Source organism: Agelaius phoeniceus, chromosome 2 (assembly GCF_051311805.1).
Source record: "Agelaius phoeniceus isolate bAgePho1 chromosome 2, bAgePho1.hap1, whole genome shotgun sequence".
NCBI lineage: Eukaryota > Metazoa > Chordata > Aves > Passeriformes > Icteridae > Agelaius > Agelaius phoeniceus.
Window position 1 is genome coordinate 66,623,480 of NC_135266.1, and position 72,089 is coordinate 66,695,568.

Consider the following 72,089-nt stretch of genomic DNA (forward strand, 5'->3'; position numbering starts at 1 on the left):
TCGTATGGGAACAGACATCTTCCTCTGGGTTTGAATAAAACCACACGCAGTGATCATGACCTCTGGATGCCTCAGTGCTATAAATACTAAACCATAAGTCAAAGTCTAAACTTCTCAAACTCTCTCTGTTGTTGTGTCAGCAGAATAAAATGCTAAGCCTTCTGTAATAAGGAAGAAATTAATCAATTGGGGATTAAAAGCAATTATTTATATGGTTAATTGAGATACTGATTTAGGTTACTGAAGCTGGCAGCAGGATCTGTTTGCTGTTCTAAGGGGGGTGGTACAAAGTTTCAGGTTGATCCTCTGGTTCCCTCCCACCACCTTCTAGCATGTATATAAATTGTCAGCTCTCCAGACCCTTTGCCAGTTCTCTCTTCTAGACTTGCCAGAAGCAACAAAGGACTAAAGATGAAGATCTTTTTCTTATTCACCTTTTTGCCTTTTTTGTTGTCTGCTTTTGAACAAGCAGCTGCTTCTGCTCACTATGACAAGATTTTAACTCACAGTCGAATAAGGGCACGCGACCAGGGGTAAGTAACTGGCTTTTATTTCTAATTTAAAAAGAAGCTTGTTAATCTTTATTCTCCCCTTTCTTTTAGCATTATATTACATGCAATTTTTCACTATGAATTTTTGCTGTCCTTCAAGTAGAATTTTCTTTTAAAATTCATTTTACAATAATTGTTCCTGAATAAAAAGCTTTACACAGAGTTTTGAAAAGAGACAGAATACTGTTAAACTTCATAAAATGGAAAGAAATCTAAAATCACCACTTCATAATGAATAAAATGTGATTCAGAATCACCAAAATTAATTTCAGTTTGTAAGTATTGTAATGGGAGATCAGAAATTTTTATGTGTTTTCAGTCTTTTGCAGAGTTGATAGCTACCCACAGTATTTGCTCTCTTTATTCCATCCTGATGAAAACCGTTAACTCTATTTAAATGTTTTCTAATGTGGGAATATATACTGGGAATCCTTTGTGAAACTTCTGTTCCCACTAGAGCAATGCAGCAAGCTGCTCAGCAGGGCTTTCAAAAGGCAACGCTTACAAGCCAGGCTGCTTGGAGACATGGAAATAATTTGAACAGCTGGTGTCAGGAAAACACATGTGCCTAAAGATATTTTCCTCTAGTCTTCTTAAGCAAAAAACATTCTGTGAATAAGAATTGTTTACCATCCTATCTTCCCACTGCCTGCTACACACATGTGCTTTTCCAATTTTTTTTAGCTTTTTAAATAAAGAAGCTCACTAGCTTCCCACTGATGTAAAGTATATATTCTAACTTCTGAGCTGATGAATTTTTTTAATTGCAGAAGTATAAAAATAAGGGATGAAATGCCCTTGCTCCATGGAATTTGACCATAAGAAATTCATCTTTGTACACCACCATGCTAAGGAACACATATTCCTCCTCTGAAGCCTGTGACTCCTTTTATTTACATGCCAATTTACCCTTTGGTCCCCAGTAATTCCCAGAATGTTTATTTAGGTGCCTGCGGTACTCAAAATGGTTGGTAATCAGAATAGGTGATTGATTTACAGAAGACAGAGCTTCCTTCTACATAAAGAACAAGGCACTTTTTCTTCCCCATCTCCCCACGACCTTCAGCTGCACAGATGTGTAAAAGACAAAAACTTTAATGAACAGAGCCTCATGGTGTTCACTGGTCCCCGGTGTCTGGTAATTCACTTCACAGGGGGAAGGGAGAAATGGATATCAAGACTTGCCTGGGCACAGCTGGTGATCACTGCCCATCAGACACACAGGGTCAAACCAGAATGAAGGGGAAGCTTCTGTCGCTGCAGGGAGGGTGGACTAGCCAAGTAATCCAGCTGGGCAGCCCCAAGAACTTGCACTGTGGCTACTTCAAAACACACCTGTCCTGGGAAATGAAGCCAGGTGTTAATTTGTTACTCGACAGGAAAAGTATTTGCTACTATTTCATGTAAAATTTTTTCATGTATGAAAACTTCTTTTTACAATGTTTCTCACTGCACCCATAGCCCAAATGTCTGTGCTCTTCAGCAAGTTATGGGAACAAAAAAGAAATACTTCAGCACTTGCAGAAACTGGTACCAGCAATCCATCTGTGGAAAGAAAGCGTAAGTATGCTCTGCTTCCAAACTGTTCTCTATTGACTGCGATAATAAAATGTACGATTAGAAAACTCCTTTTCTCACAGACAAACTGTTTATAGTTTATGTCAGAATCTTTACTTCTCCTCCAGGTGGCATTGCAATACTGACTTCCCCTTTCCTTTTCTGGGCACACTGCAAGTCATCCAAAATACTTCACCTTTTCAGTAAAGTCTGCCATACTACTGACAACTTTGGCACTAAATTTTATTCTAACCGCAGACACATTGGGAAGAAAGGTATTTCCTGAAAATGGTTACAGTGGAACTTGAATATTCTCACAGGCAGTTTTGGAAAGCAACCTACTTCTGTGGTTTTATTCCTAGATAGATGTCACGTCTTCCCATGAAAGAGTCTGCTCTCAGAATGAATCTCAGGGAGTTCATTACTTTTCAAAGCTCCAGAATCACTGAAGGATAACTTCATGTGTTAGGAAAAGTAGTTTGAAGCAATAGGCAGTTTAGACTCATCGAACTGAAGTCACGTGGAGACTTTGTTCTCCTCCTGACCAGAATTTGGAGGAATGTTAGCTGTAAAATATTACAGAAATCCTGTGCAAGGCCTCAAGAAGTCTAATACAGCCAACCAGAGAAAGACATTGAGTGGTGGATCTGGGTGGGTTTGGTCATGACAGTGTACACAAAATTATCACCTGCTCTTCCCCTTCCATTTTAACGCCCCTACCATTGTACAAGCACTCACAGATCAGGGCTAGATGAGAAAAAGAATCTGTGTGAGAATAAGTTGAGTCATAGAACTCCTGAGGGTTGTTTAAGGGGTTTTTGTGGTTATAATAAAGCATCTGTTGTAACTTAGCCTTAGCCATTAATGAGTTTTATACTCTGCATACTAAACCCAGAAACACAGACAAAACTAAGAGACTTCTCCAATAAGAATGCTAATCCAAAGGACAACAGCTCATCTCATGTCAATATCTCCACGTTAAAAAGTCCTCTCTAACTTATGTCTATAAAATGTTGAAAGTTTTTTTTATGTGCAATTCCCATTTACAATGGAAGTGTAACATACAAATTTCCTAAATCAGCATTTGTTGGAACAAAAGTCTTTCCACTGTTTCTCAGCAGTATTTTATCTCCATGCCAGCAAGAAGTAGAAATAGATGAGTCACAGAGCTGATTTAAATAAACTGAAAACTGGCTCTATTAGCCAAGAATAACAAGGATTAAGGTAGTGCTGTTCTGTCTTTTTCCTTTGGAATATACTCCTTTGGATGAGGTCAGGACAATGTTGTACTTAAAAAAAACACCAAAAAATCAACAAACAAACCAAAACAAAACAACAACAACAACAACAAAATAAACCCAACAAAGACAAAGAAACTAACCCAACCAAAACCTCAAGAATGCATCATTGGTTTCTCAGCTGAATAATTGATTTCTTTCTGCTTTTGGCCACAGGCTTCTTTTGAACCAGTAGGGATGCATATGAGGATAATTTCTGGTCTGGTCTGAGGTGGCATTTCCCCTGTGTGCTCTGCCTACACACAGGTGGTACTGAGGAACTGCACCTTGCACCAAATTTTATCTGGTTCTGACTTTATTGTGGGATGATTCTCCATATAAGCCTCTTTTCTCCCATCCCATCTTTCTTACATTCTGGGCACAGCTAAAGGACTTTCTAACTGCAGAAAACTGTAAGGGAATATGAATAATGTAAGTAGGAACTTGCTAACTGAAAAGAAGCCTGGGCTGTGCATAACAAGATACGTGGTAAAAAAGTCACTGATCTTGTAATGCTTGGCTAAAGAAGCATTTTCTTCTTACCTTTGTTCTTCAGCCAATTTTCTGTCTTTCATTAATTGTATCATTGTTGGATGTGGTATGAGAATTATCTTGCCATGTCTTAATCTATGCTTATAACTCAGCTGCCTCTTTCCTTTTTCCAAAAGCTAATTAAACTGCAATCTTTCATAGCTTCCCATGGGATGAGGGGGAAATATTTGCTATTCCAAGGGAGGAAAAAATATTTTCTCATGACAAAGCAGTTCACACAGTTAGGAGAACATTTTCATTCCTATTTTGCTACATTTTTTTTTAGCAGATAATCAGATTATTATGTTTTTATTATTAGCTTCTGGCAAGGATGCAAGAAGGACTAAGAGTAAAAGGTTTATCATTAGATTAAAAATCTGTAGCACATGCATTCCCAAGACACAGCCTTTAATGAATTGCTTTAAAGGAAGAGATGTACTAAAAGAACTACACAAATACTTTCAATATATAGTTTCTCAGTTGAAAAATATGCACATGGTGAATATATCATGTATGTATATGCCTGTGAAGGAATAGATAATAAATATTTTCATAGCACAGAGAAATAAAAGACTGTGTTTAATAAAGAAATAATTTTCACCACCTCTATCAGATTGCTCTCTTTTATGGAATGATAAACCTCGCTATTCTAATCATGCTGTTTATTATTATTTTTCTTCCAGTCTACTTTATTTTAAAATCTCTTAAGTAGTTTAGATGTTGAAGATATTAAGTCCAAATTTTCATTTGAATAAGTTGTTCATTTTAATGTGGTTGTGATTAACTTTTTGTCAGCTTTAAATTATGAAACATGAGAAAAATGTACTCAGCTGCCACCAAAGATTCTGCTAATTAAAAATGAACTGTAGTGGTTAAAGGCCCAGTAAAAAGCTTCAAGGAATGAGTGTTCAGAACTTTTGAATTACCAACATCAGCCACACCTATAAAAATAAATATATTGTGTAAAACAGTAATGTCATTATGGTGTACCATATACTGTACAGTGTAAGATAATTTGAAAAATAATATCTGAAGTGTAATGAATTAAATTTCTTCCAAGGATCCAAAATTACTTCAGTGATAACTTTAGTGAATTTGCATTTTCCTGTAAAAGAGCAGGATTTTTCAAACAGGTCAATGGTAGAACTCTTATTTCTGTTTAAAATTAAGAAGAAATTATATCTCATAAGAAACACAATGTTAAAATGAACATTACATTATAGAATCATCATTCAGCCCTGTTTTGCTGTTATGTGTAGCTTATGTGTATTTGAGAATTAGAGTATTTTTATATAACATTTCCTGGCCCCTGGCAATGCTAAGGTCTCTGTGTGCTGTGATGACAAACTTTTTAAACCCTGGCTTTGGTTTCTTGTATTCTGGTTTTCATCCTTACTACATTTACCTGTGAACTTTCCCTTGAGTCCATCCATCCAGTTTTTAGTGACTTCCTTCTCTGGAACCAGTTTTATGTCTGTTCTTAATTAGTTCTCTTCCTCATTCCTGACCTTCTTCAAATTCTTCCTTGGAGAACAGAGGCTCTCTTATCCCACTTTTTATCTCCATACAATGCACAGGACCTTCTCTGAAATACTTGTCAATTCCTATAACCAGTATGTAGGTGACCTCATGTAGTTCTCTCACTTTAATTTCTATTCTGTTCATTTAAATTTGTCTTTTTCCTTCACAACCCTTTGACCAGGATTTTATTTTAATGATGTCAGTCTTTCTTTAAATTCAAAAACTTTACATTCAGTAAAATATGACCAATTTGTAATCAATACAAAAAGGGCTGAATGACAAAAAAAGGCTGAAATGCTGGAGAACATGTGCTAGCAATGAAAAATTGATAATAGAAATAAAATTAGACTTAGCTAAAATTAGTTTATTTCTCTTACATATTATTTAATGGTGCTTTTGTCTGAATCCACAGAACTGTCTTATATGAGTGCTGTCCTGGCTATATGAAGATGGATGGTACAAGGGGATGTCCTGCAGGTATAAGCTTATTTTCTTTTAGATAAGTTGCATATGGAAAAAATTAAAATTACAGCAGAGTTTCAAAGGTGATCAGCATGAGAAATGATTGCCTCTTTTTAAGAAGTACTGCCTAAGAATGCACAGCTTCATTTGCATGCAGCAAGCACAATTAAAAATTAGCTAGCATTGAATTTGATCATAAAGTTTAGGTTGAATTTCCCAGCTCCTTCCAGATTCTGGATTGGTGAGAAATGATGGAATAGATAGTGGAAAAGATAGTGTCTTCAGTTCCCAAAGCTGCCAAAGAAGAGCTTTGATTCCTATTCCCATCAAATCTGAGACTAGTCTGAAGCATATCAGTGTGGTCAGAAAGCCAGGACTCAGGGTGGAGCATATCTAAATTTGTATTTTCTTTTTTCTGAAAAATTTGAATCTAATTTACTTAAAGAGTCTTATAGCCTTTATCAAAGAAAGAGTGAAGATGAAGACAGAAATTCTGCATCTGTCCTATTTATGCTATTCTTCTTTGTAAAAATAAAACTAATTGCAGCAGACAAGAGTAGTATGAGAAGGAATACGTTTCATAGTTTTTGATCCCTGTAACTGAGATGATCCTGTTATGTTCAATAATGCAGAGTTCAGTTTGTTCAGATAAATTAATCTCCCTTCAGATGCTGACATTAGGATGAAATCAGTCACACACTAGAATCACCTGTTCTTCACAATAACCATAAAAAGAACCAAGAACCAGTAGGTTGCATGCAAATGTCTCACTTCTAGATGCCTAAAATTAGGAGAGATGAATGCTGTTCTCATGTAGCCATGTTTTAACTGTGAGACTATGGCCATTACTCTCTGGATAAATCAGGATATGCATAAACCAGACATTGGAAGAAGAGTAAGAGGCCTCACGAAAAGAATTCTGGTCCATTGTGACTTAATGAGACCCACTCCACTGAAATTTTTGTGATTGTAAATGGATAGCCTCTCTCCTTCATGTTGGGTTGATACAAAATACAACAGATCTTCTAAAGGAAACTTTACAATATTCAGTATTGTTTGACCTAATTTTTCATTAAGAAAATCACAAAAAGGAACAGCAAGCAGATGTGCTTATGTGATTTTTGAGCATGCTGACAATGAAATTTTTAACCTAAACATATTGTTTAATTCTGACTTAAACAGTGTCAGAGCTATTACGCATCCAAAAGACAGAAAGAAAATTTGATTGTGATAAACTGAAGAGTTTACAGCATTCTTTCCTCATGTTTATTTTAGTTGCTCCAATTGATCATGTGTATGGTACGCTTGGTATTGTGGGAGCTACCACCACACAGCGCTACTCTGACATGTCAAAGCTGAGAGAAGAGATTGAGGGACGAGGATCATTCACTTTCTTTGCACCAAGCAATGAAGCCTGGGACCAGTTAGATTCAGTAAGTGTGTGTGTGTGCTGTGTGCATGTGCATGAGTTAAACATTCTAGCTGAAGCAGCTAGTGTGGGATAAATTAGATTGGAAACAATGTCAAGTTTTAGACATAGAAGGACATAATACAGGTAATAATGAAATAATCTACATCTTTAATGTACATTTCTGAAACTAGAGAAGCTGGGTTTACTTTTAGGAGTACTAAGCAACTGTAATTGCTTCTTACTTAAGCACTTGCATGACACATATTAGTATTGTTAATTTATTTAACATAGTTTCAGGGAAACTCCTAGGAATTCCAGCAGCTGCATGATGTATGGCTGTACACTGTCAGAAATTCAGGTGTCCTTCTTTTAGTAATGATTTCAGTTAAAAAAACATTGAATTAAAGATCCTCTAATGATTTGACTGCGATGAAGACTCATCTTCCATTTGTGAGCAAATCAGACTTAAAGATCATTTAAGTAGAGCCAGATTTATAGGCATCAAAGTCGTCTTCCCTAACAGATGCTGAGTATATGTTGAAAACATATACTAAGGTAAAACAATACATACATCTTTCTGAGTGGCAGGAGGTTTTGAAGCTTGTAATTGATTAAATTCCTTTTCTTCTTCAGGAAACCCACAGGAATTTGGTTGACAATGTAAATATTGAACTGTATAATTCTCTCCACCACCACATGTTAAACAAGCGCATGTTGACAAAAGATCTTAAGAATGGCATGACCCTGGTGTCTATGTATAATGGCCAGAAATTGTTTATTAACCATTATCCCAATGGGGTAAGTCCATTCTCTTTTTTCCCCCTAATACATTTATTTATTTGATGCCTTTACTTCCTTATATAACTAAGAAAATATATTATCAAAAGTTTACCATACAACAAGTCACTTGCCACTGGGAAAAATAAATATTCTCTTCAAGAATTTTTGTCTGCTCTGTAGACTAATCACTAAGAAAGGATGAGTAAAGACTGTGATGTTTCAAAATCAAAGTGCAAATGAAAATGAACTTTCTTCATAAAAGACAAAGCCTTTTGTGGTCAAAATACATGGTCATAAATTTGACAGCAAAATCTACTATTAATTTTTAGTTTTGCTAAATAATATTACACAGATCTTTTATTTGAATTTGAGTCCATGGTAGGAGCATTGAAAGTTGTAGGAAACACACATCCATTATTTGCCTAGGCAAAAAAAAAAAAATTATAAATGCAAGAAACCTCCCAGTTAAGTCACTCATCTTTGTTGTCTTAAATCTGTCAAAATGTTTGTTTGTCTACAGGTGTTATTGCTAAAAAGAACCAGTATAACCAACATATTAGCCAGATAAGAAATCAGAATAATTGCAGTAAGAAAGTAAACATGAATATGAAATCAGTGTAACCTGAATAAATCTTCTGCTATCTTTCCAGAAGCTTAGTCAAACTTTCAAATCTTAAAAGGCTTTACTTCAAATTTTGAAAAAAAAAATTGGAATTACAGAAGTGAATACACAATTTACCTACACTGCCAGTCTGTGAGAGTCAGGTTCCAAGACTGTGATCAAATTACTGTTTAATCTTCCACTATTTGATTCTTCAAATATAGGTTGTCACTGTTAACTGTGCCAGGATCATCCATGGCAACCAAATTGCTACCAATGGTGTTGTCCATGTCGTTGATCGTGTCCTGACTTCTGTTGCAAATACCATTCAAGATTTCATTGAATTTGAGGATGAGCTTTCATCATTTAGAGTAAGTGGACAAAAATAAAAACTCTTCTCTGTTTATTTAAGGAGTGTTTTTTTAATTCCTTTTTTATTTGTTTATGATACCTGGAAGTAAGAGGTGTTAGCTCAGTAAGAGAGAAAAAATAAATTAAATTGAGAGCTTCAGGTAATATTGCAAACCTAGCTATTTAAAAAGGCAACATCAATAGGACGGAATGTGTCCTTGTACCTAAAAAGTGTCTTCTCTTCAAGCACTGAGAAAATGAAATGTGAGCATGAAGTTACAGATTCTGGTGCTAGATAAATAAGAACAATTTCAAAATGGATAATAAAAAATGGTAAAGACACCAAATAAATTTCAGAACCCAACTCATAGAGTCAGTAGATGCACATAAGAAGGATTTTTCTTGCATAGAGGAAGCATGGTTAAAAATTGTCCAAGTTTCTAATTTTTCCATCTTCTAAAAAATGTGTCTCCACAGTGTAATGGGATTTCATGCTGCTTATTTTAAAAAATATGCCATTGCTTTGCAGATAACTGTTGTCCTTTTCTATCTTCCATCTCCTTAAAAAATATGATACAAAAAGGTATTTTAAATGGAGAGGCATAAAGGTGGAGAAGATCCTCTGAATCCCTCAAATCGAGTTCATGACAGTTATAGGCAACCACAATATTTAATATCTTTGAAAAAACTTAATATAAAAACCAATACTTTCTGGTTTTCAGTTTAAAAACATTCCTCTGTCAGTTATTTTTTTCATCTTTCTGTAACATTCATTATCTATCTTTTTAAAACACTGATCTCAGTCTAGCATCCAAGTATCTGTAGGCATGAGGTAAAATTAGACAGATAATGCATTTTGGTAATATTTCAAATAATCAGCATTTAAATAAAAAAATTATATTTTAGGCTCCTGCCATTACATCAGGTGTCATGGATATTCTTGGAAGACCCGGTCATTACACAATCTTTGCTCCTACTAATGAAGCTTTTGAGAAACTTCCAAGGGGAGTTTTAGAAAGAATCATGGGTGACAAGGTGGCCTCTGAAGGTATTTAAACTTTTTTGCAAACAAGAAATATGTTTGAGTTGATCAGGAGGCAGAAAATGCATTATCCTTATAGCTCTGGAATGAAGCACCTCTACTTTCATGTGTGTAGGAGGAGTTATTTCTTCTGTCTCTCATTTTTCCACTTGCCTAAGGATAGAAAGTCATTGAAAACTTAATCTCCAATACAGTTTAAAGGGAACTGTGAAAATATAGGCACATTGACTTTCTAATAGTTCAGCTGCATAGGTCTGATAGACATTCCTGTCCCTAGAAATCCAGGGCTATCTGAATATTAAATTCTCTCATACCTTTGCATAGCCTATGGAGTTTTGTACTCATAGGTCCTCTTGGAGCATATCATATGCAGTGACCAGCAGATTGTAGCATAACCAATATATTTTTAATAATATAAGGGATGCCAAATAGTTTTGATCAAAAATGTGATTTAGAGGCCTACAGTATCATTAAATTTAAATAAAGTATCTGTGAGTGAAATTAATTAAAAATAGTGTATGTAAATTATACATATATGTGTCCAAACACCTACATCTATTAAATTCCTGCTCTTTTCTCTGCAGCTCTTGTGAAGTTCCATATATTAAATACTCTCCAGTGCTCTGAAGCCATCACAGGCGGAGCTGTCTATGAAACCTTGGAAGGAAACACTGTTGAAGTTGGTTGTGATGGTGAAAGTCTGACTGTGAATGGAGTGAAAATGGTGAAACGCAAAGATATTGTGAGAAGCAATGGCGTTATCCACCTCATTGATCAAGTGCTAATTCCTGATTCTGGTCAGTGATGTGACTGATGGAAAACTTGTTGCACTGAAGATATTTTCAATAACCTTATCCAGATTCCCTCAGATATGTAGTTCTGGATAAGCATGGAGAATCCAAATCAGAAATAGGAAGATATTGTGTGTTAAAATACCTTTTCTTAATTCTTTATTTGCAGCCAAACAAGTCATTGAGCTTGGGGGTGCTCAGCAGACTACATTTACGGACCTGGTGGCACAGCTAGGGTTGGCATCTTCTCTGAGGCCAGAAGGCCAATACACTCTCCTGGCACCTCTGAATGGTGCTTTCTCAGGTTAGTAGCCCTAAAAGATTGTCAAAATAAACCAGTATATATGCTACCCTGACAGTTTTCCAAATAACCCCCAGTACTTGTTCTAAGTACTGGGGCATCATAGATAAATAGAATGACTGCATCCTTTCAAATTACATACCTTGTAGAAATACAAAACAAGCCTAACCACCAGGCTGCAGAGTTTGCTTTCACCCATATCATTTACTAATGGAAATAGTAGCACTATAATAAGATACAAAATATACACAGAAAGACTTTAGGAATGGAAAGGTATCAATAAACTGCCAGTTTCCTTAGTCTTACATTACTTCCATTAGATTCAAAACTTATTTATTCTCAGAAAATGTATGCAGTAGTTTCATTCCAGCCAACAGCTAAGTACCACACATCCACTTGATCACTCCCCTCTTTCCCCCACTCAGGGATGGGGAGGAGAATCAGGGGGAAAAAATGTAATAAAACTTCATAGGCTTAGATAAGAGCTATTTGATAACTTTAACAAAGTAAAATAATAATATTAATAATACTAATATAATAATACTAATATAATACTAATATAATACTAATACTAATACTAATACTAATACTAATAATAATAATACTTTTTAAAAGTATTATTAAAGCCTAAGAGAAACAGGTGATGCATGATACAATTACCCTGACCTATGCCCAGCCATTGACTGACACCTCCCAGCCAGGTTCCCCCAGTTTATATACTGAGCACAACATTCTATGGTATGGAATATCCCTCTGTCAAGTTTGGGTCACCTGTCCTGGACTTGATGCTTCCAGCCTCTCATGCACTGGCCACTCACAGACCATGGGACACTGAGATGTCCTTGGCTTAAGGTGAGCACTGCTCAGAAACAACAAAAATATCAGTGTGTTATAAACATTATACTCATACTAAACCCAAAAGACAGCACTGTGGGACCTGCTGGAAGGAAGTTTTACTCTATCCAAGTTAAACTCAGGAAAGACAAGAAAGTTTTTTTTTCTCAGTACATCAAAGCAGAGGGAAACTGATATAAATATACCGTAAAACAGGTGTTTGTATATTTGTGGAGGTGGCAGCATGGATCTCTTCCCTTTTCTCAAAGAATTAGAGTGTAGTCTTACTACTAAGGAAGCAAATTTGGATAGATTTTAGGTGCACATGTGGAAAGGAGTGGTTCTAATACAAAATATATCAGTAATTCAGAAGATGGAGCAGACCCACTTATAAATCATCAGACATATTAGGTATTGTAATTAATCATGGCTGTGTCAAAAGTTCTTGACTGAACTTGAAGAATGGTCAAAACAATTTTTCTTCTGTATACACAGACCTGTCCATGCTTTAATTCAAGCATTTCAAAGAAAGATTCAGTATTTCCAGATTCTTTTAACTATATTTGAATAAAAATTCACTATATAAATTACTATACATTAATATCTAATTTGCTTTGTAGATGACACCTTAAGGCTGGATCAACGTCTTCTTAAAAGAATCCTGCAGAATCACATTATAAAAGTGAAAGTTGGGCTCAATGAACTGTACAATGGACAAGAGCTGGAAACAATTGGAGGAAAACTACTTAGAGTCTTCGTGTATCGCACAGTAAGTGAATGAGTCTTTCTAAAAATATGCATCCAGCTATGAAAATGGAAGTTAATAAAAGGCAAAGCTGAATGAAACCCCAACATTTACCATTATGACTATCTAGCAAAAAATCCTTCAACTTTTAAGATAGCAAAAAATGAAAATCTGATCTTAATCCGAGCTTTGTCTGCATGGAGAACTCTTTGGGAAAATGCAACAAAATTTCAAAGTGGGTGTTTAGTTAGTTACAAATTTTTAAAGCTAGTTTTTAAAACTAATTAAGAACATTCTCAAGGGAAAACACACACACACACACACACACACACACACAAATCAAGTGTTAAAATATTTGCACCATGCTATTTTATTATAGATTTTGCTATTTCTGCTTACTCAAGCAATGCCAAATTTCCTGGCAAGACCACACAATTTGACTGTAGGAAATACATATGGTTGTTATTTTTAACATTGTGTAAACAGCTACATTTGTTTATCTTTGAATAAGGCTGTATGTATTGAGAATTCATGCATGGTCAGAGGAAGCAAAGAAGGAAGAAATGGTTTTATTCACATCTTCAGACAGATCATCAATCCAGCAGAAAAGAGTTTGCATGAAATGTTGAGAAATGATAAGCGTTTTAGGTGAGTAGCAATACTGACAGAACTAGATTTTCCTGCAGAGGGTATACACAGCACAGCTGGTCTGAGAAAAAGTTTTGGACTGTGAGCATGTGAGTTGTTGGGGCTTTGAGAGTGGGGATGGCAGAGAAGGGTTTATTAACTACACAAATAACATAAAAGGAAAGAAAAATGTGGGCAAAGAGAAATTTCTCCAGCTGTATGCTGAAAAGGCTTCCACACTCAATGCTAGAACATGATTTTTTATGGCACAAAGGGTTGTAAGGCACTAGAATGAGAGGAGTAACAGGACAGAAGGAATTGAGTGATACATCCAGAGCTATAAATACAATGGTCTCTGGAGTTTTAATTAATGAATGATACAATTCCATATGGGTGCAGCAGGATTGCATACCTTTCTGTCCCTTTTCTGCAAGAATCATACTTATCATACAATCATACCTGTTTCTGTCCCTTTTCTGCAAGAATCTCAATACTCCTAAAGCAAGAACAATCCTTTGCATCCTCCTTTTATCTGTTTGATCTGCAAGGGTTTGTGTTTGACAAATCCTCCTCTGATCCTGGCTGCAGTTATTTTTTTTTTCAAATAATTTTTCCTCTGTCTGCTACTTTATTTCTGGGAAATAGTGAAAGTGTTTGAAAATTGAAACACTATTGGGAAAAAAAATGGGAGAACTAAGTACCTGGACCAATTATACCGCATTTCAATGAAATGTATTTGTGGTTTGTCTGTTTGCTGTAAACAGCATTTTCCTCAGTCTGGTGAAAGCTGCAGATTTGGATGATGTTCTGTCACAGCCTGGACAGTGGACTCTGTTTGTCCCAACTAATGATGCCTTTAAAGGTTTGACTGACGATGACAAGGACATACTGATAAGTAAGTGACAAAAAAACCCCTGGAATTACGAGCAAATTAAAATTTATTGGAAAGGAGACTAATGCACCTCTCACACCAAAGCTGTCTGCTGAAGCAGTTTGCCTTTTGCATAGAGCAGGTCATAGGAATCCCCTTAATTATTTCCTTCTTGGGTATAGAGAAAATGTCTTTTTGGGAAAAAACCTCCAACCTGACATTTAAATTTAAATTTCACTCCTCAATATCTTATTCCATTGCTTCCTTCTGTTATTTTTGTCTTCAATTCTGAGCTTGAGGTTGTCCAAGTCCAGACTACTAAATTGTCTTATTCACTACAGACTAATTCTGTAGTGAACAAGACAATTTTATTTGCTCTTCTGCATTTCTAGGGGTTTAATGCACCATTTTTTTCTATCATTGTGACTCAGTTACTTAAGGCTTTCCTTGGCCCTCATTTTTTTTTTTTTTTACAGCAGAGTTGGGGTTTTTTTGGTGCCAGATTGTTTTCTAGATTTCTGTCTTGGTTTTCTTTTGAGTTATTATGTTGCTTTCTCCATAAAGATTAAACCTTATACTATATAGCTTTTCAACAAATATAATACTTTGTTTATCTATAAGACATACTTTGAAATACTTTGTTTATCTGTAAGAAAGATATAAACCATGGATTATTTTCACCAGTAACTATAGTGGCATAGTTACAAAAGTAATCTGATAGTTTTTACAAAAATCTTTGGATTGGCCATTTTTAGGCTTTTTTATGGAACTTAATGTTACCCATGAATGGCCCAGTGACAAAATATCAGTGCTAATTTTACTAGGAAGAAGAAGACAATTAATTGCATTTCAGTAGTGAAGTAAATTGCAGTAGTGTCAGTGATCAGAACAAAACACAGAGAAAAACCAGAAAATTTTCACTGAAAGAGATATCAGGAAAAGAATATGACCAGACAAGATTCCCACTGCAGTTTCACCAAGGCTGGAACTCCTAATAACAACTACTATCAGCATGTAATTCTAGTACTAATGGTCAATATTCCATATAATGGCAAACAGATGTGTTTTAAAGTTTCTCTGCTTGATACCCTGTCTCCTGGGCATGTTATAGTTTTTCTGCAGCCCATCCTATAACTCTCAACCTCGATATACTCAGACAGCTCTATCAGGATATTAACTTGAGCTAGAGAATGTATTTTTTTTTAAGACAATCTTGAAAATATTGGATATTTTTTTCCTTTTCATCCCACATAGGAATGTTAAACTTTGAAATATGGAAATCTTCCCCAAAATAGGATGGTTTCCCCTTGCCTGACTTCTCCAAGCTGCTTCTGTCCTCTATAAGAACAGACAAACTCAGCACTTCTAATTGCTCCATTGACCCCTTTTATGTTTTTTATAGAAGATTTCTTATAGGATCTTTGTGATTATGTTCTGAGTGATTAGGTTCTGAGTACCTTTCTGTCATATAGTTGGGCTTTTTTACATTTTCATCATTGTAACAAATTCAAATTGTATGTGTTCATGGTACTTTCATACATGTTATGTTTAGTTCTAGCTCAAGTGTATGTGAATCCTTAGCATTTCCACAAAGAACAATCCTCTACCATTTAATTATATTCCTACTTTTTTATTTTTACATAGGGGACAAAAATGCTCTCAGGAATATTCTTCTTTACCACTTGACACAAGGAGTTTTCATTGGAAGTGGCTTTGAGCCTGGTGTAACGAATATTCTTAAAACCATCCAAGGAGGCAAACTCTACTTGAAAACAGTTAAGTATAGAAAATATCTCCCGCTACAGCCTTGTAACAGAGATTTGATATTCCATGTCTATCCACATTATAGAATGGCATGCATTTCTCCAAATGTTACAATAGGGTTTGGGGTTGTTTTCTAACCCAAGTCCCTGATAACTTGGGTTCTCTTTTGCTCCTTTACCAGGTGAATGATACTCTTCTGGTTAATGAACTGAAATCAAGAGAATCTGATCTCATGGCAACAAATGGTGTCATTCATGTCATTGACAAACTCCTATATCCAGCAGGTGAATATTATTTTGTGAAATTTGTACCCACTCTTTTAAATCTGTTATGTGCTCAGTAACTGCAATAACTTTTAAAAGGTAATCAGTTTAAAGATACAATTCCTATGTGGAATTTGAAACAGAAAATTTACCTCCATGCTCATTTTGTGGAAGAGCCTTGGTTAAAACCTTAGCAAGACTTTGAAATTTTATGCAAGTAAAGTATATGAAAGACAAGACTAGCCAAGTCTACCTTTTCTAATGATATGGAATAATATATATTGAGTACACGCCTGTGTGAGTGTTTGAGAATGACTGCATTTCCTGATCATTGTAAATCAAAGTAAAATGCACACAGTTGCTTATTTCCTCTTATGCCTGCTTCTTTTGTCAGAACTGCCTGTTGGAAATGATCAGCTGCTCACCATACTGAAGAAGTTGATTAAATACATTCAAATTAAGGTATTCTTTTAGTAATTATCACTCTGTCTTTCTGGCAGGGTCTGTGTAACTGAGCATGTTATAAATCATAAGTAATTCTCTGGTCCTTCCTTTCTTCAGCAGACAACACATTCAATAGCTCCCAGTTATCCCAATATAATCATGAATTATACCCTGCACTCAACAGTTATGTTTTTCAATGCCAAATAATTGTAGAATATTTGCATCTGGATAACAACAGTGTGAATTGGTCCAAATCTTCTCATTAGTTCACTTTTTCACCCTTGGAAAACAAATCACTTATTTGAAAAAAATACCAAGTGACTAAATTCTTATGCCATTAAAGCCAGCAGCCTCAATACCCTGTGAAGAAAAGTAGGCATCCTTGTCTATCTCAGCTATCCTCTTGAGATTGCATTCTCCCTCAACAATGAATGAGAGAAGCTAGACAAATAGCATCACCTAACTTTTAGGTCAATGAAGCAGTGAATCCTACCTACACTCACTAGGAAACTGTAAGGCAAACGCTACTTTTTAAAAATTTTAAATAAATTGCTTTTCTGTTTTTATAGTTTGTTCGTGACAGTACCTTCAAAGAGATTCCACTGACATTTTACAGTAAGTTCATTTTAAATACTTCCAGATGAGTTGAATATTGCTTTTTAAGTGGTGCCAATTCCAATTTGGAATTGTGCATCTCTTTTTCAATAAAGAAGAAAGCAATTTCTGGGAAAGTAAGATGTGACAATGAAGAAAAGGAAGGGAAAGACTCAAAGTAGAATGTTTCTGGCTGCTGTGCTACTGTATTTTTCCCTTTCCAGATGTGTGACTGGAAAGTAACCCTGAAGTAAGCTGCTTAAACTCTTGGGGTAGACAAGATACATATGGAAAAGATTGTTTTTCAGCTTTTAGCCAAGGTTCAGTGCTTGTTGCATAACAGAGTTGTATCTCTCTCTAAGATGTAGCATTGTGCTGTACTCTCCAGGATGCAGCATTGTCTGTGTGCTGAGATACTTTTTTTCCATAAATATTTCCAGAGGGACAGAGTGTACCTCTTGACCCTGTTTCCCATATGTGCAAATATGAGGCTTGAATGGGAGACAGTTGTTCAGAATATTTTCTCTTTATGGAGTACATGTAAAAAAAATACCCCTTTTAGCTCCCTTGCAACTTTTCTCAGGATGCGCATTTAATTTCTTATGATAGAGTATGTGTTGGAACAAGGTGTTGTAAGACAAAATTCCTACTGTAACCTTGTGAGGAAAGATGAATTTAGACAAATTATTAAATTCCGACGGAGTCCTACCCATATTTCACAGTATAAAGTGAAACCATCCCATCAGACTTTTGAAAATTTGAAATGGACATTCCGAAGTTAAAACCCCTTGTAACAAAAAACAGAGTAATTCACCCTGATGACAAGTTGAATATGAGTCAACAGTGCCCCAGCAGCCAAAGTAGCCAACTGTGTCCTGGGTGCATCACGCCCAGCATGGCCAGCTGGGCAAGGGAGGGGATTGTCCCACTCTGCTCTGCACTGGAGCTGCCTCACCTCGAGCTAGTTTTGGGCTCCCAAAGAGCCCAAAGAGGAGGGTGATGAAGATGGTGAAAGGTCTTGGGGTCAAGACTTTGAGGAATTGATGAGGTCATTTGACTTGTTCATTTTGGAAAAGAGAAGGTAGAGGGGTGACCTCATTGCTGAGCAGTGACCCCGTCTCAACCCATGCCTTCCCCAAGAAGGGCAGTGGAGGGGGTATGCTTGTCTGCTTTATGGTGACCAATGACAGGACACGAGGAAATGGAATGGAGCTGCCTTGGGAAAGTTCAGATGGGACATTAGAAAAATGTTCTTTACCCAGAGGATGGTCAGTCAAGGGAACACGATCCTCAGGAAAGTGGTCACAGCACCAAGCCTGACAGAGTTCAAGGAGCTTCTGGACAGCATCCTTGGTCATATGGTTTATTCTTCCTTCCCCTTGGAGAAGGACTTGATCCCTATGCATCTCTTCCAACTTGAGATATTCTATGATTCTACCTCCATGGGCAGTGAGAGTAGCACAGGAAGCAGTTCCTGCAAAAATTAAGCTAGAATGATCAATGTGGACACCTAGAAAGCTGTAGCTGTAGATTCAGTTGAGTGAAAGACGGGGAAGGCTGGAACCCCTATCAGTGTGGGCTTCTCCAGTGGATGGGTATGAAACAAATCACTATCAGAGGTGTTCAATGAATACTTGAGTCTGTCCTGGGTGGACATCTTGATCTTCCAAGGGCAAATGTTCTGTAATGTTCTACCTATAGTTCTGAATGTTTCCTCTGTGTGCCTGATCAACTCCGAAATGAAAAGGGCAATATTTAGCCATAAGGCATGTCAGGGAATTGTGCAAAATTTTGTGTGGGTAATTGTACAAGCCCTCTCTATTATGTACTATACATCATCATGGGTACCATGACCCATGGGTTTCATAAAAGGCAAATACCATATCAGCAGATTCTCTCTGCAGGTGACCTGAGTGGATCACCATTTCATAACCAGGACCAAGATTCATACTCTAGATCCTTTTCTGTTGCTCTTCCACCCATTAATATCTATGATTTTACCCACATCCTCATGAGCAGACCAAATCTAAGTGATGGTTGCCTCAAAGAAATTGTAAGAATGGAATGCACTGTATATTCCATTTTCTATATTTTCAGAAATTAACATAATTGAAAGCAACGTCCAGCCTATCATCACAAAGGAAGGTAAATGAGGCCTGTGGTATATATATTTCTGCATATGTTCATATACATATTCAGAATATATCTTGAATATATTTCTTTAACGGGATGCATTTTATACCCAGCAACTCCAGGATACTAAGTACTTTGCTGGAAAAGCAAAGATACAAATATTGCAATTAGAACTGACTGAAATATTTTGTACAAAAAGATTATCCATAGTTTTTCTCCCCAAATGAGTTTTCTCCTTTCTCTATGGGTATTTAAAAAAATAATATTTTTTTAAACCATTTATTATATCATCTTTTTTTTCAATTAAGACATTTCCTTTTTTCTAATTAAAACAGATACTTTAAAGTAGATATGTTTCTTACACTTTGAAGGAAAAAATTCGTTAATTTTCCTATAATTTTCAATCAGTTCTAACTACCAATATCTGTTGGATGCCTGAAAATAGCTACCCTATTTTTAGCTTTTTTTATTTCTCCATACAGAAGCATGACTTAAAGATTAGTGATGGGACTGAAGAGAAAAAAATGTGGGGATGGGACTGCTAAAATCACTTGTCATTTATAACTTAAGTAAAGCTGATGAGATCCAGTTTCCCATTGAAATAAAAGTGCTGAAAGGGAATTTGTTTTCCCTCAGCTGAGAAAGGCAGTTAAAAATGTCATGCAAAGAATTTTATCTAGACTGCTTAATCAGTGTTTCTGGGAGGATTTCCTTCCAGAAGAAGTGACAAATGCTCACTTTTTCAGGAGCTTGTCTGTTCTTCATCCAATTTAGGATTAGAGGCCATTTAACATATATTCTGATCTTTGTTGCCTAGTCTCCATCATTAAATCAGATCCACAGTGCAATAAAAATGGATAGATTATTTCATATGGTAATTCATCCAAGCTGTTTTAGAAATCTTGCTATGGTGAGGATGAATCACTCTCTGAAAGTACCTCTTCTGCTCTGTTAAACCCAGAGACAGAGTATATAGTTTAGGTGATTTACAGGATGTTTAGAAGTTGAAAAAATTAATTGAAATAAAATTGTCTTTTAAAGAAAAAATGAAAGTGAAAAAATGAAATATTTCTTGAAATATTTTATGAAATATTAAAAGTCTGAGCACTTGTATAGTCAAATTTAGAACTAAATTTTAGTCACCAAATAGAAAAAAAAAAGTTAGTGAGTATCGAAGGGCTACTCCTTTCCATTTCCAGTACAGTATTTCTGCTTTGGGACACACTCCAGGGAAAGATCTCTGGCCAGTGCAGCCTTTCTGCTGATAATTGCTTTAGATATAGACCAAATAAAACCAATTCTGTCACTTCCGAGCTTTCTCAGTAACAGTAATGAGTGGCAGATGCCATCAGAACCACGTAAATCCATAACAGTCTGTAGATTAAAGCTGGCAAAGTTAAATGCTAATTTTGTCAGGAAGTTCTCCTACATCATGATGCAAGGGCAATTTCCACTAAAAAATAATTACATCTCTCCCCACCAAGTTTAGAGGGGGATGTGTGCCTTTTCCTGTCTTGGTGTTTTCTGCTTGTGTTTTTCTTCCATTTTTTGTACTTGAGCATGTATGTGATCTAAAAGATTAAACAGATGTAGAGTTAAATCTGACTGAAATCCAAATTTTAACAGATAAAATATACAAAGGATTGATCCTAGACTAGGCAATATAGCTGGCTATGCCTTCACCTTTTGGTTTGCACACATCTGCTGTATCAATCACATGAAAAGGTACAGTTATTGAGAAATGTAAAAATTAAGCATTTATGAATATTCATAAATACAACTTTTACATTATTTCATTATATTCATCACTTTCATCTATGTAAATTGCTATTTAATAGATTCTCAACATCAAAAAATTCCTCCAGGTTTAAAACAGAAGCAGGGAATGAGTCTTGTAAGACAGTTACTTTAAAATATTTATAAATATTTTTCATTCAGACCTGTTAAAAATAAAAGAAGTGAGGGCTTGTTCAGCTGTTTATAACAGAGTAAATTAATAGAGGTCTATAATAATAGGGAATCTTTATGATTCTATCATATAATTTAATCTGAATTATTTATTTCTAAATTCTAATTGATGCAATCATTTGCTACTGAAAAAAACCCAAAACATTTTTGGTTTTTATTATTGAAGCTTGCCTATATTGACTATTTGCAACAATTAACAGGAGGCACACATCTTTAAAAGCTGTTGTTAAATCCTGATCAGAAATTATGGAAAAAATAATCAAACACAATCACCTTCTACAAAAATTCATATAAAGGTATTTAAGGGATTTTTAAGGAAAGTAAAAAAGATGGATTATGCTAAGTTTCTGTCTCTGAATAAGGAATAAAGAAAGTTTGTTTTTATAGCAGCCTCTTTAGTAAAAGGAGTCCCACAGCATTCATTAGAAAAGAACTATATTATTACTGCTAATTGATTGTATGTTCCTAATTATCTAGTATCTCCTACTTTAGCATGTCAGACAGAGATACATTTGGATCAAAATTACCTCATCCATTATAATGATATCCAGTAATGCTGATAAATATCCTTACAGCCATTCCAGCTGATCTCAAAAGTTTGTTTTTTGGTTGTTTGTTTTTTTTAAATCTGTGTAACCTCTGGCCAAGTCTTAAATACAAAGAAAAAAAAAAGCCATGTAAAAAAACCTCAAAGTAAAAAAAAAAAAAAAAAGAAACTCCAAAGCAATAAATAATAAAAATAACTAAAAAACTAAAAGCTTTGTAGATTGCATCACTAGTGGAGCAATAGCTGTAAGATATCTGCAAAGATGGAGAGTAACCTTCTTACCAAGATATATAGAAAAATACTTCCTTTCCACTGCTGATGATCTGGTTTATTGCCTGGAACTTGTCAACAAATTTTAAAAATATCATATACAAAAAATAAGTAAAGAGTAAGTGTACAACAGGATCTTTGTTTAAGATCTTGTATGAGAAAACACAAGACTGTAAATGTTGCCACAAATAACCTCTCAGATTTAAGCAGCCCTCTATTAGAATAATCTGGTTTATCTAGAGTAAGGAGAGAAAATGCAAGCTTCATCTCACCCCCATGGAATACTACAAGTATTTTATGACTATTTGTAACGTGTTGTTTTTTTTTCCTATGTCACAGACCCATCTATCACACAGCTCACTAAATTAATTGAAGGGGAACCTGAGTTCAAAATAGTCAGGGAAGGGGAGACAATAACTAAAGTGATTCATGGAGGTTGGTATGCTTTCAGCAACTCAATTTGCATTAGCATTCACTATTCCCCATAAGTTTATACTTTATCTAGGTGATTCATGTTAGACAGCTGTTCTGTTTTTAAAAAGACCTTTGTGAAGTGCTGCAACTTTAATTGCATCATATACTTTTTAATTCTCATGCATTTCATAATATTGAGGTTTTTTTCCTTAGTTGTGTTCCATAACTTCAGTCAAGACAGTTTAGAAATACTCTGCATGCTGACATATATCTCAGTCAAGAATTACTTGCTCATTGCTGTCCTGAAATCAAATATGTAGTATGTGATTCTGTGATTAAAAGGCAATTTTGTCAGAAAGAGAGGTAAACCTCGCCTTCTCTTTGCTAAGGGCATTGAGATGTTTACATGTAGGATGGTTTTCACGGAAAAATCACACAATCATCCTAAATTTTGAGTAGATTTAGTTCCTGATCTCTGAACATTTTTATTTTTCATAAAATATTCTATGGTATTTCCTTCTGTGCTTCAGTCAGTTTCCACATCTCAAAAAGAACACTTGAAAGTTCATCACTTGATTAATGCCTTGAATTTAAAAATCCTTGTAGAACCAATTATTAAAACATACACCAAAATCATTGATGGACGACCTGTGGAAGTGACAGAGAAAAAAGTAACAGAAGAAAGAATTATTCAAGGTAAATTAAACTGAGATATTCTTTCTTAGTAAAGTCCAACTTTGCATACAAAAGTAACATATCATAAGTTCTATCCTAGTGCCTAAACTGCATTTCCTTGACAGTTGAATTTTCCCTAATACTTCCCACTGTCTCTGTAAAGCTGGCCATATGTCCTACACACACATATACATAAATGGCAACAATATTTTAACAGCATGCAAAACTATGAAAATTTGTCTTCTTTTTTATTTTCATATTTTGGCAAGTGTCTACTTCTGCTACCTTCTTGCTACCATTTCAGAATGAGACTGCTTTTCTTTTATTGTGTTTTTGTACTCTGCTTTGCTTTAGAAGGAAATAATTTTCTTTTTCTTTTTTTCTGAACTTCTGGACTATATACCTCCAGGAAGGTTTCATTTTACCAAACATAGATGTTTAATGTGTAGATGCCTATTTTTGCATGTCATCCCAAGCTCTCTTGACAGCCATTTCGGAAAAAGATCTCTATTTCTCTGGGGGACTTGATCTGACATCCACAAGTTAGACACTTGGATAAAGTTAATGTAAGATAAAATCAATATGCATCCCTGGATTTTATCACACAAAAACTTCCAAATTCCTTGGCCAATTTCAATTGTATTTGACCTATTACATAGCTATTTCTTTAAGCATCCTAGAAACTGATAAGTAGAGTGAGGCATATTTAAGCATAGTAGGTGATACATGGAGTTCTCTGTTGACGCTTTTTGATCACCTTGTGTAAATATCAGTTTGAATGCTGCTGTTACAATTCTGTCTGCTAGAGAGCTTGTAAGGAAAAGACACTGTTATAACAACATTTTGACTTAGCTGTAAGTCCTAATATTCAGTTTATTTAGAAAATATTGAAATTCAACCAAAGTAACTTGAGAAAGACAGAAATAAAAAATCATGCTTAAGTTATTATCATACAACTTTTTACTACAATGAAAATAACTGAATGAAAGATGTTAGTGATTTATGAATAAACCTGGACTATTTTCTGGCAAAAAATTGTAGGGGGAGATGAATAAAATATCATTTTCTCCATTCTCAGATTCAAGTTTCACTAATATTCCATGTGAAATGGTAAATGGAGTGTAAAATGCCAGAATTTCAGACCTATATCTCATTTTCAATCTGTAGAAACTGATAAGGAATCTCAAATATTAAGTCTTCAAATGATTCATAGCAATAACAAAAGCAAAAATGTCTATTTGCAACAGACAATAGACTAATAATGGACTGCAGAAATATCTGATCTATGATCTAATACAACAGAGTTTAAAATTGTGTCTTACTCTAAGAATGTAAGCAGCTAATTTTTCTAATTATGGCAAATTTGCCTAATTACTTTCAGGACTAGTTCTAACTACTGTTTTTAAAGCTCATTCTGTTTAATTTTGGAAATGGTAAAAAAAAACAACTTACCATATAAGCAGACTAGAGCATGTAAACTATGGAATCACCACAGGAATTAAATAGGAAAATATAATTTAAAGGACAAACCTGTTATATCTGATAAAAGCCACTATCTTATAAAATTTCTTCCAGGGCCTGAAATAAAATATACCAGAATTACTGCAGGAGGTTCAGACAATGAAGAGAAGTTAAAGAAAATCCTTGAAGAAGGTTAGTATGCTTGTTTTATTTCATTTCTTTAACATATATATATATATATATCCATATATAACTTAAGTAATTACTGAGTGGATATTCTATGTTTAAAGAATTTATGTTTATACTGCAAAATCTTACCCAGAGATTAACCCTCAAAACCCTTCAAATGTAAAATTCTGGTTTGAGTCCTTGATCTTCGTATTTCAGTCAGCTCTAGAGTTGAGGCTGCCTGGGTCTATTATATAGCATGCTATGTTTGTCATATAATATGGTGTTTCCAGTGTTTATGTGACATTTGATACCATAACATGAATTTTTACTACAAATTTTTAAATTCAGAACAATGCTATGACATGATTATATATGCTCTTGTGGGATTGCCAAATGTTTTTTGTAAATCAACTTTTTTGCCATAACCTGTATTCTATCAGAGGTTACCAAAGTGACCAAATTTATTGAAGGTGATGGTCATTTACTGGAAGATGAAGAAATCAAAAGACTTCTGCAGGGAGGTAATTTAGAGAATTATAACTAACATTTTTGCAACAGGTTATGATAACTGAAACCCCTCTCAGATATGTTGAACTTAACATTTTAAAGACTGATGTAGTAGAAGTGGAATTTTAATGAAAAAAAATAGAACACTATATTCTAGTGCCAGATATCTGTGAAATGGCAGTAAGAACCAAAGCTTGAGTAATCAAATTTTTCATGCCATTGATCACAGGAAAAAAAGAATTCTTTTTTTCAGTCTTTAAAAGGTTACTGAATTAAAACCCAGGGGAGCAATGAATATTTATTCCAATATTTTTTAATAAATTTAAATCTGTGAAAAACACTATGAAATGGAACATATTGTAACTGGCCAAATTCATCTTACTTATCAGTTCTTCAGAAATGAATGTTCATTGCCCTCAAGTTAATAATTAAAGGCATGTTTAACATCTTCTTTAAATGCTTACAGGTGATGGATATCCAGACATTAACTTTAATTCTCTTCAAATACAGCATTCCAAGGAATGGTTATCTTTCCTTCTTGCTCTCTTCATTCTAACAGTTTTGGCAGTACATAACCAGTAGCTGTAGAATAGTGAAAGAACTTCTGCTTATGAAATTAATCTTTATCTATGAATTTGGAATGTTCTCTGCTTATTGTAGATTAGAGAAACTATCTATAATAGCAATGGGTAATAAAAAAAGAATTTAAGTGATACGGTTTTTGTAAATGTTGATCCTGAGTCAGAAGCTCAAAAATATGGATAGATGTTTCTCTTCACATAAATTAATCCATTTAATTTTATGTTAACTTTCCAGTAAGTTACAAAGTTATATTCCAGTAAAGTAACTTACAGTCACATTTAGTTCACAGAACTAAATCTCATTGTCTTTCAAAAGCACTTTTGTGTGGATGTGACTTAAACTTCAGTCAAGTAAAAAATTTCTTGATGGCTGAACAGCTGAAACAGCTGACCACCAAACTTAAATATGTTAGTTGATAACACAGCTAGTCTTAGAGAAAAGCCAAGATATGGCTATGACTCCCATTGACTGTAATTCTGTCTGTTTCAAATATCTGAGTCCTAGTTTTACAGACCTAAGCCAGAATTCACCTATAATATTGGACAGAAACAGCAACTTCCAGAGAGCTTTTCATTTTGTCCTAAGTATCCCCGCTATGTGAAAAGATTTGCTCTCTGGAGATGCCTATTTCTGGATTAACTATTTAAAAGAAAAGCTGGAAATTGAAAAATTGCAGCAAGAAAATTCCTGTATATACTGCACTATTGCTTTAAACCAGTCCAAAAGAATCAGGATCAAATCTTATCTGTAGAATTCTGGTCAGATACCAGAATCGAACAATTATAACTGTACTTGTAATCACCTTCAGATACAGACATATACAATTAGATAGGTCTAATCTGTAGAGATGCATCTTAAGCATATAGGTGTATGGAAAAGAGATGGTTTCTCTCTAGGAAATTTGAAGACAATATTATCTCTTGAATTCTTGCTATTTTCCTTGCTATTATATGTTAGTTTGCATAAGCATCCTGCTTTACAGAATGGATCAAGTAGGCAGACTTGTCTTTTTCTTTAACTTGATTTTCTTCTGTCTTTTCCATGATTTATTCAGTCAGTTACCCTTGGCTGCCATGATAATACCTTACTATACATTTAGCCAATAAAAGCAGACACATATGCTGCTTTAGGGTTGTTGGTGATAATGCTTTATGGCCCTCTTGTCTACATAAAATTATTTTTTACTGAAAATTTCCTAATCATTTGAATTTGAGTACTGACACAAAAAATATGTATTATTACTGTCTAAATAAAGGAATGATTTCATATGGGCTTTAATTCTGCTCATAAAACATCCAGAACTGCTATAAACAATTAGCAGTCTTTGCTGGAGCAGAACTTTAAACCAAGATTGCAATGAATGACTCATCCCTAGAGATAACATGCTTCATGGCATGAATAGCATGGTAGCCTGCAACACCTATGCCCAAAAATGACATTGTTTCCACTGAGGGCTCCTTGCATATGGAAAAATGCTATGCCAGATTTAACTCATTTGTTTTTGATGCTTACCATAGCCGGAACTGAGTACACCAAGGTTACTAAAATAATTGAGGGAGAGCCACAGATTATCGAGAGAGAAATCAAGAAAGTTCATCTGGAAGGTTAGTTTGTCAAAAATTCAGTATCACTAAGACCCGCTTTGTCCAAAGTGATCATTCCAGGTGAGGTTTTACAGTATCTATTCATAAAAATTATTAGGTCTGAAGACAGAATTTTAGCAAGAAGTGTTTTATAGTTGTTTTGGAAAAGAATTCGTTAACTGATGTTGCAAAGAAAAATGTTGAGGCTTATCTTGTGGCTAAAAGTAACTAAAAGATTTGGCAAGCATAGTAGACAAGAGGAAATACCTAACCACAAAGCTTAGGTAAAACATTTGAAGGAACATGAGCCATAAAAAATTTGCTTTTCTTTAAGCAGCACATACAGAAGAAGACCACGTGAGTTGCTTTTAAATTGAGTTATTTCTTGTCTGTGTAAATGTGATCTGCTGCTGCCAGTGTTTCTCAGTGTTGTGAAGGAATGGGTGGGGTGCAGGGAATATAACCTCTGGGGTTGAGTAAATATCTCACAGGGTCTTGGAATTTCTCTACCTTTGTCCTGTTGTTAAGTGAAGAAAGCTCTTGATTTCAAAAACCAGAATGGAATAAAGGTCCAAAAGGAGCCAAATAGAATTCACTCTGCCTTTGTACCAGCAATTTGTTCTTCGACTTTAACAACCATTGTTTAATGATCTTCATTCAAAGTTAAGAAGTAATTTGCTTAGGGTTTCTTTTGTATTTATGTATTTTTCTAATTCTAATAATGCAGAATAATGCTTCTGTCAGCCTTTGAACTAAATACTTAGGAGAAAAATATGTCTTTTGGACAATGAAATGAAATTAATGTGTTTCTGCCTTTTTAGTTTTGAAGTCTGTGCCAAGTAATGAAGGTTTATACAAAGTGTTTGTACAGCTTCAGTGCTGAGTAGTACAAGGCATGCTGGGGAGTCTCCTGTTGCCTGAAAATGACAGATGGGTGTGATCTTTAAACACAAGCCTTATCTGACAGCATAATTGTACAGACAGCACCTAAGTATGGAAAGCATCCTTTGGATGGACCATATTCTGTCCTTGTCAGGGCAGTGCAGAGCTTGGAATTTTCTGCCATGGTGGTGCAGATACCTGCTGTTTAGCCTCAGCTGGAATGAGGCCAAGCCTGCATCTCAGGGCTATGCATTTATATACCCTGTACATCAGGATGAAAAGAGAACTGGCTGCAGCTTTTTTAGTGAATATACAAGCACTTCATGGTTGTAAAGGAGGAAAAATTACTGCAGTAACATTTCTGTGATGGTAACAGAGGAACTATTTCTTATGCTTGGGATGTGTTCTTCCTCCCAGTGAGGAGATATCTGGTTAAAAAAAGTCTCAAGATTTGATGAGAAAAAGGAAAACATACCCATAGTTTCACTGAATAAGTGAAATAAAAAGGATATGTCTAATGGGGCTGGTACCTATCCAATAGACCTTGCTCTGCTCCAGCTTTAAAAGCAGAAGCCTGAGAAAATTAACTAAACCTTAAATGTGGAACCCAATGCAGTTACAAATCAAGCCCAAAACATAGCTGGATATGTGGCCAATATCTTGTAATTGTTCCAAGCATTTATCTTTTGAATAATTCCTGCAGTAATGTCAATGCAGCAGACCTGGACATCTACTGCCAAAAGCCAGACTGAGTCCTGAGCCTTAACCTGAGCTTGTACTTCACTGACACACTGTCACATGGTGTTTCACGAGTGAAGAGCAAGGGCAAAGTGCCCTGGCACCTGACTACAGCATGTAACCATCTGTAGAAGATCAGTGTGGATAATAGATTAGTTCATATGTTCAAAATGCAAGAATACTTTTAAAATGTTACTAAGATTTAATGCACGTGAGAGAAACGTGGGAATTGTATTATAAGCATTCATATTTCAGGTGATCAAGCCAACATACTTCTGGAACAAAATTCTTAATTTACTGAAAAATTTAATGAACAAACTTCAAAAGTCAGCAATGAGTTTCCAATATTTCTAACGATTTTTAATTCAAAGGCTCCAGCAAATAAATTCTGACTGCAATATTTCTGTTTTCTAGAAGCACCTGCACGGAAAGCACAACCAACCAGGAGGGCACAAGGTAAAAAAAGCCATACATTTAAACATTATAACACATACAAAATATTATTTCTGTTGTCTTAAGAGTCAGGACAGGGGGGAAAAAAGGCTCTGAAAAATACAGATTTCAAAAGAAAAAGCAATATTTTTGTTTTAAAAAGCCCCTAACATAATCTGGAGTTGCTAATTAATTTTTTCTGTTATCTGAAAACAATCTAGATTGTGTGCTTTACTGAAAGAGTGTTTCAGATGAGATTAAAGCAATCAAAGTGAAGTCTGATTTTGGAGTCTTAGCAATGGGAAAATATCACTCTGGGATTCTCCACAGCAAGATTTATAATTCTCAGAATCTATGTTGTTTTGATTAAAGAAGAAGCTGAAAGATCAGTTTAATTTCACAGCTGCCAGCACAAGAGAGACATATTCAGCTCCAGGCTCCATCTTTCCTTTTCACATGTTTGTTTCACAAGTAAATACAGTACATAGTCTTACTGTGTTACATATAATTACAGATAATAATTAGAGTTCTTTTTCCATATTTTGCAGGAGGAGGAGCAAGAAGGAGGACAAGACTAGATCATTCCTAAAAGCTTGCCAAGATAGAATTCACAGAATTACAATTAACAACATGGTCTCTGAGAGGAACTGTTTGGATTTTTTTTTTTAATAAGAACATTAGAAAATGACATTGTTTTGATGACATAATGTAAACTGAACCATGAATCCACAAAAAGATGTGAAGCTGCAGATGCTCACTGCCAGCACAGTGCTCACTAGGAGTAATCCATTGGAGGTGCTTTTACTGCTCTTGATAGTAAGCACTATTGAGGGTGGGATCCTGCAAGGCCAAAAACTTCTGTTAGAACCAGGATTCTTTCTTCTGCTGGTTAATAAGTGTTTGCAGGATTTGATTAAAAATGAGCAGGGAACAATACAGAGTGTATTTTTTTATTATTATTATTATTTCCAATAAATAGGAAATATAAATGAAATTAGATGATTTCTAGAAAAAAGAAAAAGAATCAACTCAAGTGACTTTTATAGTAATCTAAGGAAATATGAGACGGTAACATAGCACTTTTGGTTCAGTAGTATTGTATGCTTTTGTAAGTCAAAATTCATCATGTGTTTAAATTTGTAATACCTGTAATGTTACCTTTTCTAAGCAAACAAATATGCCTTATATTAAATGTATCATGGGTTTTTTTGTCCTACACTGCATATCCAAATACCTTCTAGTAACTTGGCTAATGGAAGCTCTTCAAAAAGGAAAAAAGCAAACGTTATGAGCTTCTTGCAATGTATTAGTGATCATGTTGACTTCTTTATTTATAAGAAATCACTTTCCCATTAAAGGAATCCTATAACAATACATATACTGAGATTCTTGAGTGTTTTCCCATTTTTCCCTAAATGTTTCTTTCGATTATTAAAGTGGATTATAAAAGCAGTAAATAAAATGCATGCAAACAGTTAACTCAGCATGGAAAAAGGTCGTCAAAAAATGAGGCCAGGTCTGAAAGCTTTTGTATCAAAACATGCTTAGCTAATGTCTGGTACTAATGTGGAGTTTTCTGTAAATTATGTCAATTTTATCACTCTAATTTTGTACTCATGGAAGTTGTCTGCCTTTATCAACAAACAGGGAAAGACAATTATTCATGGAGTAGAAAAACTTGTTCAAAGTTCCTTAATTTTGCAGACCAAAATATCAGAGGCATTGTCTAACATGCTTTTCTACTTCTATTTTGAAACAAATACTCAATAAAGAATTTGGCTGAACTGTGCTTGCTTTCATTTGTAATTATTTTTTAATAGCAAAGCAAATTCTAAGTATTTTTAAGATTTTTAATTTGACTTGTAATTGCAAAATATGCTTTCACAGAAGCAAACTAATGCTTCCCCTTCTTACTTAGCACATGCTAATGGACTTAAACTGCACCATTCTCCTTAAACAATGAAAACTTTCCCTAATTCCATAAGGACATTCCCTGAACACTGCTCCTTGATCAGTACAGCTATCTGAGAATGGGATTGATAAATTGTGCAGCCTTACTGGGCTATCAGACATGTCACTAAGGTAACCTCAGTATCTACTAGGATAATGCTTTAATGGAAGGACAACTTTTAACCCTGGCAAGAGCCAGAAAGCTTTTAAGTCAACATCAGAGCTCTTAGAACTATCTAAAAGATGAAGCTATCACCTCTCCCTGGGACATTTGATTGCCATTAAATCATTGGGTTTAAATTTCTTCCTTCAATGCTGTGCTATCATGAGCTATCAGTCAAGTAAGATTTTAATTGACAGGAATTATTTTAGGGGAAGAATGTGTCCGTGTTCTCTCCTCAAAAAAGATTAGAAGAGAAGAAAGAAAATGGAAAGGTAAAGAATGGACAGAAAAAAGGAAGAAAGTAAAAGGCAGCAAAAAATTGATTAAGACCTATCCTGTGGTAGGTCTTCACCTTTTCAGGATTTTACCTTTTGAATTAGGAATAAAAAGGATTTTACCTTTTCAATTAGGAATAAATTTGTGAATTTGTGGCAAAGCATAACTTTAGTTTTCTGCTTTGATAACATTTAAAACATCTAGTATTCACTAAAATACATTTCATACTTCACCCTTCAATATAATTTATTAATAATAAGTAATATATAATATAATAGTAATATATAATACAACACAAGTTAAATACAACAGTATACTAAGGGCACTCCTCCATGAAAACTTGTTTCCCTGATAGATCATCCCTCTCAGTCCTTCTCAGACCACAATAGATATCTGCCCAGCTACAACAAACAGTGACGTTTCTTTTGGTAGAGTGGCTTTTTCTAGCTATCTGAACAGGAATCTTTCCACAATACAGTGTAGAAAGAAAAACAACATGTTCTTTTCATTTGCTTTTCATATGCTTAGCCATTTCTGTGTCAACACAGACAGTCTTTTACCAATGAGCAAATTTGGAGAACTTACAACTTCTCCTGCCCTCCTATTTATTTCCCCTCACCTCAGAGCAATTTAAATTAATGTAATGTGATTTAACAGGGGATTAGCATACTACCAAGTTAGAATTCTCTTTAGCAATAGAGCATTCACTTTACTTTGTGATTCTTTATAGTCTCTCGGGTATTTATAAACAGGAATGTCCAGTTGAGTTGGTGATAGAATTCTCAAAGCATTTTTCTGCTTCTTTGATATCCTGTATGAAAACTAATTCAGAAGAATTTTGAACTGTCAATGTTTCCAAATTTTTCAGTTTTGCCAGCAGAAAGTGCACATAAATAATCTACAAGATCAAAAAATATGAAAGATGATCTATGTAAAATAAAATGAATAGTTTAATTCCTTTATAAAGACAATGGTGTGAAATCTGAAAAAAAAAAAAGAGAGGAAAGGTTTTTTTACCATTTCCATTTTGACAACTGAAAATGTGCTTAGCAAGTGACCATCTCCAATGTAAATGTAGGATGCTCTTTTCATGTCATTTGTCTCTCAGAAAACCTGGAATAACAAAACTAAATTCAAGAATTCCACTTTTGTCTGCAAAGTGCTCTAATAAAATAGTGGGTAGGGACAGTTGTCCTTAGAGATCAGTTGTATTGTATTTAATTCTTTTACTGTCTAAAGTTCAGACCCAATACACACCAATCCCAGATGGAAGGTCTGAGTAGGTATACCAAAGCCTAAGCACAACTCAGATGGAGCAAGAGCTGATTCCTTTTAGTACTGAGTTCCAGAATTCTCAGTGATAGCATAAGATGTGTAATTGGATCATGTGGGATTTTCTAAGATTTATAGTGGCACAGAGCTTCATGTTCCATTAAAGGAAGATTTGCCTCCACTTCTCTTCTGCATAAACCCCATGTGTCAAGATTTCAAAGGTTCTTGTTGTGTCCCCTTCCTCCAAAGGTATGCTTTTTATAGCATCTCAAGAAAATGTAAGCCTCTCAATACTGTCAAGGGTTGTTTTACAGTACATCATTAATCTTTTTTTAACATATGGAAAAAAAATTAGATTCAGTATATACATTTTTTTTTTAACCAAGACTAATTAAAACATTCAGTGATAGACACAAAAGATGAGCTACAGATTCTATATGGGGAGGATAATTCTGTGTGGCACAAGTAATTAGGATCAGAGTGACAATATCTCATTAGGAACCCAGCATGTTATTGACTGAGAAGTAGAAGCAGTTTCTATTCAGGAGACATTTCAGTCTCCTTTACAGCCATACTAATTTATTCCTAATGTCATGCTAGATTAAAATTCTTCCTTCCTTGCTGTTTTAACTAGCATCCTTTAAATACCACAGACATCAAGCTTTCTTTTATGGATATTTTCCTTGCTAAACAAAAGTAACCTCTATGATAGAACGTGCAAGTCAGAGGAATGGCGTCAGCACTTAAACTTTGGATCATAATGTTTGTTGGTCCTCATGTGTCAGGTTACATTCTTGCTTCACTTTCTGATCTGATGCATCTCCTATCTGCTCTGATTTCTTGACTTTTGATTTTATCTTTCATCTATACTACTGAGTAAAAACATAACTAGAGATTTTGGTTGTGTATTTAGATCCAGTGGCACATGCAGCCTTCATTCGCACTACCATCACTTTGTCCTCAGCTTCTTTTACCACCTAGTCCAATGCCTGACACAGGTGCAGCCTTTGCCCTTAAACTTGCTAAAACTCATGAGGTTCTCACGTTTGAGGTTCACGTTTGTCCAGGTTGCTCTGAATGGCATCCCATCCTCCTGTTGTGGCACCTGCTCTGTGCAGTCATCTGAAAACTTGCTGAGGGATATGCCACTAAGAAATAGAAGATGCTGCTGGTCGTGGTGTGCTCGATGTTTAAGATAGGAGGAGTGCTGCTTTATGCATTCCTGCTTTATATTAATTCATTTCAGGATGCCTCCTGCTGATACATTTAAGATCTGTTTTAATAATGTCTGGGTTGGATCACAGGCATTTATACCTCTAATTGCTAGGCCAATTGTATTTTAATGTTTTCTTTAGTGAATACTTAACAGTTTTTTCCAGCAGCCCTATTTCTCACATGGAACAGCTGTATTTCTAACCAGTGGAAGATGTGGCCTGAATCAAGAGCACATTGAAGCCATGTGATCTGACTGTAACACTAAACAGAATTAAAACAACACATTTGTTAATTGATAAAAATCCATCACTGCAAAGAGTACTGGCAAGAGACAGAGATGTTTTCAGGGGCATCGACAGGAGTGATTTGGGGTATGATTTGCAGAAGTTTACCCCAGTCTCTTCAGGTTGCTGACTATGGAGAAAATTACCTATTAAGGTTGTCAGTGTCCCTGCAATCCCCCAAAGCTCAGGTGCCTGTCTTTTGCTCTGTCACCATGGTCCACAGTAAATCCAGGTAGACAGATCAATCTGTGTACAGACAGATTAATTTGTCTGGAGGACCTAGTAGGACTTATTTCTGTCTTCTATGAAGACCACGATTACAAAGTGCCTGTATGGTGGTTGAAGATATAGATGGAGGGGTGAGGAGACTGCTGAGCCCTCTTGTTCCATCTCTAGAAAAAAATAAGCAGTTGAGACATAACTGGGAAAGTCTGTTCTTTCCAGGGAGGGAAGAAGGATAACTCATTTCTGGATCCCAGCTGGACAGAGATAGGAAATACAGTAAGTACAAGTTTTAAAGAGGAGTGCTGGCAGATAACTTTTTAAAATAAGTATATTGCTGCTGTTTTGGGGGTTTTATTTTGAATTTCCATATGAAATTGGATAGGGATGAGGTTATCTTTGGAAAAGCTTATCCTATGATGCCAAGAACTGAGGAATATTGCATATAACCAGTGCAAGACCCTTGCCTCCTGTACAAACCTGCAGAAGCCCCAGGAGCATTGCCAAGATAATGTATCTTCATGTGTGTAAAAAAGTCACCAACTGTTTTGGAACAATACCTGAGTGTATACTCTCCTTCACCTCCAGTCCTCAGAAAGGACTCTAAAAAGCATGAGCCAGGGATATGTCATGCAACAATCCAAACAGAAGTCTGGAACAAAACAGTTGCATATCAAATGTGTATTTTTTATTTCTCCAGCTAGAGATCAGAGACATTACAGATGGAAAAGTCTTATTAGATCATGTTATCAGTCTACTTGCCAAGCCTGGATTGTTTCCCACTGTTACAGTCCATAATGCTTTACCCAGATATGTGGTACCTCCCCACAGTCATTCTCTCATAATGTCTTCAGAGCCACTTTCCTATATTTTGTTTCCCTTTCTGGCTTACCTGCAATCAAATAAGGCAGACATACTCCACCAAGTAGTTCTTCAGCAGAAATGACAACTTTTTTAGCTATACCAAGTATGAACATCCCTGTTAATGTGACAATAATCCACTCACTCATATTTTCCTGAAACATCTGTACAATTGAAAAACCCTTTTGGTTTTGAATTAACTACTGATTTTGATTTAGTTTGTGGATGATCTCATAGGTCTGTGACTTTTTTTCTTTTTTTGCCATCATACAATGCCATATACGTTCAGGATGTGTGGCTCATGAAATCACAGAACCACATGTTTAAGGTTGGAAGGGACCTCTGGAGGTCATCTGGTCCAAATCCACTACTCCAGTAAGGCCAACTAGAGCTCTAAAAATTATTTAGAGACTCAGTCACATTTGTGAATGATTTCTTATGAACTAGAAATGCCTCTAAGTATTTCCCTCCTTGTCCCAAAATCAAATTATTTTTTCAACACCATGCAATGAAAAACTATTTTGTGTAATTGTTGATGCTCCTCATGAATCAAGAAAAGTTATTTCAGTAGGAGTGTCACAGCAGATGATTATAAAATTCAGTATTCTTTTCAGTTTCATCATTGAAAATCCTTCTGGTCTGAAAGTCTTCATCCACTGGCAGCCATGATACCAGGGCTGTGCCCATGAATCAGGAAACCATTTCAATTCATTTGGCTCCTGGCATGCAGACTCCGAGTTTCAAAGTTCAGAAATCCAGAATTTTCTGTGAGCAGGAGCACAGATAACTGAGTTAACAAGAGAAAATCAGGCTGTATTAGCTGATCATAGACAGAAAATAAGCTGTGTGCATCTTCAGTTTGTTCGTTCGATGGGAATCTTCAGAATGTGCCTGTCTCATCTGTCCATATAAGCCATGTACACCGTTGCTGTTATTTTACCATGTCTATAGTTTTGCACATTTTTTAATTGGGAACTCAGCTGGAAATGTCAAAATTTTCAGCCCAGCTATATAGTATGGTTTAAATTACCCAGTACAGCAACCAGTCACGCTGAACTGACATGTGAAAAAAAAGCTCCTCTAAATTTTATACAAGCAAACAGAGTCAGACGCTACCTACGAGCCTGTGGCTCAGCAGTGCTAAAGTAGCCAACCATGCCATTAATCACAGACTGTCCTCCTGCTCAAATGGTAGTTCAATTATAAATTCTGTTTTAATCATTAAATAAGTTTAATCATTAAAATGCCATAAACTGACACTTCTAGCACTAAGATCCTAGACCAATTGCTAAACAGCTCTTTTGGATAAGTTGTTTTCACCTTGTCCAAAATTCCACACTGCCATATAATCATATTGGAGGTTATGATCTAACTCTTTGTGGTTTCTGTGTGAATGTTATTAAAAATATTTTTGCAGTGAAAAATCACCACATAAGTAGTAATGAATGTTGAAGATAAAAAACAGACTTTTTGTACGTTCATTCGTGGACTCTCTTTTATTCATTCATGGGTGATGAGGCACTATTAGAAGCCAGTCTGGCTTCACTCTCTGCTCTGGTCGCCATGTCTTCCCCTCAAGGAAACCACAATGTGGAGGGAAAATCCTTGTATGACCCAGGCTCAGCTGAACATCAGGGTGATGGCAGGTCATGCACAAGCCCTGCACTTTAGAAGTACTCTCATGTAACACAAGATCACCATGATCAAGTAAACAAACCTCTTCCCTAGTTAGATATACCTCTATGTTCATTTCTTGGTACTATTTAATGTGGTAAACTTTGACTTCTGCAATTTAATTGTTTAATTTTCCTTCTATGATACCACTATTTATTTTTATTCTCCTTGTCATTTCAACAATCTACAGGAAATAAGAGATATTTTTCAGGGCAATGGCTATAACTACAACAATCTTACATCTACACAAGCTTTTCATCAGGGCTGAAATTGAAGCATTCATTAATTGATCCAGTACCAGATGTAAAGGTCACATTGTATGATTAATTTGAGATATGCAGAATATATTACTAGGACACAGATATTAACAGCTGTTTCATCAGAGACAGTAGGTGGAGGTAATCTGGGAGAAGATATCACCCCTGCAGACAATAGTGGGAGGTTTGTCAATTTCAGTGGAGGTAGGATTATATCATAACCTTTTTCTTTTCTTTTGGTACTGTCTCTCCCCTTATAATTTATTAAATTACCTAATGAGAAGGAGCTGTGATTCTGAATCTGAATAAAACTTTTAAACACATGGTGTCAGTGCCTTGGTACATGAGACAGTCTTGCTTCCAGCACTTGCTAAGTGCAACAAAGGGAGTTGTGAGTAAGAGGTCCTGAAGTATGGGTGGTTTGGATCGACATCATTCTCCTCTTGGACTTTGAAACTAAAGTAGGTACCTAAGCCTGTCATCTGCTCTACAGCAAATAGACAGATTCTGGTTCTTGGTGTCTCAGTATCCAGGGAAAGGAAAGTGTGCAGTTATGACTATCACCTAGATGAAGCTGTAGATGTTTTCGACCTTCAAATACCAGTGTGGCGAATGGAACACCTGGGTTGTGGTCTAAGTTGCTGTTAGTTAAAACCCAGCTTGATGAAAATTACTCATATTCATGGGTTTTTTCAAGGGAATGACTGACTGAAGCAGAAGTTTAACTGCAGAATCTGTTTTACTGATGTTGCATCTAAGAAAGAAGGAGTCTATTTTGGATAATGGCATTCTGGAGCTCCCTAAAGCAGGCCCAGCTAATTCACTCATAGAATTATGTTTCCACCTAACCCCATCATCCTTTTTGTCACATCAGATATCCATAGCAGTTTGACAGTAAATAATTTCCAAGTTTTAAAATATATTTTTAACCAGTTTAAGTGAACACACAATATTTACATCACAGGACACACATGGATATTTACCAGTTTGTCAATACTGGATGCAACCTTTCCATGGAAGTTCACTCTACATTTTTGTGCCAGGCTGAAACACACACTTCACATTACTTCTGACACTCTGGACAGGGCACAGACCAAAGAATTGCAGGGTTGAGAGAAGGCTTGGATTCATGCACTTGTGTGGATGAGCCACTCCACTGTAAAGGAAGCTGACTGGAAAGAGCATGGATACAATCCCTGTCTTCAGAAGGCATGATGTCCCAGGAGCAGATTCATTCCCTGATGCATGGCTGCCAGCTATCAGCAGTCAGAAAGCTACAGGCTCAGAAAACACTGGTGTTCACCCTTGATAAAAGAGCAGCCACAAGGCTGTTCAAGAAATTACACAAAGCAGCAAAGACCTCCCTGGTTAAACATTTCTCTCTATTACAGCTTTCAACACAACAGATGGTTGCCCTGGCACTTTTTACTTATACTAGGCCTTATTTCTGCTGTTAAAACTAAGAAATGCTTTACTTTGGGGAACATCATACGTATGCCTGACCTGGAGAACCCATGAGAGCTTTCTAGACCTGGGGGCACATTTGGGGCAGTTACAGAAACCACCATCCCACCAGCTCAGGTTTTCCAACAGAAGAACACCCAAGTACATTTACGCAAGGGCAGTGAGGTGCTGAATTCAGTAAGCCAGTGTGGACAAGCAAGGAAACAAGGCTTTAAGAGCAAAAATTGGAATCCACACAGTAAAAATTCTTCTCCACCCACAAAATCAGGAAAGGAAGGGTCTCAGGGGTAGGACACAGTTGAAGTTAGGTAACCAGAGCCTGATCTAAAGTTAGGTGAATCCTATGAGTTCTCAGCAGAAGGGATGAAGACATGATGTTCACTTGATTACTGGGATACTTCCAGGCACACCATAATGCAGTCAGCCAGACACTCAGTACAGAGACCAAACAGATGATCCACTACAATCTTCACACACATGTTGGAATGTTCCAACATAATAACAGAAAACTCTGGCATAATATTTACCCTAGCTTACTTTTTTTGTTTTGCTTGGTTTGATTTAGGTTTAAGGGGTTTTTTTTTTCCCAGGGTAAATTTTTAATACTGCAACAAAAGCAAAGGAAATAGAAACTATGGCTGTGATCCTATCCTTTATGGCAGGTTATATTATGGGATGTAAGTCCCATTGCTAAAGCTGCACCTACTTCCCCAAGCTTCATTTGGGAAAGATTTATGTTCCTTCTATCCAGCTCAATCTCAGTCTCAACATTTTTAGATTGCTCTAATCATTATGGTTTTTGTCAGTAGTTAGTTGAGACTCAATGCACAAGCAGTCTCAGCTGAAAATGCACTGATGGTGGTGCTGGCTGAAGTATCAATACTCAGTGATTTGCAGACAAGTTCACACAACCATTCCCAAAGTATTCTACTTCCAAAAGCTGGTGGAAGCAGCTGCTGGTGCAGTCACCCTGGGAATTCTCTGCCTGCATACACTGACACCCTGGAACACAAAAAACTCTCTGGCACCTTAACTTCTGGCAATAAGGCTTTCTGCCATGTGTAAATCTATGCAAGAGTGAAGTTCACAATAGTGAATTCAGTCTCCTTTGCAGTAAGTACAAAAACACTTGAGTTATCCAGCGGATATTTCATGTTTCTAAATTGGGAATTTGCTTTGTTTCACTTAGCCTGAGTGAGTGTTCTTCACCCAAAAAAGGAAGAGTCATTGTAATGAGTGTAAGCCTGATGCATAGCATGCACAGTATTTGACTATCATCATTAAAGTCTTTTAAGGTATCCAGTGTTAGAATTAATCTTTGGTATTTAGACTTCATTGTCAAAACATTTAGGCAGCCTCAATTTTTAACTAGCTGTAAAAATGTAAAAACATTTGAGGGAGTGCTTATAATTTTCAATTAGATGAAGAAATATAGCCAACACATAATAAAATGTATACACATAATAATAAATAATAAAAAAGTATTATTTCTGCTATTTCTGGTTAAGAGTATAACCTTCAGTGTAATAATAATAATTATTATAATAATAATAATAAATTTTCAAAGCCTCAAAAAATGCTTAAGTGTCACTGATACAATTACTTCATATAAATATTATATGAGGAAAAATTATGACTATGTCTGGTTTGTGCATTGTCCTATCTTATTAAAGAGGAAAAGTGTAAAAGACACTGCTTGCCTTCTTATTTAAAGAAAATGATGAACCATTTAAAATAAGTGAGGTCTTTATTCTAAAAGAGTATATGCCACATATAAGGGAAAAGGACATGTGTTTACACTCATCCAAGAAATTTTTAACATATTTATATAGAAAAAAAGGTTATTTTTCCCCTCTTTTCTGATCATATCTTTTGAGATTTTTATGATGAAGTTGATCAGTTCTTCCTTTTCATAAAATATTAATATTTAGTGTGAAAATTAATATTTTTATAAAATCACAAGATTAATAGTAATATTATTACTACTGCTACTGCCAATAAAAACCTCCCAACTCTTAGAAATCAAAGACTGATAGCAGAGATCTCTGGAGCTTCCTGAGGCCATTGAAGTGTCTCATTTCCATACTTTCCCACAACTGTCCATTATCTTGTCCCTAAGATGTGCAGAAAATAGTGTCCCTCAGGGTTCTTTTCCCTTGTCACGGCAGAAGACAGAAAATTCTACGGCAGGCAGAATCATTCATTACAAATGACTACACACAGTGTCTCCATGGCAGTGAAATGTACAGTAAAGTATTCACTGAGAAGGCATCAAAAATTGATGATGGAAATGGATTTTGTTTCAGTGTTTTGTGGGTTTTATGAGTCTATGTTCCTGGCCTTGGGTCAGGAGCACAGTCATGTGAGGTACCTGTACTCACTTCCCAGGAGAGATTGTCATGGGAGCTTTTCAGCCAACATATTTTGGGGTTGTGCAGAATTAATAATTTTTTTCTCCCTGAAGAAATTGAAACTTTCTATGAGAAAATTCAGTTTTGTTCTGCATTTTAGACAGCTAAGTTGTCACCATATGTGGCACAATTTTACACTTTGATAGAACTGTTCTGTTTAATGAATCCCTTTCCATCTTTAGACTCTTTTGGTAAATTGATATCAACCCTGTTGTCTGATCTTACATGCCAGAAAAGGAATTTGAAAGCAATGACTTGGTTTCAAATGATTATAATTTAACATTTTAGAATTATACGTTCTAAAATCCTGCATTGAACTGGACTGAAGTGTTCTCTGGAATTATTTATACATTGTCAGAGGACATAATAGGACTAAAAGATTTATGGCTAAGTATTTATCTGCTAAAAGTTGGGATTCATGGAGCCATTATGAGCTGTATATTTGTTTTGGTGGAGTTTTTTGCTTTGGTATTTTTTTAATTATTAACATGAATTTCAGTGAATTCATGCATTTCATGAAAACATGCATTTCAGTGCCGAAAATTCAGTTATGTAGTTCCTAGGAAAGAGACAAAAATCTGTCAGTGACCTAAAGATTCTTACTGCTTCAAACTTTTCTTTCATTACTTCTTATTTAGGACTTTTACTTAGATCAGTCATTAAGTCTTCCTTATCACAGGAGATCAAAGAGACAGAACATGTCTTGACTATTTTAACAGTGAAGGTGTTTGAATTGAAGCGTACAGTTTGCTTCTCCAGGCAGGCCTAAACCAGTGTGATTCTTCTGATATGAATTCAAACATTTCATTATTCTCAAAGAGAGTAGGTTTTGATTAGATATCAGGAGCTGGATGGAGCTCTGATCTCTGTCCCTGTCCATGGCAGAGGGATTATAACTAGATGACTCTTAAGGTCCCTTCCAAACCAGGCCATTCTATAATTCTATGATTCTATGATTATTCAGAGAAAAAAAACATGGGAGAAAGCCACAAGCACTAGGACTCATAAGTCATACATTCACAGACCATTTTCCTTGCCTCTAAACTTCTAACTTCTAGGGTAAATGACATAAAACATCTGCACACATCTTTCTCGGGAGTACTGCTATGAAATGTGATGAGTACCTTCAACTGCTCTTTAAACACCATCTGGGTCCTTAAAAAACTCTCATTACTTCACATACTTTCATCATCATCTTTCAGCTTCTTGAAAAGACAAATCTGGCAGTTTTCAGCAGTTTTTGGTTTCCTCTGTGTGTGTGTATTTGCTGGCTTAAAGATACAGGGCAAATATATTATGACAGATAATAACACTGCAATTTAATGCTTTGTTGCATTTGTTCTGCCTCTTTTGGGTTTCATGGCTCCCTAAGTCATGAAAATTGCTTACTGAGATGTTATTTTGGAGTTTTGTACAATAATTGCATTTAAAAGCATGTTCCCTGTTTGTTGCCATATGTTATTTCATGCCAATAAATCCTTCACTGTTTAGGATTTTCATTTTAACTCTTAACATTCTTATCAATAATTTTGTTTACCCCTTGGGTTTCTATTCTTTTCTCAAAGACAATTCCCCATGTGGTTAAAAAACCACAATAGAACACATAGGCTGTAGCTGAAGCTCTGAAGATCTAAGTTAAATAACTGCAGAGCAGTATTTTGCTCCCATGATTTGGATAGTGACAAGTAACAGTGTGGTTAAATGAAATATAAAAATGTGAAAAATTACCTAAAAGAGCTGGCACTATCATAGAGGGAAATAAAGAGATCAACACAAGTACAAATTACACCTAATCTTGAAAAAATAGGAAATTCAGTAAGAAAGTAATTTCAGAACACTGAAAGGGAAAACTGCCAACCAGCTTAATGCTTTCTGGAATCCCTTGCAATAGTGCTCCCCAGGCAAGTCAGACCAGTTGCTCACAAAATTAACTCCAGTGACAAGGAGCAAAGGTCTTTCTCTAGAGTGGAATGAAAAAAACAAAACAAAACAAAACAAACAAATCAAAACTTGGAGAATCGAATGGTTTTTAGTTGGTTGTATCTGATGAATACTATTCTAGGAGATAAAAGAAAATGACCTAACCTCAGAATAAAAAGAGATTACCTTATTACCTTGAAGAATTTCCTTGGAGAAAGGAAGTTCAGGACATTTAAAGTGTTTCTAAAAAGGGAGAAAACAGAAAACATGAGTTTTCAGTTCTATTGGTTTCATAGCATTCAGTATGATCCTAGAAAAGGACTGCAATCCTGGAAAGGTTCTGGTGGAAGCACATGTAAATAACAAAGAAAACCATAACTGAGAGCATGGTCAATTAGAACTCAGGTTAAAAATGTGTGGTTCTCTTCTAGGTAACTTACTGGATACAAGGAAACGGAAACATTAAAAAAACACATTTCCATAAGTCTCTTGCAAGTTATATAACGTTCTGAAAAGAATTTGCTGATGTGATACATATAGCGTAGAAAAAACCCTAAGACAGCGTGTTATGTAGAAGTTTTTATTGACATGCCTTTGAAATAATCTACATTCATTCAGTCTCAGACTTAGAGTTTTTCTTTTGCAATTAGGTACTATATGGGCAGCTTGTCGACCATGTGAAAATATGCTGATTGTGTCAAAGGCTGGTCTTAGCATGCACCCAATAGATCCTACACATCCCTTGTAAAGGCCAAACATTTATTCTAAAACTAAAACTCTTCCAAAAGTTGTATTTATCCAAATGTCTATTAGTTTACAGACACAGGTTATAAATTTCACAAAGTATAATATTTCTTGCACATTTTCTGGCAGTTTTATTCTCAGCTGTGGAAAATCTAAATAGAGCACCTGACAGCAGTCAAGTATTTCCTCTTTTGGTGCCAATCCAAAATTCAGAAGCGAGGAAGTAAAACTCAAGTCTTAAAAGTGCTGAAGAATTTTCAATTTACTTTTGCTACTGAAGAAAGAGAATGGGCACTTGATGTTTGTCTGACATTCTGGTCCAGACACTAATGGTGATGGGTATACTCTATCCTGTGAAGAGAAGTGTTCTTCCACTCAGAAAGGTCATCTGGACATTGCTGGTGGACATTTCTGCCAGCTAAACCTCAGGGGGTTTATTTTAGTTTTTTTCTAAGGATGTCACCTCGTTTGAGGTTAACTGAAGCTCTCGTGGATTTGTTTATACTAATTCTGGTAATTCCCTGAGAACCAGGGGAAGCTGGAGCAGTTCCCTTTGGTGGCCAGGGAGCCTGGTGTTATTTCAGTCATGCTCTCTGTACAGCCATTACTCAGTCCTTCAGCAATTCGGCATTGACACAGATGTGGTCAAGCAAAGCTGACGCAAATCGTTATACAAACAGTATCATTGTTGCATTTAGCTGTAGCAGAAGATTTATAGCTTCACATAATCCCATAAATCACACAAAGAGCCTGGAGTTTCTCAGATTCGAGGAAGAGGTTTCAGCTGCAGCACTTGCAGAGCCAGAGGACCTGGTGAGTAAAACAGCAGGTGTGAACTTCAGCAGATCCCTCTCTCCTGCCCCAGGTGGGCAGCTGCCTTCTCCCATTTAACTGTGGAAACACCACAGGCAGGATTAGCAATGTCTTCCAGACTGAGGAGCCTGCTCACCCAGCATCCCCGTGTCCAGCTTAAAACAAAGGTTCCATGATATGTCTCTCAATGGGGTAAACATAAAAGCAGTCTGAGGCCTCCTGGTCCAGACAGATCCCTTCTCCCCCTGTAGGGTCCAGTGTTATAATTTCTCATTCCAGAGCCAGGAACCAGTCTTTCCAGCTTTGCAGCACTGAGTACCACAGAAATTTTTCCAGTTTTGGGTACCTAAGTACTTTTCAAATCACTTGACACTTTGTCAGCTGAAGAGCAGGGAAATGTCTTAAAAGCCAATGTCCATCTTACAAAATAAAATTTAAATGGTACACTCCCAGCTCAGGCTGTTGAAGAAAATGAAAGAAAGAGATAAATATGTAACCTGAATTTCTTCATTCCTCGTTTGGATTCTGGTTCATGTGAGGCCCATCAGGCTAAATTTTCTTAACTGAAATTGTGGTGATTATTAAGAAAGCATAAACTGCAATAAAGATTAAAAACCTATTTTCAGAAATATTGGTTGCCTTCTAAAAAAAAAGAACCAAAACATCTCAGGTGATCTATTGTAATTCTCAGACCAACAATTCTGTCTCATTTATTCCGTACTAGAGTGTGTTGGGATATAAAAAGCATCATGAGTCATTTGTCCTACTGCTGTTAGGATTCTTCATGAACATTTTGATCTCTTATCTCCATGTGTTTGTAGTTTGAGCAGCTAATCTTTGCATCACTGATTTGATCTTAAGACTTCAAAGGAACAAAATTAATGAAGATAAAATGATGTTTAATGGAAGGGGGAAAATATATTCAGAAGAATAACAATATATATATGATACCAAAACTTTGTTATTTTATTTTTATTAATCATGTATGTTAACCCATGTAAAGCTCACAGAATTATTTTGATTAAAAATGGAAGAAACATTTATCTCAGCATTTTTGGATCTTTCAGCTGGTGTTTTGAAAGGAAATTTCAGAACAAAATTGATGAAATGGGATGAAATGTGAATAAATTACATCTAAAAATAATGAAATGTTTTCTTATCAGTTATCTTTTGATAAACCTTCACTTGCTATTTCAAGTTTTTCATTTGGCAAAGAAAATAAGAAGATATGTGTTTTATATTGATTTATTCCTTAAAAAATTTTCAGCATAAATTCAGCCAGACGTTAATCATTGGGACAGATGTAGCTGCATTTTCGTAATACCTTTTGAGAATACACCCAATTACACAAACTTATAGAAATCTGAATGCTGTAAAATTATATTATAATGATTTTTTTGTCCAATAGTTATTGGGAAAAAATCAAGTTATGTTACTCTATGACAGTAAGTACAGTTTTATGTACTATAGTCACTCAGTCTCTCACCCAAGAATTCATTGGTGGTCCCATCATAGTCTAATTGACACTTCACCTACAGAATGAGCAAATCTCTGGATGAAAAGCCATGTAAATACATTTTAAGTACACTGAACTCAGCTCAGCATCAAAGGTTTCAGAGAGAATTATCAAAGACAATGATATTTCATTGTCATTTCACTAAAGGACACAATCCTTTCTCATTAGAAATTATCTACAAAAAATATTTAACTTATGATTCATAAAATCACATCATTGAATTTTCCAGAAGGTTTTTAAATCAAGATTTATAATTCAACATTTATGTCTAGATTGAAAAATTCAAAGGCAAAAACTTTAAAAATATTCCAACCTTTCATAAGGTAGTATTTTTACAAATATTATCACATTTCCTATGTACTACTAGCAAGGAAATAAATTCCTTTCCCATTTAAAGAGTGATAAAAATAGCATTTACCCTTTTCCAAATACCATCAAAAGAGAATGAACTAATGACAGTGTAATGAACAATATTTGTGTTACTGGCATTGCCTGCCAGCCTTTTCTGAAACATTAATAATATAACTCAGAAGTCTCTATGCTGGCTCACACTGCACCTGTAACACTGAACTCCTGATCAACAACCATCTATTTCATAAGCATTCACTTGTGGAAAATGGTGCTGGAACAGAAACTAGGCCCCTTTATGCAGTTATCAATCCTACCTCCACTCTAAGCTCCTGCTAAGTGTTGGAGGCTGCTAAACTGCACAGTAATGCTTTGCTTTACAAACTGACTAGTCCCCCAGCTTTTGACATTCTGAGTTGATCAAGATGCCTCAGTCTTGGCAAGGTAATGTCCCATAGCTGACTCTACTGTGATACAGTAACAGTATCTAAACACCCAAACAGTATTCTAAACACCCAAAAGACCCAACACATCTGAGTCAATGTGACACATCACATCAAATTCCTTCCAAAATACTGCAGCTTTTACTTAACAATTGGCATCACCAGCAGGTCAGGGGAGGTGAACCTTCTCTCCTTGGAACAAGTGAGATAAATCAAAAAAACAGGGTTCAGTGCTGGGCTCCTCAGTACAAAAGAGACATGGATATACTGGAGACAGTCCAGCAAAGAGCCAAGGAGATGATGAAGGGACTGAAACATCTATTCTCTGAAGAAAGACTGAGAGAATTGGGGCAGTTCAGCCTGGAGAAGAGAATATTTCCTACTGTAAATGTAAGTTGTTCCTGTTTACTCTGGGTGTCTTGCATTGACAAGTTCTGAAAACATACATTTGGAGAGAGCTCAAGTGTCTGGCAGTGTCACACCTGTGTGAGCTTACCAGGATTGCCATTACTGCAAACTGCTGCATGACTTTATAGAATATAAAAATATTCATTCAGTATTTCCATCACACAAAGACACTGCTAATCTTCAGCAGGTCTAGCAAAGCAGCAAGCTAGTGAAACAACAAGTTTTTCACATTTCTTTTCTTCCTTTTATCACCCTCAGTCATATTCAACAGTTCACCAATCGGTGAACATATTTAAAATTCATATTTAAAATTGGAAATCTGCTCCTTCAGTTGTGGAAGATAGGTATCTTTTACCTACACTATAGTAAGCTTCAGATGTTCTAATCATAACTCCATGTAAGAGTGAGGTCAGAAGCTTTTTCTGCTGACATTTTACTCAGAAGAACCTTTAGACAGCCCATTGCAGAGAAGTGAGATCCGTGCTTTCCCAGAAATCAAATTCCATGCCATTTCTTTACACAGCTGAGCTCAGGGCTCCCATTCCTTGGGAGCACTGAAAGCAAACTCTGAGAGGTAACAGTTTGTACCCAGCACATCACTGACGTACACATTCAGCAGAGCCATGCAAATAGAGCATGATGGGGCTGGCTTTGGATATTAACAAGTTACCTCTTCCCTCCCTGTTATAACTTTCTCACAGTCTCAAACCATGATCTGTTACCATTTTCATTAAGCATGAATATACGTCCTTAGCATACAGTAATCAGCTCTTCCCTAGCCATTAATCAAAGAAATGCTGTAAATTAGCCTGCAAAAGAAAATTAACTCCTGGGGGAAATTCCAAGTTGCAGCAATGTAAATGTTACAGGGCCTCAGGAGGTTAAGGAAATTTTTGTGTGAAACTGAGAGAACTTGGCTTACTTATTCTGCTTTACAGCATGCTGATAACTTTCACACAGTAAGATACCCATTAAACCACTAGGCCAAATAGCTTCCTAGCCTGGAGGCTGGCTAAAATCCAGGAAGAGGCTTATGCATTTAATATGACACTTAAGTGGAATTTAGTTTCATAAATCCCAAGCTGTGATTGAGAAAAAGCCGTTTCAATGGTCAGATCACCTAAAGCTAAAAGTATGCAGGTTCTGTAAAAGAATTTGTTCTTTTACTTTGAAGATCCAGGTATCTGGATTCATAGTTCCAGAAACACTTCAGAGCTCAGTAAACTATAGACTCAGACACCTATCCTATCACTCATTTGAAATCCACATGTCCATCTGCTTAAGCTGACTGATATACCTGATCTGTTAGGTCTGATAATTATGAATGTGTTTTGGCTAAAAGATTTTAAGGTGGAATAGTGATGTTTCTTCTTTTAAAACTGTAGAAGGAGGAAAGGAAGACTATGATGGTGGCAGCCATCTCTTACCTAGCAATTGTCCTTACTGAGAAAAGACTTGGATTTCACCTCAGTCTGCAGAGGTTTATATCAGCAGCTTCTATCAGACTTCCTCTGCTAGAGTGAGGTAATTTGCACCTGTCCTATTGAAGCTTTAATGTTTTAAAGTTCACAGGGTAATGGAAAGAGAGCAGGCAAAAGAAAATACTTTGATTCAGTCTATGAGTGCAACACCCCACTGGGCTGGGTGTATTTTCCAGGTATTCAGCATAACCTGGAAAAAATAAAGGAGTGGTTGTGGAAAATCTTCCCTTCCCAGTTGAATGCAGAGCTGATCTACACAGCTCCTCCTGATACTCGTCGAGTACAGCAGCTCCTCAACCCTTTGTTGCAAAATACTAAGTTTTCAAAAAAGAAGGAGGAGGGGGGGGAATAAATCATGAGTCATTACACATTACAGAATATTCTGTACCCTTGTGCTTAAGGCCTCTGTTTAGAAAAGTAAGCATGGGATGGTGTATTTGTGTGATCTGCCCTGCAGCGGTGACCCCTGGAAGCACTGCAGCGCGAGGCCAGGGCTGCGCCTGCCAGAAAGCTGACGAGTCCTCTCTAAAGGCACTGAGCTTCAACTCAGACAGAGCACTTGCTTGGACTCAGTCCAGTGTGTTAATTTATGAACTGAAAAGGGTCTGGGAATCCATTCCATAAATCCCAAGCTAGTAGTATATTCATATGTGCAAGCTATACACATAACAAACTTCTAAAATTAAGTGCATTAGACCCAGTTTCTTTCATAGACAAAATTCAGATAGCATGCTAATTTCATTAATCCTATTTAGTTTTTGGTTTTCTCATACCCAGTCACAGGGATTTCCCTTTTACTGGTATTGAATCCAGTGGTAGGAATGTGTCCTTGCTGCTTTCCCATTCTTTGGCAGCCTACCTGGCTCCACTGCCACAGAAGTGCTTAGATAGCCAAGAAGCAAAGCAGCACCTCTTCCACGTACATTAAAACAGAGAGGGATGTTATCTTCCACCCCCCATACCATGCCCTCAAAAGCAGCTGTACTCGTTGTAGGTAATTTTCCTGAGCTTTATAACCAACGTTGTAATTGAATTTTGTAAGGCAGAGATGCCAGGGCAAAGCACCCTCAGTTTCCCTGCCAATATTTTGTCACCTTGCTTCTTTCACTACGGTATCCAGCTTCTAGGAGGTGTTGGGTCACCTCACAACACCCCAGAATATTATTAATTTTAAAAATTTTTGGAAGTTTTGATGATAAGATTTTTGATAAAATTTTCGGGAAACACATTCCACTTCCTTAGATGCATGTCAAAATTTCTTGTCCAATCTGATCTCTGAATTTTAACAATATTTAATAAATAATAAAATTAGATCATTACATGTCACAAACAGCTGCCATTGCCAAACTGCAGCAACACTGCAGCAGAATGGGAGATAAGCAGAACCCTGATAAAAAATTCAAATTATTTTGAATGGTTATAGAGTGACTATCCCCTTCTGGACAGTACCTGGACATTTAGAGGTTTGAAATTATTACTTGTATGAATGCATCCAAAAAAAATCCATATCTGCATACAGATGGTTTTAGAATGGGAAAGATCTATTGATCTTTCATTATTATCTTTCATAATATTATAGGCCTTATGGAGCAGAAAGGCAACTGCATATGAAACTGCATCTAATAAAACCAACAGCAACCACATGCAGTGACCTGGTAACTGTGTAGAATATAAGGAAAAGTGGGGTACTGGGACAATATGGAACATTTTTTATGGGTCTTGTGGAAGTTGATTCCAAAGTCAAAAACAGATGCAGAAAGAAACAAGGAAGCTCTGGAGATTGAATGGTGTCTTTGTTGATAAAAAAAAATATATATGAAACATCAGTCTTAAATGTGGATACAGTTAAAGACAAATAAACTACTAGAATATATAAAGGGTAGAAAAATTAAATGAAACGCAATATTTGTTGTGCAAAGCAAAACCAGATGGCAGGCTGTACTTGGGTTAAATTATGATTTATTTGTTTTCTGTTGGAAGACGTGTATTGCTTTGGGGAAAACATACCAGTGGGAAATCAGAGGGAGTCTATATTTTAAACTTATATCTAATAAAGGAAGGCTAAGAAATGTTCAACTCAGTTTTTAGAAGAAAGGTGTTCCTCATAGTATTATAGCAGAAATATTTCTAATTTAAAAAAGGAAAAAACAACTTATGAAAGATAGAATTATTGAAGACTTATGCTGTGTGTGTTTGAGGAACTACATTCCAGAAGAATATTCTAAAAGGATTATTAGAAGTAAATGAAGAATGATTTCAGTGTGACTACAGCAAGTGGGTGGAACTCACAGGCAGACAGCTTATACTAAGCAGAAACATGAAATAGCTCATGGCCTTGGACACTGAATCATACTCAAGTGTTATGATTTGATCAGTCTTATGTGTAACAGCACTGTGTTTGCTTCCCACACCCTATTTTTAGAGGTATTTCAAACTATATCTAGTGGGGTTAAAGAATGGCCTGTTGGTTCCACAGTTGTGGATATTTGGGCACAGGCCAGCAGGTTCAGTGTGGCAGTGTCAGATTCAGCAGATCTGTGGCAGTGTCCCACTGCAGCCCAGCTGGCCTGTCAGGCTGAAGTGCCCCTCTGATCAGAGGCAGGTTGTGTTTACCCAGCCACAGCCTGGCACACCATGCAGGTATGTGCCAAGCACCCAGAGATGCAGCCAAGCATGCCCAGGGATTTTGAGTGTGCCCAGATACCCACCTGCTGGTGGAGAAAGCTTAGCTGAAAAGCACTCTGGAAAATGGCTCAACATGGTATCAAACAAGTGAGAGTGTCCAAAAATCCTAGCAATATTTGGAGTCTTTGGAGTGTATTCAGAACAGCTGGCTTGCTTGCCCTTCAGAAAATGCTTAAGAGGCTGTCACTTCAAGACATACCCCTGGGGAGTTGCATCCCTGCTCTCAGGCAAGGGAGGCAGCCGAAGAAGAGGATCGAAAGCTTGGGGTCCTTGCTCTGCTCCTAGCTTCCATTTCATGCTCCATTCCAAACAGCTGTAAAACATGATGTTACTTTCCGTAATGATAATAACAACTGGCATTGTATTTGTATTGTCTTTGGAGTCATAGCCACTAAATAGCATCATTTTCTGGAGCTACTATGATTTGTAGATTAAAAAATTTCTCTACATTTTCTTTTTTTCGTCTTCGCCATACACCACTGTGTATGAGAGTATTTTGGGAACAAGTAGCAGATGTTCACATACTAGTGTGATCCTATTTAGCTTAATTTCAAAATACTTTATGGTTTATGACCTCCTTTTTGCTGGCTTTGGTCTTATTACCTGTCTTGCCTTTTATTTTTCTTGAAGAGAAGAGATGCTGTAACACTTTGGGAGACAGATGAGGAAGCAGGAAAACACATAGTAAAATAAAAAATGTTTGGCTCATGAACAATGCAGCAACAGAAGTTTGCACAGCACAGTTATGTCAGTGAAAATTTTATATAAAATAATAAAAATTGCTGTCCCAAAGTCCCAGTTTTGGTGTGATGTACTTTCAGCAAATCCTGATTAATGTAGATAATGCAGACACTGAGAAAACAAGATTATTTATCATAATGACAGGGGCTTTTTAAATTGACTTTTATTTTAAAATTTACTGTAGCTTCAAATACTTCAAAGGCTCTCTTTTTCTGAACTGCATCTGTGAAACAATGTTGCCTTCCCATCTTCTCGTACAGTCCTTGGTCTTTACTATTTTTTCTTACTGTAATCTACATGGTGAATTTTTTGCCTAGTTCTGCACTCACGGCATGGAAACCCTTTTGTGATTTCATTTGCAGAAGGTATGTTGGACAAAGTTTCACAGTATCATGTGCAGCCTCCCATTAGTGACAAGGATTAACTGGATAAAGGCTTCTCCTGCAGCCTAGGCAATAGCATTAGGCCACTCCTGATTAGGAAGATACACCAGCCAGTTGAAATTGCTGGTTTACCATAGTTAAATAAAGCCATATGTCTAACAAATATGAACAACAGACCCCCAGACCTCTAATGACAGGACAAAACAGAACATGAAGAGTGTAATATATATAATCACATTGTGCTACCATATTTGCCATTGTGCTTTCCAGCCACTGAAATAATTCTCTTCTTTCTCATGGTAGATGGTAAAGGAAAACCAACACATGGTATTGTTTGACTTTTCGTCTCTATAAGTCTTTTGACACTGTTTTGCGGAAATTTCTACATGCAAGCCAAGGAAATGTGGAATAGAGGATATCATCACAAGGTGTACACATGTTTGAAGAGTGATTCTCAAAACCATTAGCTATTATTTTTCCTGAAGTGCTTGCTACATTTCTCTTAGGATCCCATAAATACGTTTACTGGGTTTGGTTAATAACTTCCTGGAATCTAGGAAAAGAATAGAATATTTCTATAAAGTTGTGGGTTACACCAAACTGAGAGGCTGGAAAACACATTGAAGGAATTAGATACATGACTAGGCAGAAGAGTGGCAGATTAGGATGCAGAAGATCACTAACATTTTTAAAAATGAGTAATATATATGATTCTCCTATTAAAAACAATAAGCAGATTTTATGATCCAATAAAAAGTACAGAGTAATAAGACATTCAGGAAAAATTATTGGCTAATTGGTTTTTAAAAAGCAAACAAAGTATGAGAAAACTGAGAAGGAACTAGGTTCTTTCTTTGTGGAGAGAAAGAAAAACTAGGGGGCAGTTGGAAGGGGAGGGAGAAAAGAAAGACACAGTAATGGTACTGCAAGGGTGCCAAGAAGTTCCACCAGCAGTCAGAGCCACAGGATGGATTTAGGAAAGGACTTAGTAATTCTCAGGGGAGCAAAGGCCTGTTGCTGGCTATCTGCAGAGATCATAGAATGCATTTCATGGAGGTAGCAAAGACCTGCCAGGTCCTTCTTTAGCACAACAGGCAGACCAAAACAGATTAGTTTTCTTCTTTTATTTTCTGAACTGTGTGCCCTAAAAGCAAAAAAGATAAATGTACTGATGAGACAGTTTAAAAAAATTATGCCTGGATCAGCCAAGAGGTTTCTTTAATGTATTTGAATCTGCCATTGCTCTAAACACCTTGGAACTTCTATGGGTATTGTAACAGACTTTCTGCTCATGCCCACCTTTAAAAGGCTGAGGACTGTGCCACTGTCCCAGCCATACCAGTAGCACACAAGCTGCTGCCCCTCATGTTCTCCCTCTTTGACACCCTTTCTCTTGGTGCATCCTCAAGCTCAAGACTTGCTGCTGACAAAGGCATCAAAGACATGAGAAAACAAACAAGGGCTGGAATAAAGCCGCAGGGACCACAACAGCCTGTCCTACAAGATGAAGTGAGTGTCAGGGAATGAATGTACTTTAAGCTGGGTTGTGAAACCACCTTCTGACTTCCTGTTCTTTTTGAGTGTAATCATAGAGCAGATCACTCTGCTCTGGGACTCAGTTTACACAGAAGTGATATTGAAATCCTAGACCAGACTTTTTCACCTCCCTGTGCCATCTGTGTCAGCTAATTTCCTTTGTTGTGATGCCAATGTTCTAGTTTGTCTCATTTCATTTGTCCTCAACAGATTTTCCTCTTGTTTGAATATCTAAAAAAAGCCAGCAGAAAATCCTTTTTAGTGTCAATGTTGATAACTGTCTGTGTTGAAGCTTTGTGAGGATTTTCTATTTATAATATTTGTCTATTTTATTTGTATTTCTTTATTTCTATTTTACTAGTGAATTAGTAATCCCAGTAAATAAACTTGTACTGTGAAATTAATGAATATGATATTAATTAGCCAACCTCAGAACATGCATATCTATGATTTCTAAAATGATAATTAAAATCTCAATTTCACCCAGGATTAGAAATTAGCAGGATTTTGTCCTGTAATGTGCAAAAATACTAAACTCCGGAAAACAACCCCTGGAAAGAATACTCAATCCCCAGATTTCAGAGGAAGGCTATTTATTTTTCACTGTAAGACCAATCAAATATTTATTTTTCCTTCTCTCAAATGAATTTTGTGGGCAGCTAACTCTTAGTTCAGTCACACAAATTGTCAATTCAATATTCAGCCCAAGGGACATAAACATCTGGAGACGGAATGGAAATAAATTGCGAAAAAGGAAAAGAGATTTCCTTCTCCTACTGAAGAAAATTCCCTTTTTAAAAAAGCCTGAAGGAGGCTTACATTTGCATCCATTCCTGCCTACCCTCTCTCATACCATGCCTTAAATGAACTGTTTGTCTCTAAGTGTTGGGGCAGAAACCTCTACCTGAGGTGTGTGAAGAAGGTTCAGATGGCTGGAAGCTCAAAAGGAGGAAGGCAAATCAGCAAAGTAACCCTCAAAAATGGCAATCAGCAGATAAAGCACTTATCAATGCACCAAAAAGTGGCCTATTTCAAAGTAGCAATAAAGAGATTTGTAGAAATGTTTTCCTTTTTTCTTTAACTTGTACTTCAATCACTGGGCTCATCCTGTATTGTGTGACTGTGAGAAGCTTCTATGGAAATTACCTGGCAGAAATTTTACATGTATGCAAATATCATCTACCCAGAAGCAGTATTTCTCTAAGTTTATGAAAACATTACTACTCTAAGGTTAAGGATGTCCCTGCTCAAAAACGATTGATACATCATTCTGCCTATGAATCCAGTAAAAAATGTTGTATCCCACTCCTACATCGAACAGTAGGAGTGGGATCATCCAAGATGCATAGATACCCATGGTCAAAAGAGAATAGCAAAAACCAAAAGGGTTCCAAAAAACCAAGTTCACTAAGTTTTGTTAACAAACTACACACTTGGCATGGAAATTGGTATGTGTTTTGTGCCTATCTTCTAACAGTAGGAGAAATAAAAGAATAAAAAGTTGGAGGCAAGAAGCAGAGTGGGAAAGAGACATCAGATAGTGAGACAGGAGAGGAAAGAACATCACCAGTCCTGGGTCCATTGATTCAGTCAACAGGGTGTCCAGGGTCCTGAGGGCAAGTTTTCTCTCTCTTGGGATTAGGTTTCTTGCTCTTCATGTAAATGAGTAGCAAGAGCAGTCCATTCTTCTGGACCTTTCTGTCCATGGACTGTCTTTCGGTGGTGTCAATACCGCCTACTGGATTGACTTCTGGTGTTCAGTGCAGTCCCATTTCTTGACCCTACCTCTGCACTTGCACTGTCCTTTATGTTGTGCAGTCCCCATGAACCAGGAGAGAGAATGTGGCCCCAAAAAGGTGCTGCCATACCTCTGTACAGCCCTCCTGTCCAGCCACATCCTGTTCTAAGCTGTCCGCGTGATTGGCCATTGATGTTTGAGGCATAGCAATGCATTAACTCCATACTGCCCAGGTTTCTACAAGCATGCATGAATATAGCCTGTTGCCAAAGATGTTTGCAGAGTCAGTCCAAGCCCATTGGGATGCTGGTCTATGTTGAAACCTGAACTATTACCTTTTTTCCAGGATTTATTTGACTAAAGCTAGCACAAATTGCAACCACACCTCTATTTGATGCATAGACATAGCCTTCAGAGTAGATTGATTTGGTCTAATTTCAGTCCTCTAATAAATACATACCCACTTACATATTATGTGAAAATAATTATGCATCTAGAGTCAATTTTGCAGATAATAAAACCTACTGAAGAGTAGCAAAAGCAGAATCTGTGTTCGGAGCAGAATAGTGTCAGGCAACAGTGCAGGATATAGATGACTGGGAGGCAGCTCTGAAAAAAAAAAGAAGAGAGGGGAAAAGTAATAATCTTCTTAAGGGAAAGAAACTATATGAACCTTCAGAGAAGGCGGGCTAATCTCTAATTTCAAAATAGGCACTTTGGAGGGGTTTATGAACTGCATTTTAGAAGACATCTAAAATCAGCATTGAATCATCTGCAATGCTGATTTGCTCAAAGTAATATTGCAACTTGAAACTAATTTGTGCCCTAATATTTTTATTGAACCATCTCACTGAAAAGTGACTATATACAAATAATCAGCTACATCATTAAACTTGTGCTGCTTCAGTTATTTCTGACATTCTCTTCAATAAAGCATTACACAGTGTATGAACAGTCCTCAGTAGCTCACAAGTGGGGCAGGGCAGGTTTTGATTATTTTTCTTTAGTGACTCATGCTATAAAAAATCTGTGTTAATATATGGTGCACCATAAAAATTATCTGTGGTTTTGAAAAACATTTTAAATCTTCTCTATCTAAAGAGGTTTAAAATGATATCTGACTATTCCATTTTTTACTAAGGCACATGATCTGTTTTGAACATTTTATAAGGATTTGGCATGGTTGACAACAAGTTAATGTAAATAAAATGTACATTGATCTAAAAGAAATTTGCATTAATTCAATAATGCCGTGATTATTTCTATGTCATAGCTTTCTCTTGATACAGCTTCAAGGTAGCCAATTGAAAGTTAGGACAAAATAATGAAGAAAGAAGAAGAAAGATAAAAAAAATTTTACTAACTTGTTCTTACATAAGGGTGCAATAAATTAGAAGAGAAAGCCAGAGAATTTGAGACTAAATATTCAGAGATATTCCCTCCCCACCCTCTGGAACTGTGCTGTGCTTTAGATTGCAGAAATAGGAAAGAGAGGAAGGTACATCTCTCTCTCTCAACCTAACCACAGACGTGTCTCAGCTCAATAGGATTAAAGGTAATTTCCTGACTGTCTCTTGGGGAACTTGGAGGTGTTTTATGGCTAAATACCTGACTTAGGGCTGTGCCTAACAGATACGTTTTTGCCTTGAACTAATAAAGAAGAGTGTTTTCCATTTAGTAGCTCCAGACTGCTGCTCTAGCCATCTGGCAACTACTCCTGTACATATTTAACATTCTATTTTCTTGATTTTATGAAAGGAACTATTTGCATAATAGATTTTAAAGTAGAAATTTTTTAATGTGCAAATACTCTTTCAAAAAGTATTTCAAAAGCTCATGGGTAAAGAAAAATACCATTGAAGTGCAAGGTGCAAGGTTTTACAGACAGAATTTTTCAAAAAACACTCATATTCATTTCCACAGGCTACAATTCTTGAACATAATGAAGACCTCATGGATTTCAGATACAGAGCATGCCAGCAATAAGGCAGGACACAAATTTTAATGTACAAATTGCATTTCAAAAGCTCATGTGTAGATCAAAAACTGCTAGATAACTGTTCAATTGAGTAGACTTTACAGGAAGTCTTCCCAAATGTCATATTTGTTCATATGGACTACAGTAACATCAAGATTTCCAAAATTATTAAGACCAAATATTATAATGGGTACTGAAAAAGATGTTCAGATATTGCCAGAGAAATCAGGCAATTGGAAGGGAAGTAACATAGTGCAGGACCATAGAAATGTTGCCTGGAATAGATCTCTAGACATGGCAAAGTCCAATCTCCTGCTTAAAATGGGATTGTAGCCCAGACCATGCCAGGTCTGTCAGGGTTTTGTATAAATTCGTGAAAATCTCTGACAATAGAGATTCTACATCCCTCCTGAAATGAACATTTTTCTTTATGTTTAATCTGAATTTTGTGTGTTGCAATTTGCCACCATTTTCCCTTACTTAAGATAATAAATGAAGTAATTGGCTCTACCACAAATTAAGCTTCACAGCTTTTTCTTTGCATATTGAGCAAACTTCTTGCACTGAGTGCTGATTGAAACATGGCAAAACATCATGTTTTCTTGAAACTGGATTTCTGCTGGAAGATATTCCAAGTCTCACTGAAGAATATCAACATTTTTAAAGATGACACCTGAAATTGAAAGATGAAATAGTGGACTCAATGATTCTTACAGATCCCTTCAATTGTGAGATATTCTGTATAGAGACAGCTCTGCCCATCACTGTGTGTCTCCCTCTCGTTAGACACTTTAAGCTTTTCATTTTTGAGCTTTTTTGCAGGCAGAGTAAAAATGGTAGATAGTTTTCCAGCACCCACACAATGCATCAAGAAACTGGGGCCAGGATTAGAAAATTTATATATCCAGCAAGCCCTACTAACGGTTCCTGTCGTACCATATTAAAAAGTATACAACTCCAGCCCACTAATTCTAGCAAGAGTGAAGGGCCACAAGTCAAAGCATGTTTCACCTTTGGATTCAGGTTATAGATCCAAGTGTGGCTCTCTAAACATGAAGTATGAAATTCAGGCTCCTCTTCACCTCTTTGCAGTTGTTTTGGTGAGGGTGTCCATCACTGAAGAGGTTCACAAGCTCTCAGTGTAGTCAGTGGAGGCTGTGGAATTGTGGAAACACAGGTTTCCAGGCCATGTCAGCTGAGAGCGCATCCTGCCAGGCCCTTCCAGGCAGACATTCCTTTCTCTTCCTAGGAGCCAGAGCCTGAGTAACAACTCTGTTCAACAGCAGTACCTGCTTCATTGCTCCCTGGTTCCTCCTCCTTCTCCCCCTCCCTCACTCATGTCTGCTCTGCAGCTGCTCCTGTATTGCTGCAATGGCCTACGCAGCTGCTCGGTGACTCAGGCTGGGAAAATGAGACACATTTAAAAAAATTTAAAAAAAACCCCAAAACTTGGTGTTTGTTTTGTCAGATTATTCTTAATCCAGCCCATGGATTATACAGACAATGAGAACTGAAACCCAATACCACACCATGGACACAGCCCCGGGTAGATTTCATTTTATACAAAATGCTGCTCCCTCACAAAACTGCCATCAGTGGATGCCATCTTGAAACTAGATGGAATTATTCCCTATCTTCTCAAAGAGAGCATCATGACTGTCAATAATTCTTCCATCACTTGAATCTCCTGGCTGACTTCTTTCAAACATTCATTAGTCTGAGTCGAAACTCCCTCATAAAACATCAAAGAATCTGAGACAATTTTCTGAGAGGAGCAGAACGTGGATGCAACACAGTACCCAACTATGAGGACTTATTGGACTGAAAAGCACACAGCAAATTTTTACCCAATTCAGTACTAAAAATCGGCAAAAAATGAAAATAAAGGTCTTTGACTTTTTTTCACCCCATGCTAAAGGAATTGAAATTGTTGTTCAAATTGAGCTTTCTACCAGCTTGTTTGCTGTACTAGGATTTCTGGTCTTCCTAGTTCTGTGGACTGTAAAGCAAAAGTTGATTCCAGGCCCACTGAAGCAAGTGGCAAAACACCAGATGACAGGGATTTTAGCAAAGAGACCTTGGAAAATAGTTGAGGTTTGTTTGCCATATTTGCTCCCAAATACATTTTTGCAATTGAAAATATCTCAAAATCTACTTCATAAATGTTGCTTAAAGAAGCAGTAAAATTCCAATCCAAAAAGAAGGCAATACCTAAATAACTCATTTTTTGTGTGTGTGTCAAAACCAGGATAAACAAATGCTTATTGTAACCAATTTGTACCTTTTACCCTAAGAGGGGATGGTTCCTATGCCACATGTGAGCTATCAGAACAAAGTTTCCAGCAAAACAGAATACTTCAGCTTTTTCAGTCTTGATTAGAGTTCAAAAGCTCTTAAATGAGAAAATTCATTTTAGTCCCTGACTGCATATGTACTCACACTGCAATGAATTAAGAAAGTAAACATAGAAAGAAACTAAGTAAAACTAGCAAAGACTAACCTTCACTGAATATTATTTAAAACCAGCAGCTGATTGCATCATCTTTGCAGTGACACAATGCATTCTGCAGGCACCCATCAGTCAATTACTTGTATCTATCATTCACTGCCAAACAAAAGAAAACAAAATAAGACTTTTTCAGATTTAGACTTAAATATTCACTACCTGTATTAAGTTTATAAAGGTGCATGTATGACATGCTTTGAGTTGTCCAGATCCTGGGATAGTATTAGTTGAAATACTTTCATTGCAGTCAGCAGGAGAGTGCCATTTACAGAGACTTAGTGAGCATCTTCTAATTTGCAACAACTTTATGCAGTTGAGATGTCTGGAGGTCTAACTGTGTAATTGGGTGCTAATTTAAAGAATTAATTTTATTCTTTGTTATCTCAGAATTCACATAAAGAAAATAAAAGATACTCTGCTTGTTTACAGAAAACAGGAGTTGGAACTTTATTCCATTGCTAGCGTAAGGCCTTTTAGCTGACAGAGCAATAAAAAATTTAGATTGCTAATTCCAGAGCAGTAAATGGAGCATAATCAGCAATCCCTGACATTGATACTACTCCAGTGGTATGGAATCACAACTGAACAGATTGTTAAGGCTGTTCCAAAGTGGAAAAGTCACTAGACCCATGCTGTTTCTCAAACCACAAGTCTTGGACTACCTGGGTGACTTGGGCTGACCTAAGCCAAAAGCCCTACAAGAAGCATTGTAATTACAGAGTGTGACAAGCACATGTGTCCCACATGCCTCTGTAGTGTTTATTTGCCAGAATACAGATTTCCAATGTTTATTCAACAAATTTTGATACAATCCGTGGATCTTAAAAAAAGTGGAGCATTTTGTTTTAATGAATGTTGTTGAAATGTCAAAACTAAACATTTTTCCACAGGCTGAAGTAAAATTCAATTCCTTCACTTCCATAATTTTTTTTTTTTAACACTGAGGAAAACAGTGTTCATAGCACATTATAGACTGAAAGTTCAGAGATATATTTTGCTCAGGACATGCCCACACTGGATCTGCAAAATCATGGATGTGCAAATGTTGGGGGAAAATTTTAAAAATTTATGATTTCATAGTTTTGAATTTTAAAAGTGAACATGAATTATCATTTAGTATTTTCAGGTCTGTCTGGTTAAGTTAAATGTGAGATTTCAAAAGCAGTATTATGTTCCTATCTTTCCTACAAAGAATTAAAATAGACCAATACCTTATATTGTTACTTCAAAGATTATTCAAACACTGTTTTATAAAGAAAATATTGAAGCAGCTTCAGTTCACTCTAATAACTGTGATTATTTTTAGCTCCCCTTTCTGTTCAGTAGCTGTCTTCTAAGTATTTTTAAAGAACACCATCATAGCTCTTCTTAAATTCAAAATTCAAAAATATATCTTCCAAAACCCAACATTAACTTATAAATATTTCCATTGTTTTGTGCAACCCTGCAGCTTATCAGATAACACTCTGCTAATTCCCTAATTATTATCAGGCCTGTTCCAGTACTGGCTTTTTTAAGAGCCTTAGGAAAAAAATATGAAAACAATTATTCAGGAAAATATTTAGCAAAATGCTGAAAAGAATTTTAGAATTTTCTCACTAGTGGATGACTCCAGTTAACAGAAATGCTTTTTAAACTTTGATACTGCAGATTAATGTAAATCTGCACTGAAATCCAAGGAAGTTTCAGAGTCAGAAGGCACAGGGAAATGCTGTATATTGAGACTGAATTCAGCCTCATAGAGCATCACAGAGTGGTGTTGCTCAGGACTTTTCAGGAAGGTATAAAATGTCACCTTGCAAGCAGACAGTTATTGCCCCCTTTTTTGTGTTAGAAGGCTGTCACAGAACCTCCTCCTTCTGGAGGCAAAAGCTCTTCTGTAACCCAGCCTGTCTTAATTTATAGCCACACCAACCTCACTTACACTGACATGGTTCATTCAACTCATGTAGTTCTACCCCACCTTGGTTTGTATGAAGAACAACTCTGTCTCATTCCTGCCTTCATTTTCCCATGTAAGCCAAGTTATTTTGTCTGCTCTTTGCATAAGCTGTCCATGCCTCTAGTACCACTAATGGCCCTTTGCTAAACTGTTGTAATTTAACCTCATTTGCTTTAAAAGACATTAGCCAGACCTGACCACAGGACATGAAATGTGACCTTCTTAGTGCTTCACAGTGCATGACATTAACACTGCTGACTAAGTCAGAAGTCACTGATGGATCATTGAACATTTAAACCCTTTACTGTGCTCTGAAAACTTTCAAACTCCCACATTAGAAATTCTTGTTACTGGTTTATGTGCATGTGAACTTTCATTTTTAGTCACAGTTTCTTTCCAGATGTTACAGTTTCGACATCCTCCCAAAGAATGCTTTTACAAGGAATATGTCTCCTGCATATGTTTTCTAACATTTGTTTGCCAATGGAAACAGAGAAAGGTGAGCCATAAGAAAGTGGCCTTGAAATCTCAAAATGCTATGTGGTTATCTTCTCTTCAGCCAGCTCATCACCTACCCCAAAATTCCTGTGCTTATCCACATCATTTCCACCCAACTAGTAATTTTTCAAGAAACACCCAATCTAATGTGTTGAAGAAACCCAGACAGATGCACAGATATTACATTTTCTTGCCCAGAAAATAAACTCTCATATCAGTGTGAGTTCTCAGATTAGTGTGGCACATACAACTCTGGTAAATATGCATTGCCCTTAATGACACTCCCCTTTAACATTCATGTTTTAATTACTCTCCCTTTCAAGATGTTTCCTAAATCTTTTCATGCTGCTGAAAAAGAAATAACCCAAAGGCAATTGCCTGGATCTTTTCCTCACCTTTTCTGTTTATAAGCATTCCTACTGCTTTTAAATCTAATATGGTTCTCTCTCTCCCTGTATTTGCTATATGTACCTGCAGCCAGACAGAAATTTTATAAGAACCTTCACTGCAAATCCTGGAGCTGACATTCCCCAGGGGGAAGAACGGGCTGGGCTTCGGTACAGCCCTTTCTTAGATCACTGACCATTCCTGTCACACTTTTGTTCCTCTCTCCCCAGTGTTATCCTCTCAGTCAACGTTATACTTCCTCTCAAAAAATTAGTCAAATAGTCAGCTAATCTGGGGGTTGCTGCTAAGTTACTTTACTACCTATCACCATTGTGTCAGAAATAGGCAATCATTTTTATGGTAAGGTGACCTCCAGAACTTTAACAGTTTTTTAAAGTTTAATTTGCAATTATATTTTTGCAATTTATGCAAAATTTTATGCTATGATATCTTGATTTCAAAGACTCATACCCACATTTCCTGTAAATCCTTTCCTTTTTCCTGATACACTTCTTGGCAAGGTTAGCTGTCCAGTCAGATTTTCTTGCCAGATTTCATCCTTGCTCAGTGCTCATCTAAAATTAAGAACATTAGCTTTATCAGTTCAGCTGACACCATTCTTCTAGGTCTGCTGTTTTAAAATCCAGAGCCGTGGTATGTCATTGAGCTAATTCTCCACTGAATTAAACTTTAGGCTCAACTGAAGTTGGATAAACTCACAACTACATTTCCTTGAAGGAATCTTATGAAATCAGCAAAACCAACTCAAAACTATAATATAGTTGTGTACCCTAGTTCAGTAGTAACCTGGGTGGTTTGTCAAGGAATGATGGCATTAGGAAACTAAAGCTGATTACCAGTAAGTTCAAGCTTTAAAAACTAGAGCTTTCTAAATTCAGCCAGCTGCCTCTTGATAAATGCTCGGGGGCTTTCCTGTCTTCAGTTTTAAGTTGAATCCTTGTTGGCAGAAGGTGTGGGTAACTATCCACTGATGAGGTTAGATTACTTGCTTTCAGCTGTGACCTGCCCTGCTACTCTACATTTGTCTGAAGTCACCAGCACACAGTTTAAGAAGTCACAGGCTGCAGCTGATCTGACAATGCTAAGTCCTAACTGAGAGCAACTATCCTGGCTACTGCTTCAAAGTTTGAATAGTAGAGGAAAAATTATTTTCTTCATTCACTTAAAAGCTAGATTTCAAGTTAAATGCAGTAGTGAAATGTGTCTTCAATTAATGGATTTCCTTTTCTTTAAGAAATGTGGGTACATAGCTACTTAAGACACAAAGATTTTTCAGACAAGTAAGCAAATTTAAAACCATTACAGACGTGAAACAGACCTTTCTTTCTTTCTACTTTAGACAAGTAATAATGTGGTAAAAATTGGCTTCAACTGAAAGAACTGAAAAAAAGAGAAATGCAACCAACATTTTTATTTTAAGACAATGACATATGTTTCATTGACATAAGTTCATTCTTACAGGATGCCCACTACCATCTATGCCTGTATTTCCTTCAAGGGGAATTTTGAGGTTTAAAAAATGTCAGGAGACATTTTTTAAAAGTGTCTACCCTAATTTTTCCCCACATGCTGTCTTTCGGCACTGCTGCTTGACCAATGCACCTGAGAAAACGTTTTAATGCTGAAATGAATAGCAGTAATGTGCATCCATGTTCAAGTAAAGGATATATAAAATGTTGTTTTAAGAATCTCAGTTGTTTCACTGTAATGAATTTCACAGACAGCAAAGTTTTTCTAATGGTACCATTTAAAAAAAAAATACCACAGACAATGGTTAGTGTTATTTAACTTAGTTTGTCTAACTAAGGCAACTTTTTTATTGTGTTTATTCATTTACAGCTGTATATTTTTTCCTCCAATTTTTAAGAAGGAAAGAACATTTCCAATCATGTCTCTTTCTCTAAGAAAAGTCATATTTGACTTTTTTGTGCAATTCTTTTTCATTTCTATTAGAGAAAAATGAGAACAGTCTGAAAAAAATAAAGTTGTTTTTTTTTTTTTTTCACTTCAGCTTTCTTCCTAAAATCAGTTTGGGGAACAGATGTATATTTTTTTTCATTTATTTAATAACACAAAATTAATATGTTTAAAATAATTTAATTTCATGGATTTATAAGAGTAAGACTTGTGACCAAAAATCTGCAGGAATATGGATCAGACTTTCTGAACTCTAACCAAGTGGGGCCTGTCTGTGCTTGCATGATGATGGTAAAAAGCTGTTACACATATCCTGTAGTACATACAGCTGAGAAAGAGTGAGACAGGGCCCCACTTCCTGCAATAGCTTGAATTTTTTATCTGGAGAAAGGTCCCTGTAATGGGAAAGTGATGACAGTTTGAAATCCCATTGGAAATTACACATGGTTCTTAGCTGCTTCTGAAAATATCAGTGGAATAAAGAATGGGAGACAAGAGGGAGAGCAGAGCCTCAACCTCAGAATCAGATTCACCATCTTCTGGGGAAGCCATGGAATATCCAGGCATGTCCAGGCACCCATTTCTGTAGCATCTTAGAACCATCTCTAACTCAGGCAGGAACATGGGTTCTTTTGTTTGGGTTGCCAGTCTTTACAATTTACATTCATCCTTACCCCAGTGACAAGTTTCTCCTGTGACCATGAGAATACTTTTATTTGTACTTGCTGCTGTGCTGGCAAAACCATGACACATGATTTCTGTCACTGCCCTGACTGATTAAGAGCTCTGGGTATACATTTTGATGGAGATTAACATCCCATCATGTGTTGAACAAAGTTGAACTCTCATGAGGTATATGAGGAGACCACATTCCTGCAGATCAGATTCTCAAAAGTAAACACAACTTAAAACCACATTATTCCAAAGAATAATTTACTGAAATAGATTTTGTATTATGCAGTCTTTAGAAGCAGGAGCATTTTCGGTTTGGCTCTAAATATCTACCCACACATCAAAGTTTGGAAATTTCAAACAGTAATAAAGTGTCTTTGATGTGGAGATGGTATTTTAATTGCCAAAACAAACAAATAAAATGCATGGCTTAAAGCCATTCCTACTCTATGTGGGAGATCACTGCTGACAGGTCACTGGACATGCCATGGACCAGAAGATGAATGTGTTGTCCCACCAGGCCTTAGAGACCATTTGTCTAAGGCAGTATTAAGATACTACATGCAAAGTATGTGCTTATGTTTTCCACTTATGTATCAGTCCTCATGAAAATACAAGTCACCAGACTAATTAATAATTTTCTATAAGTGCAATAGCAATATCTAAGCAGTGAATCATTAAATGTAGACCACCATTTTGTCTTTTTATGACACTATTCATATTGTTTTTGTTATTTGCAGGGATTGTAAATCAGGGAAAGTGTTTGCTGAATTCAGGAACATTAACTAAACATAGGCAATAAAACCAGTATTGGAGAGAACAGACACAGAATTTGAAATACTGTTCACAAATTGGCAACATGCTCAGAAAATTTAAACTGAAATTCAATAAATGCACTTTGAGAAAGAAGACTCAGACACATGAACTATATATTGGGAACAAATTCCATGTCTATATGAATTCAAAAAAGCATAAGAGATAGGATTCAACTACCAAAACTGAGCACCCATGTTGTTACAAAACATTATGTATATATGTGCAGAGGTACAGTCTGAAAAAGACATGTTGAGGAATCATTCTTTTCAAAGCAGAAAGAATGCTAGACTTGAGATAAAACATAATTGGGAGTGGAAGATTGCATAAAACATGTAAATTAATTGTGGAAGGTAATTGCAAATGTTTAGAAGAGAGTAAGTGGTCTGAAAGATTGGCCTGCATGGAAATGTTGTAAAACTACAATTGTGAGAGGAGAAAGAATAATAACTGCTAAAATACACACGTAGTTTTTTTGAAGACAGAAGAAATAAAATATTTTAACATTACTGTAACAAATACAACATTTAATGGCTTTAATTTATGAGACAAACTGAACACTAGGAAATACTGGAAATTCAGGGTATTGATTTTCCTTAGAAAAAGAAACCACACATATTGCCTTTTTTTCTTTTTTTTTTTTAATACCAAGAAAAACATCCATGACCCTGAGGTGGGTTATTATTTGTTCATCACCATCAATAACATGTTTCTGACCTCATAACACACAGTAACTACTTGGTTTCTTGACTGAAGAACATATGCAAGTCCAGTCAGTTGTTTTTCTTCAGTATTTCTGCATTTCTGTGTGGGAGAGGCCACAGACAATATATTAATACAACTCTGTCATCTCTAATATCCTCTGATTTTTTCCTGAAACCAAGATTACTTCATTTGTCAAATAAGGAAAAATTTCTAGTTGTGGGGACTTTGAAGATATATTATGCATAATTTAGGACAGGTTCAAAACTGCATAAACCCTGCAGCTTGGGAATTAAGAGCCTTATTCAGACAAGAAAGAGAGGGAGGGAAGGTGATGCATGTATAAGCTTTGAGTATAGGAGCCCCTAGATGTCAAAGTCTAATACTAACTCTTAAATGTAGTCTGTCCTACAATGAAACTACACTGGCACATACTTTACAATTCAGTGAAGCCAAATCAGGAATTGCCCATTACTTTTTCAGTTGGTTTCCAGCTTCCTGAGCCCTCACCAATCTGCCTAACTTCAGTGCCTGTGCACTGGAGGAGTAAGGAATAAATGGCTATGGGCAAGGGAAAAGGGGTGAAACTCTCCTGCAGCTATGCTGTGCATTTATGACCTTAGCTTGAGCTGGTTTTGCCTGTGTAGCACATTTCTTTGCATGTCACTCAGGGCTATATAAGCAGAGCTGGTTAATGAACTGTAATTTTCACTGGAATGAAGACTGTATTTAGCTGGGAAGAAAAATTGTTTTGTCTTCAGCTGGATCATCTTCTCAATCCACTTCAGAAAATTGCCCTCGAAACATTTTATTCTGAGGTTGTGCAAAGCATGGCGGAGGGATGGAAGGTACTGCTTAACCAGGTATGGTCACCAAAGAAATACATGTGGAAACACAGCCTCTGTAAAGTCAATATAAAAAAACCCACAAAACCCAACAACAACCACTACACCCAGCATGTAGCACAAATAGCACATAAAGCCTTGCAAATAACTTATGATACCATGAGCAACTTCTAAGCAAGTCCTCCCACTGCATGAATCTGCTGGTAATCCTCACTGCTGCCTATTTTTGCTCCTGCTATTGTAGATATTTTGCTAATTAATCAGAACAAAAGGATTGTTCTTGTAATCAGATCTAATGTTCACTCTCAGCAACAGACTCTTTGATAATCAGCAGCAGCCAGAATATACAGGCTATACAGGTGCATAGGTTTTTTAGAGCACACAGGGACAGGGTTTTAGGGATTTTTAAAGTACTTCAAAACTATTAATCAAGGGAGTAAATGGAGGAGTGAGGCTCCACAGTATCATCTGTCATTTAATAATTTACTGTTTTCCTTTAACTGTTGAAACAAAAATCTCTTCTATATAACCAGAAGGGTTATATAACCCTTATATAACTAAAAACAAATCTGTTTGGCTTGGCCCACTTCATCTCTGTGTTAGCTACATTAGTGGTGTATGCCGTTCCTTCTCCTTGCTCCTCTTTTATCATCAGTCCTCAAGAGTGTGACCACTGCAATCTGAAAAATAACTACAGGATGATAGAATTGCTGAATATGACTAATGTCAACCACATCCTATTTTTGAATATTTCTTTTCCTTCTGTTTCAGTTGCCCTACATTGCCTGTGAGCACATAACATAAAACTATTTCAGATAATGCCTCTCCTTCCTTCGTGCTGTTCCTACTCCTCTTTGGGACAAGCATCAAAATGCTTCACTCTAAAGAGTGTGGATAAGCCTGCATTAGTCTTATTGTCTAAGGCAAAAGTGTATGGCAAGCAAAAGGCCTTATTTAGGAAATATGTCCCCTACTATGTATTTCTATAGCATCTGGTTTTGGAATTCATGCTAAGTCCAACCTGCAGTGTTTACAATTAAGTCCCTTCATGAGCCTACTGAGGCCTCAGAGGAGACAAATGTGGAGGTGAGGGCAGGACATGCCTTAAAAAAGCTGAAGATTTACTGTCCTGTGAGGCAAATCTCTATGTGGCTTGCAGGAAAAAAAAATAAATTACAGTTTGTATATTTTGGGAAGCAGCAAGGATAAAATATAAGCTGAGCTGCTCCATAAATCCTATTGTAATATGCCATATTGCTCCAGGAGGTACTATGACTCTAGCCATGGTCACTGCAAGGATGGATGCTGAGGCCTTGAAAGCAACACACAGCCCCTCTCCAGAAAGGGCTGTGACACTAAAGGTGGAGCACAAACACCTCTCAAGGACACTCTCAAGGTGTCCTGTCTCCTTTGGTAATTTTCTTGTTGCCTGTGAAAGTCCTGAACCTTTTCCCATGTGTACATGTGCAGACTCATAATGAAAACAAAATCTGTTTGTCACGAACAGTGGAAAACTTGCAGTTGCACTTTTCTGCCAGCATTAAGTTTGATTTTAGACTAACTTTGAAATTGAAATCTAAATCAAAGTTTCAACAGGCATGTTTTGAGGAGTGCTGTAAAGAAGGGAGTTTTTTGGACACATTTGTAAATCTCTAAGATAAATAGCAGCACCCTCAGGAAAGCTGGACACAGACTTCTGCTTCTTGGCTGACCCAGAGAAGCAGTAATCTTTTTTTTTTTTAACTAACTCAAAACATGCACATTTCAGTGCAAAAGTGAAGTAACATGCAACAGCTTTTCAAAAGAAGCTAGAAAGTTGCTGATTTGTGATTTCTGTTGTTTTAAGCATATTTCATGTCATAACATTAGTGATACTCTGAGTAAATAGACAAAGCAACTGAAGAGATACAAACAAGTCATTCCTTCTCTGCATAAACATGCTTCATGACAAGATTAGTAGTGATATACTAGTGAAACCACAATCTATACCCAGCTCAGGGTGAATTCAGTGTTTCCTTTTTATTATTTAAGCTCTAGGGGTTTTTACAAGCTTGGAGAAATTCCCATTTAGGTCATTCAGCTTTCCAGATATAGCTATATTTTTTTCTAATATATGGTACAATCTACTAATTAATGCACTGTGTGGTGAAAAGAAATACACATATATACAATATATACCATATATACAGACATGCATATACACTCTACACTACCTCATGCCCTATCAGTTATCAATGAGTGGAAAAGTGTTTCACATGCACACTGCTCCTTGGTTGTATATGAAGTGCAGAATCTTTTCTAGCATAACAGGTTAGTTGAATGATTTTTTTTTTTTCCTGACAGAAGCAGATTTGGGTAAAATGTTCACCACAGCAGACATTCAGGGTGGAGCAGCTTTTCCCCAGCCCAGCACACACCTCTCCAAGCACACAATTCCTCTGTCAATCTGTGTACTTTCTTTGAAGACCTCATTTTGCATGAAGCGGCCCTCCTGAGCTGTGGGTGTTCTCTTGCATAGCTGCTATGAATGAAATCATTGACATTACACTGGGAACTATTTTTATAACTTTTGGCAACAAAGTGGGAGTTTCAAAATGTAAACTGGCCTAACAAAGTATTTTATAAACTCATAGAACTATATTACCAGCCCTAAAGGGGATAAAAAAATTCTCCCAGTTTCCAGGAATTTTCAGGAACATTGTAAACATTTGTTTCCACTTAGATAACCATAAAAACTAGTTTTGTTGAAAAATTATCAATAATAGATACAGATAGAGATAGAAATAGAAATATCTATGTCTATATAGATAGATATGTAGCATTTTAGGCATATTAAAGACAGTCACTGAAAAGTCATATTATTTGTTTTCTAGAATTGCCTGTGTTTTTCCATACATTATTAGAACTAATTGGAATAGAGAAAAAGATTTTGTGGAAAAATTGTGAAAGATGCCATTTTGAAAATGTGAAATAAATGAATAAATACATCTAACAGGCACGCATAAATTTCCCTTCTGACAGAATGACAATGACATTAAGAGGTGTCAAAATCCACAAACACTTTTTCATTAAACTTCACTATGACAGCATCTCAGTTTTGTTAAAGTCAGTGTGGACAGTTGCTTTATGGCAAGGAAGTACAGAAGGAAAGAAAATTGTGATATCTCTCACTACTCCTGGAGTTACCTCTTGCTCTCTGACAAATACACAGAGAGCTCAATCAGCAAGACTGCATTAGAGAGTTAATGTTCAGATTGACAGAGGCAGGTGATTGAAGTTTAAAAGTTTTCTTACCTCACTTTTGTAATATGGACCTTATATG

At 36.3% G+C, this 72,089-nt stretch overlaps 1 protein-coding gene across 17 annotated transcripts; it reads left to right on the forward strand.

Moving 5' to 3' along the window:
- The first annotated feature begins 305 nt into the window (after nucleotides 1-305).
- POSTN (periostin) lies at nucleotides 306-31,465 on the forward strand. 17 transcript variants are annotated; one of them, XM_054655040.2, is made up of 24 exons: nucleotides 307-533; nucleotides 2,013-2,111; nucleotides 5,850-5,914; nucleotides 7,175-7,332; nucleotides 7,944-8,108; nucleotides 8,916-9,062; nucleotides 9,949-10,090; nucleotides 10,669-10,881; nucleotides 11,045-11,179; nucleotides 12,631-12,779; nucleotides 13,267-13,403; nucleotides 14,147-14,277; nucleotides 15,898-16,028; nucleotides 16,199-16,301; nucleotides 16,675-16,742; nucleotides 17,294-17,339; nucleotides 19,416-19,463; nucleotides 22,576-22,671; nucleotides 23,257-23,346; nucleotides 24,901-24,978; nucleotides 25,398-25,478; nucleotides 27,564-27,650; nucleotides 29,664-29,705; nucleotides 30,230-31,465. In XM_054655040.2, exons 1-24 carry the CDS (start codon nucleotides 412-414, stop codon nucleotides 30,268-30,270), a joined length of 2,574 nt encoding a protein of 857 aa, XP_054511015.2. In that variant the 5' UTR covers nucleotides 307-411; the 3' UTR covers nucleotides 30,271-31,465. The 17 variants fall into 17 exon arrangements, with proteins under 17 accessions (XP_054511017.2, XP_054511015.2, XP_077029874.1 ...); XM_054655042.2 differs by lacking the exon at nucleotides 19,416-19,463 and having other exon boundaries at nucleotides 306-533; XM_077173753.1 differs by lacking the exons at nucleotides 25,398-25,478; nucleotides 27,564-27,650 and adding an exon at nucleotides 27,967-27,986 and having other exon boundaries at nucleotides 312-533.
- Nucleotides 31,466-72,089: the final 40,624 nt, after the last annotated feature.

Excerpts from the sequence above, each read along its gene's own strand:
- POSTN (XM_054655040.2), top strand. The coding sequence starts at position 412 with ATGAAGATCTTTTTCTTATTCACCTTTTTGCCTTTTTTGTTGTCTGCT. Across the intron at positions 5,915-7,174 it reads TACAAGGGGATGTCCTGCAG|TTGCTCCAATTGATCATGTG; the intron begins GTATAAGCTTAT and ends TGTTTATTTTAG. Across the intron at positions 14,278-15,897 it reads TGACAAGGACATACTGATAA|GGGACAAAAATGCTCTCAGG; the intron begins GTAAGTGACAAA and ends ATTTTTACATAG.